Genomic DNA, 72,089 nt, shown 5'->3' on the forward strand with positions numbered 1-72,089 from the left:
AACGTTCGGCTCGTTAGATCTGATCTGCATCTTATTTAGAAGCCTAACGATCACATCATATCTGCTCCGGCTTTCATCCTGCCTGTCGTTTTTAAATCCGGGTTCCATCACAGGAGCTCGTTGGCTCACGGTTCGTATCTGATGGTTTGATCACCGAGCTGTCAGCGTACCTGAGTCCCAGGTTCAAAAAAAGCTTTCAATAAATATTGGCTTCATCTTTCTCTCTGTTTTTATACCGCGCTTGAATATCGTCTGTAATTATGTGCAGAAAATAATGTGGGTTTGTGATTCATTTGTGATTTTATGAGGTTTTTTTTTAGCTCTTACAACTTCATTCCAAAACCACGAGCACTAATATAGAGTTAAGGGTGAAAGTTTATGGAATATTGATCATACAGGGTTTTGAAACGTTCCACAATGAGCAGGTGAATTGGTAACACTTGAGGATCAACCACAGGATCAGTCTGTACATGCAATGATGGGTCGTGGCTCACCACTGTGTTCCAAACTTTGTGAAAAAATGGTCAATGAGTTAAAAAAGGGTCAATTTCCGAGACGTTCATGATTTTATTTTATGATTAGTACATGCTACAACAGCGTGGCTTTATACAGCACACACAGAGCGCTTGTGCTTTACCAGCCTCGCTGCAGTCCATCATGAAGAGAACTAGTAGTAGAATCCCTGCTTTTATTATTATTAGTATTATTATTTATGATTATTATTTCTATATTTAAGTATTATTAGTATTATTAATTATGATTATTATTTCTATATGTAAGTATTATTATTATTATTTATGATTATTTATTATTATTATTATTTCTATATTTTAAGTATTATTATTATTATTACTATTATTATTATTATTTATTATGATTATTATTATTATTATTATTTCTATATTTTAAGTATTATTATTATTATTATTATTAATTATGATGATTATTTATTATTATTATTATTATATTATTTCTATATTTTAAGTATTATTATTATTATTATTATTTTGTGTTGATCTACACTGAAAAAGTGCCATCAAATAAACTGAACCTGATCGGTACACAAAGCTCTGAGTCTGAAACCAATCCCAGGATTCATAACGGGGGCCCCGAGTGCACAGGGGCCCGAGTGTTTCCCTGAACCCGAGTATTTTAGGTATTTGAGGTGTTTGTTGATGTTCAGGTGAACGATGATGAATCTGTTTCTCTGTGGTTTTGTGTTTGTACAGCGGAGACTCTGGACGTGGGAGAGTATCTGGAAATTACCGGAATCTTGCGCACTCAGGCCGGCCGCTACGAGTGCAAGGCTAGCAACGACGTGGTCACTCCCGATGTGAAGTACGTCAACGTGGTCGTCAACTGTAAGTACCCGAGTGTTACGAGCATGTTTTAAAAACAGTGAATACAAACGTGTTGACGTATTTTGTTGTGGGGGGGCGTGTCCATGTCTGAGGGATGAATACTGACAACAGCGACCCCTGCTGTCTGCTACAGGAACTCGTAGGTCATAATGTGACTAGCTGTGAAACTCTCTGGTATTAAAATGCAGCCAGACTCACACGTGGCGAAGGGAGCGGGTGCTAGTCTCTGGCTCTCATTGGCCAGCATGATTGTGGTGCGAGTTGATGAGATTTGATGAGCAAAGACGTGGGTTGAAGTCGTGGTAAGTACCCACAGACGGCAGTCCGAGGAGGGACAAACCACGAACTGCCGACAGGTTGTTGGGCGGCCAAGACACCAAAGGACTTGAAGAGCTACTGTGGACCAAACTTGAGATGATTTTAATCCTGGTGATGATGTGAATGTGTTTCAACACATCCGGTCAGAGTTCCCATGCAGCTTCTGTTCACCGTCCAAAACTGGACATCGGAGCAACAGAAGAAGGTCGACTGGTCCGATGGATTCTGTGTGGATGCCTGAACACGTGAAGATCAATTGTCCTGGTCTAAAATACCACAGGACTCAAACACCGCCGGATGTTCGGTGGAGTCCAGCTCTCTGAGAGTCGGAGCTGTTCTAATGTTTTGGCTCATCAGTGTATCTTCAGGTCAGGTGTCTACAAACACCCGACCCCTTCCCAAATAAATCAAACCATATTTACTCCTCAGATTGAGCATCTTTTATTCCTGCATGTTATTTGTAGCTGTAGTTTCAGGAAAGAGAAGAAAATAAAGTCATATATTATAAAGATAAAGATCTGTAGGAGCTGAGGGGACCCGCAGAGGAACGCTCCCGTCTCTCAGTGGCACCGCAATCAATTTTAGCCGCCGTTAGCCGCCGTATTTCTCTCCGAACGTGATCTGTTGCTTCTCGTCTTCTTTTATCTGGAAGAAATGGAATCTTTTATGTTGCTTTGAGGACGCGTTCCTGTTTTTATGTGACGATATACGCTCGTTCCTCTCTCGTTTGTGCAGATCCGCCTTTTATTAAAGATTTAAGGAACTCGGAGACGCAGCTGGGAGGCGTGGGACATTTACATTGTGATGTCACGGCGGTGCCCAAACCAGAATTCGAGTGGTACCGAGACGACAAGAGGTAAATAACGAGCAATCGGCCAATCACATGGCAGCAGACGCATATGTGTATCAGGAACTGATGGTCTGAAATTTTGGCGCACAACAATAGAGGGGAAAAAAAGAAAAAAAAACAGTGACTGGCAATTCGGAGGGCAGGAACACCATGTTAATATTGTAATTATTATTATCACTATTATTATCATTATTATTATTATTGTTATCATTATTGTTATTATTGTAATTATTATTATTATTATTATTGTCATTATTATTATTATTATTGTTATTATTATTGTAATTATTATTATTATTATTATTATTATCATTATTATTGTTATTATTATTATTATTGTTATTATTGTAATTATTATTATCATTATTATTGTTATTATTATTGTAATTATTATTATCATTATTATCATTATTATTGTTATTATTATTATTATTATCATTATTATTATTATTATTATTGTAATTATTATTATTATATTATTATTATTATCATTGTCGTTATTATTATTATTATTACCAATGTTATAATTAGAATTATTGTTATTATTATTTTGTATTTTTATCATTATATTATAAGTATTATTATTATACATCCTTCCATATTTCTCTGCCCGTCCTTCTCTCCAGACTCTCTAACATGCAGGGCATCAGTATCCAGATTCAAGGTTCTCGTTCCCTGCTGACCGTAACCAACGTCACGGAGGAGGATTATGGGAACTACACCTGCGTGGCCACCAACCGGCTCGGCATGCACAACGCTAGTGTTTTCCTATACAGTGAGTAAACACCGTACATCAGGGGTTCTTATCCTACAGCCTGCGGGTCACTTGTAGCCTGCTGTGCACTGTGTCTGTGAGGGTTTCCTCCGGATGCTCCGGCTTCCTCCCAAAGTCCAAAGATGTGCAGTCAGGTTAATTATAGCTACTAGAAATACGGGGTGTTTCAATAAATTAAACCCACCGCGACCTTGACCAGGAGAAATGGTGGTAAAATAAACAATAAGTAAAGGAATGAGAATCGTGTGTTATTACGGTAAGATTGATTAAACTGTAATTCACAGCATGGCCACCAGATGTCAGGCTTCACAATCTTTTGGCTCCGTGCTGCACCTGCGTCCAGTGTTTCTAGGATGGGCTCTGGACCCACCTCCAACCTGATCAGGATCAGACAGTTAATAAAGATTATTATTATTATAGCTGGGAGAGTGGATGGTGCACGGCAACATGAGTCCTAATTTCTTGGGTTCTGTCCTCACCTCTGATCTGTGAGATGTTTTGCATGTTCTTCCTGTGCTTCTGTGGTATTTCTGTGCTCCTTTGGTTTCCTGCCACCCAATTCCATTCAGAAAGTGGATTAATTTGGTGGGTGTGTATTATGATCGATTGTGACCCTTACATGAAAGTGTTTCTGGGTGGCACAGGACCCACAGTGATCCTTACCTGATGTATTTGTATTATTTATATAAAATTCCAGAATGATTAATAAGACTGATTTAGGTGGTTGGTACAGGGTGTTGCAGGCAGTTTTGTGCTTTTTATCATTTCTGAGAAAGTGCCACATCACAAGCACAACAAGTAAATAATAAATAAGTAAATAAAATTATTTAGTATTTATTGATTTTTGCTAAATTCATGTGATAAAACAAGTCAGGAACTCGAGTCAGGTTCATCAGTAACGACTGTAATTCTGTATAATTTCAATCCTCCACACTCTTGTACTCTTGATTACGGCTAGCAAACACTTTAAATGTGAAGTTAAATGTGAACTGCTTAATAGTTTGGTGTTTTTTCAACAATTAAATTCAAGCACTTTTATTATAGGCACTTGAAAACTCAAATCTGAAGTGGATTGTTTAAATTCATTTTTCCAGTGTCCTGTAAACACCGAAATCTTTTCACTCCACTTCAGTTTTAATGCCATCAAATAAAAAAAACTTTCCGTTCCAAATCACGATCTGCCAGGCATGTGGGAAGATGTTTTTAAATAGAAGCGCTGCCAACTGAGTCCAAAAGTGTAAAGCAACATAATTAAAATAAACACACACAGCAGGACTGAAATAAACAACCCAAATAAGCAATAACTGCTTGGCAGTGATGTTACCAACAGAACTTCCAAACTGATGTTAAAGGAGCTGAATTATGGATCCTCACAGCACGACAGCGGTGTTCTCAGTAACCTCAAGTCCTACCTGACATGTTAACATTCTGCTCAAGGGCGTAAATTTCATTTCAACATTGTTGGGTGACAATAAACAGTAAAATTTCTTAAAAGCAGTTCATATGGGGGTACAAAACAAAACAGTACAAAACAAAACAAAAGCAAACAGAAAAACTAGAACTAAGTATTTCTTGTAATTTACATAAAATGAATAACTTGTAACTGTAATGATTACACTAAAACTAAACCTCATGCATCATTACAGTTACCAGTTATTCATTTTATGTAAATTACAAGAAATACTTAGTTCTAGTTTTTCTGTTTGCTTTTGTTTTGTTTTGTACTGTTTTGTACTGTTAATTATTTGTTGTATTATGCTACTGGGGATTTAATTTCCTTCGGGATCAATAAAGTATCTATCTATCTATCTATCTATCTGTCTGTCTGTCTGTCTATCTATCTATCTATCTGTCTATCTATATATCTATCTGTCTGTCTGTCTGTCTATCTAAAGGTGCTGCTAAAAGTAAAAGTTGTTTTAAATAGGCTGCAGGTTTCGGTAATGTCAAGAATGGCCAGTAGATGGCACACTACAGTCGTTTTTAAAAATAATAACGTTATTTTTACAACGATATTGGGAGAAAACGTGCTCCCTTCCCAAATTTCTATCTCTGGTTCTGCAGTGATGAAGCTTCCAAAAGGGAGGTTATCATTTCCATTTTGTGCAGAATGCTAGTAAAGCACTTGTAACATTTTTTGGATTGTGTGGAGCAAAATGTGGAGTGTTGATGCAACACATCGGCAGAAATCTAGCAACCTTTGGGTTGCCTTAAAGTGACAGATCTTTAATTAATAATGTACTTCAACAAATATTTAATCAATACATGATGAAATACCTGCCAGATTGATTAAAAACAAAAAAAAAATGCTGATGAAATCAATTTTAACCAGTGATGTTTTGGAGATGTAAGGAGCAGAATATTACAGGCTGTTTAATACTGAGCATGACTGGGACTACAGGGAAGAAACCTGAATGTAAACAGTAACCCAACATGATATATGTCATAGTATATTTATATTTATATATTTATAACATATAAAACCCGCTGTATTAAGCTGCACACAGAACAAAAAGAACACTACATAGCCAGAGAGCAGGAGGGCTGTGTCTCAAATCGCACACAAAATCCTTTCCATACAATTAGATCTAATGTAGGTCAGTATTTGGTGTATAGGATGGTATTTGGAACACAACTGCTCTCCTCGCTCTCATTTTAACCCACTTTAACCCTTGATCTGCTTGTAGTTTATTTAACCAGTGAGCCAGAATTCTACCGAATGCACCTTTCATAAGCAGGGCTGCACTTCACACTGTGGCCACCAGATGTCAGGCTGCGCCAATAAATAGATCATTATAACAACCGATATGAAAAAGCTGCAATTATTTCTTTTATTTATATTTGTATTTATTATTATTATCAGTGTTTTTATTTTAATTATTAGAATAACAGTTTAATAAAATAAATCAGGTGTCAGAACAGAAAATGGCACAAAATTACCAACAGGGCAGCAGTCTGTCACCATTCCGATTCATCCTGTACACTGAACATATAGTGAGAGAAGCAAGAAGCTCTGTGTAGGATATTCCTACCTTTCACAGAGTCTTTTAGGTGCAGTCAAACCCACCGCAACCTTGACCAGGATAAAACAGTTGATGAAAATAAGATGGAATTAATAAAAATAATAATAGTAAGATATCGTCTGGGTGTGTCCAGCTCAGCATTACAAACAGAATTAAGAAAAACTTAAAGTCTAAAAATTACAGTAGAAGTAAAATACAACCTAAATTTACTTAAGAGGTGGAAGAAAATCAAAGTACCAGGATAAAACCCGGAAGAAATAAGGAGAACATGCAGAACCTACATTAACTGTACTAATGAATGTATTATATTTTAATAATTTTTTTTATTTATTTATTTTTTTCTTTTTATCTTTTTTTCCTTTTACTTTTTTCTTTCATATTTATTTATTTATTTATTTATTTATTTTTATTTCTTAATTTTTTCCTTTTTCTTTTTTATTTCATCTTTTTTTTTTTTTTTTTTTTTTTTTTTTTTTTTTCTTCCTTTTTTTTCTCTCTTGGTCATTTGAATTTTTCTTTTTTTTTTCTTTTTATTCTTTTACTTCTTTTTACTTTTTTCTTCCTTTCTTATTTGTATTTTACTTGTATTTATTTGTATTCTCTCTCTCTCTCTCTCTCTCTCTCTCGCAGGACCTGGCACCGGGTGGGACCCTAATGGCTCCGCCCCCTCGCCTCGGTCTCTGTGGCTCCTCCTCCTTCCTCTGGTCCTGCGCGAGTGTTTATGCTGAGCGCCTCGGCGGCCCGTCGCCTCGCTCCTCACGTCCCTCTCTTATTCATCACCTCTCCGTTCACTCCGTCACTCTCTCTCCCCGCCAGACTGTTTTCATCTCACCGTTCAGAACCGGACCCGCCTCGCCGCAGGCAAACCGGGCGCCACTTCCACTTCAGGAGGAAACGGGACGGGCGAGTCGTCTGTGTTAGCATGGAAAACCATGACAAACGAAAGTCCACACGCCGAAGCGTGCGGAAACGATCACGCTAAATGATTTTCTGTGTTTGTTGCTTCTGTTTGTGTTTTTTTCCTCTGGATTTTGTTCTTTTAGCGCAGGAGATTATGCTAACCGCTAAAACTACAGACGGTTTCGATCTGAGGTATTCGATCTGGTATTTAAACGGTACGAACTAACCAAAAGAATCTGCGTAAACGTCATCGACAGAGAGCCGTTTACGCTTCAGCTAGCAAGCTTAGAATCGCAGAATAAATCTTTAGCCAATCAAATATTGTAAATCCGCTACCAGATTACGTTAGCGTATCGTTTAGCCCGTGTATCTCCGTAAATAAATAATCGTGTGAAATTAAATAAATGTATTTTCGCTTGCTAGAGAGTTGAGTTCGTGTGAAGGGAATGTTCTGTTATGTTACGCTCGCTTGATTGAAAAAAAAAATCGTAATGATTGGATGGAACGATTGTCGTGCGCCGAGAGACGTTTTATATTTAAAAACGCGTTAAATCATTTTAGCTTCACTTTAACCGAATGACTCCTGATATTAAACCCACGTTAACACGTTTCCTCCCGAAAATCCTTCGTCTACGTTCATCTCCATCTGTGGAAAAATTGTACAGCATCGCTAATCTGTGTGTGACTCTTGTTTTCCATCGGACTAAAACGTACGACGCTGATGAATGCTCGACCTTCCTCAGTTATTACAGCGGTACCTTATAACTCAACGTCCCCTAAACTCGAAATCTTTAAACTCGACGCCCTTCGTGGAGAAATTTGTATCTTAAACTCAACGTCTTTTGATGCATGCTGAATAATCCAGGTACACAAATCCACCATCTCGCTGTTTTACTACAATAAGTCTCTATAAAAACACTGAAATACAATAAAAAACAGTTAAAAATCAAATATACTATAAAAGCTGAACTTTAGTTTTACTTCTTTATTGTTTCCTGACGCTTCTTAATGTTGGAGATGCTTGATCTTGGAATACCTTCTCATGTGAATGCGCCGGTGCTGAAGGGAATACGGTATTCCAACGTCAAGCATCTCCACCATTAAGAAGCGTCAGGAAACAATAAAGAAGTAAAACTAAAGTGCAGCTTTTATTGTATTTTTATTGATGTGTAACTGTTAGTAATTGTATTTCAGTGTGTTTATATTATATTTGTGTTATTTTCAGTGTTTAAGAGTCAAAAACAACCTCATTATTTTACATGAGACTAAAATATCTGCAGCTCCACGGGACCATGGACGCATTAACAGGTTTCACAAACATCCTTATGTGGAAAAATACCTCGAAACTCGAGTTTAAACGTCTTTAAAACTCAACACCACTCCCAGAACCACCTGACGTCCAGTTTTAAGGTACCGCTGTATAAATATATTTACTTTATTTTCTATATTTTCCGACGGAAGCTTAGAAATCGTTTTTGTTTTTTTTCTTCTGGATTTTCCGATTAACGTTGTATATATGTACTTGAACTCCATATGTATATTATTAAAATAAAAATAATAATAATAATATATTACATCCATTTTTCTTAATAGCTTAGAGGATTTAATGAGAGAGTAAAAACAGTTTGCGTGGCGGAAAATTGTCAATATGAGAATCGCGATACCAGAACCGCCGTGGTATTATGAATTTATAAAGACGTTAGCATCGAAACGATTCAGCATTAAAACAATTCCGCATTTAAACGATTCCGCATTAAAACGACTCTGCATCGAAACGATTCCGCATTGATTGAAACGATTCCGCTAAACCCTCGCGCCAAAAAATAGTGAATAAAATGAATTTTTTTGGTTTGATTTATGTTTCTCCTAATAGTTTAGCATCAAAACCAGTGACTTAAGCAGCATGAAAGAATGTTCGATCTTTTTAAAGATTTATTTACGATATTTTTCGGGGTTTAGACCCCCCCCCCCCCCCCCTCCGCCCTCGAGTCCTGATGCCTTGTGAAATGAAACGTAGAAATACGGCTGTGTCCCAAATACCTGAACTGTTGGTTAGCAGACGTTAGCAATCTTCTCAGTTAGAACTTAGCATGCTAGCTGTTTAGGTAACCTGAAAAGTCATCGTAGTAGCTAGAATGCTATTAGCTAGCTTATGACTAGACCATCTACACTAACTACTAACAGCTTTCTGAAAGGTTAGCGTCCAAAGCTCGGTAGCTTCTGGTGTTCGAAGCACTGTGGTGTCCTGTTAGCTAAAAATGCTACTCATTAGCTAACTATCAAGAAAAATGTCCATTATTAATATTGTTTATCTAGCAGTGTGATGTGGCGACTGAGCTAGCGTACGAACCCGGTCCTGCTAAACCAGCTACGATTAGCCTCTATGATGAACTTGTTTTAGCTGGATTTTACCATAATCAGGCTATTAGCAACATACCGAGTAAAGTGCTAACTAGATAATAGCTTGAAAATGGTTTTAGCTAGCTTTTAAAACAGAGGATCTTATTAACTAGCAGGTTACTTCCTAAAAGTAATTAAGTAAGTAGCTAGAGGGTGATTAGCAAGCTGCTAGCTAGAGGTTGAATGGATTTATTGGAAAAGTAATAATTATATTTATTCATTTGTTTATTTCGGCAGCTAACAGGCTGTTAGCTAGCCATGAGGATGGATTTCCAGTTGTTCTCTTGGTGTAAGCTGGTTTAAGATAACATTAATAATGAAATTAACGATAATTAGCATGCTGTTAGCTAGCTTTTTTGTTGTTATAATTCTTCTTATTTAATGTTTCATCTTTTTTTTTTGCTAAAACAGTTCTAGTATTCGGGACTGCAGCCGTACAGCTAGCCATGTTGCGTGTGATTCGCAGTGTTTATTTTCATCACAGTTTAGCGTAGGCTAAGCTAACGTGGTGGAACGCAAAGGGCTAGCGATCCCCCCCCATAAAAAAGTACCTGACGAATGCTAACGTTTAAACGCCCCCCTGTGGTAAATGTGTGTATATGTTGAATTTTACTGTAACGCACTTACTCGAGCTACCTACACAAACCAGGACTAGCCGCGTTTCGCGTTAGCCTTTACCTTTTCTACGTCTGATTCTTTATGTTCTCCTGAATTCCTGGTTCTTTTCTCCACACGCGTGTCTCTGTGAACTTCGTCTTCACGCCTTCATTTGGACGCAGGACCGTTTTGTAACGGCTTTGATTTGTTTTCAGGTTACCGCAGTCGGTTTCTGAAATATCCGCGTACTGTACGGTACAGAGGAAAATAAACAAACCTGAAATAAAGTCGTTTGAATTTGACCTGCTGTGTTTGGTTGTGTTCGTTTGTTTGGGGGATCTGGACTCCATGGGTTCGAATCTCGGCTGTGCTACCGCTCGGTTGGTTATTGATGTGCTCCAGACACTGACACAGCGAGTCTATTGGGCTGTGATCATCTGGTGAGAGAGCCGGATATATCTGTGTGTCGTCTGTGTAATTATGGTAATCAATGTTGTTGGTCTGTAGAATTTGGCCCAATGGCAGCATATAAAGATTGAACAGAAGAGGTCCGAGAACTGAACCCTGGGGGATTCCACACGTCATAGCCACCCTGTCAGATTCACAGCTGCCAATAGTAACTCTGGTCTTCTAAATAAGACCTGAACCAATTAAGGACTGTTCTGGAAAGTCCTACCCAGTTTTCCTACCTGGGCAGCAGTACTCTATGATCTACAGTGTCAAAGGCTGCACTAAGATCCAGTAAAGCCAGAACTATAGTATTATTATAATATTATTATTGTGTTATTATTGTTATTATTATTATTTTTAAACAGTAAATAATGAGAACAAATATTTGCTGTGATACTTGAGAGAATCTTTCATGACGAGTGGGATAAACCACCTAAATCCAGCTGTGTGAAGAAGTAAAAGACGTTCTTATAAAGGGACTCTGATATTTACGTTGTTAATGTTTACATTATATTATATTACACATATTTGTTCCAATCCCAAACCTGGCATCTCATAAAGACCATGGATTTTAATCAGCTTAAAAATGGTACAGAAATTAAAACTACCATCATTATTATTATTATTATTATTAATATTGTTGTTGTTATTATTATTATTTAAAAAAGTAAATAATAAGAACAAATATTTGTTGTTAAACTTGAGAATTTCATGACAGAATTTCATGACAAGTGGGATAAACCGCCTAAATCCAGCTGTGCAAAGTAATAAAAGACGTAGCTTATAAAGGGGCTCTGATATTTACGTTGTTAATGTTTACATTTTAAATAAAGGGTCTGAATACTTTCTGGATCCACTGTAGGTCCCGAGGTAAGACATATTTGTTCCAATCCCAAACCTGGCATCTCATAAACACCAAGGATTTGAACTTGCTTAAAAATAGTACAGAAATAAAAACTACCATCATTATTATTATTATTAATATTGTTGTTATTATTATTATTTAAAAAAGTAAATAATGAGAAATATTTGTTGTGAAACTTGAGAGAATCCTTCATGACAAGTGGGATAAACCGCCTAAATCCAGCTGTGTGAAGTAATAAAAGTCGTAGCTTATAAAGGGGCTCTGATATTTACATTGTTAATGTTTACATTTTAAATAAAGGGTCTGAATACTTTCTGGATCCACTCAAGGTCCCGAGGGAAAATGTTTTTGTTTCAATCCCAAACCTGGCTTCTCATAAACACCAGGGATTTGAATCAGTCTAAAAATGGTGCACAAATTAAAACAACCATCATCATAATTGTTGTTTTTGTTGTTGTTTTGTTGTTATTATTATTATTTTTAAAAAGTAAATAATGAGAATAAATATTTGTTGTGATACTTGAGAGAATCCTTCATGACCAGTGGGATAAACCGCCTAAATCCAGCTGTGCAAAGAAGTAAAAGACGTAGCTTATAAAGTGGCTGTGACATTTACGTATGTTTACATTTTAAATAAAGGTTCTGAATACTTTCTGTATGCACTGTAGCTCCCGAGGGAAAACGTATTTGAACCCACTTAAAACTGGTACACAAATAAAAAGGCCGTGTTGTGATGATAATTGGCACATTTCTTTATTTTGAAAACATTGACATTGAAACTTTAAATTTTTATTTTTTTCCACATTTGATCTCCTTTTAGGTTGAAACTGGACATTCACTCACGTAAACAAAGGAAAAGGCAGATTATTATTATTATTCATATTATTATAATTATTCATATTTTTTTATTCTTTTGTTTGGATTTTCTCGTTCATATTTCAACATCAGAGCAGAAGTTTTTCCAATCGAAATCATCAGACCGCCATTAACAACACCGAGGACATCGAGAAAAAAGCCACAACGTTTTGGTTACTCGTGACCGCGAGGAGGTTCTTCCCTCTCAGGAGAGAAATTCCCATGCAAATGACTCAAATGGGTTCAAGCTATCCATGAAACGCCGGTGAAACGAGGCGTCCGCGAGAAAACACTGAAAGGGAATCACGTAATACTTCTCCCTAATAAAGAGCAGCGCACTAACTACCAGGCTAAATGGAAAAAGGCAGAAACGTGAACGTGGGGATTTTAGCTAGAAATGCAAACCGGATTCGGACGGGTTCGGGTCGGAGTACGAAACGTTCCCGCCCGTCCTTTGGTGACGTAGACGACCGTCGTAGCAGCCGCGTTCGCTCGGACGCTTGCTGCTAGCTCGAGCCTGGAAGTTGCGTATGGAAATCGCGACCCCCCCCCCTCCCCAAGATGTAAGAAAATCATTGCCACACGAAAGAAAATATAGAGGACCGAACGAATTAGGACCGACTGTCTGAACCATTAGAGGCCGAAAGAGCAGCCGTTTAATTATCTGATATGGTTTTACGACGTCTGGTCTTCTTAAGCGCTCTCTGCCTGGTCCCCGTCCTTGGCCGGCTCTGAGACGGCGCCCTCTGCAGGCTCGGAGTTTTCTGCACCATCTGTGTGTACGAAAAAAACAGGAACAGCAATAATAAATAACTCGAGTCAATAATCTTTATTTCCATGATAAGGTCCAATACTAAAGACCCACAAGAGAAAAAAAAAAAAAACATTTAATGATACTTATTATTGTTTTGTTGTTGTTATTGTTATTAATATTAGTAGTAGTAGTATTACTCATTTTTAAGTATAATTCCTATAATTTTATTATTATTGCTGTTGTTATTATTATTATTATTATATATTATTAATTATTATTAATTATTATTATTATTAATTATTATTAATATTATATATTCATTATTATTATTATTATTATTATTAATTATTATTATTAAATGTTATTATTAAATGTTATTATTATAGGCCTGACTAGGATGCCGTGACTCACCTTGTTTGTCTTGCGTTTGGTTCGCTTCGGCTTCGCTGGCGGCCGTCTCGCTGGCGGCGGCAGGCACGTCGGCTTGTTTGGGTTCTTCCTTCTTCTTCTCCTCCACCTTCTTCTCGACCTCTACATTCTCCGAGGACTTCTCAGCGGCGTTTTCGGCGCTCGCGGCTTCCTTCGGCTTCTCGGCTTCCTTGGCCTCTTCCTGTTTGGGTTCTGACGGGGTGGTGGCAGGAGCTTCGGTCTTGCTCTCCTCCGTCACCGGAGAGTTTACAGAACTCTTGGCTTTCTCCTTCTCCTTGGCGGCGTCTTCCTGCTTCTCTGCCGTCGGAGAGGCGGCCTTCTCCTCCGTTTTGTCCTCGCCGTTCTCCTCGGGTTTGGCCTCGGCCGCCGCCGGACCGTCCTCCTTGTCGTCGTCCTTCATTTTTTTCCGGATTATGTGTCCGCGGAAGCTCGCCTGGATCTTGGTGGCCGCCTTGTGGGCTTTGTCCTCCGGTTTGGCGGTGCCATCTTGCTTGATCTCCTGGTCGGCTTCTTCGGTCTTCTCAACCTGAGGAGCAGTAACAGAGTTAGAAGAGATTGAGGAACCTACAGTCCTAGCTTCAATCACAACCTGGATGTTTGACTTGAGATCAAATATTCGGATCTACGTTGGGTCGGACCCCTACCTACAGGCTCCGGAGTGGCACAACTGGACACTTGCCCTATAGTTGGCAATACCTGAGCCGTCAATGACCAGAAGTCTGGGATGGAATTCCTTGATCAGAGGGACACCAGTCGATCATGGACTTCTGTAAGCTTTTGTCTACAGTGTCTAAAGAGTCTTTAACTGGCTTTCAATGGTTGATGCCATCGTGCCACATGACAGCAGCGACCAGCACTGACAGGGAGGCACCTGAACACCAAGACCAGAGAATTCACTGCTCAAGCTCGAACCAGACAATCACAAACCACAACAGCCTCGGGATTTACATTATTTGTTCCAGCACAGTCCTGGTGTGTCTGTGGGAGGTAGGAGGCGACCTGAGTACCAGAAGGAAAGCCAGACAGACAAAAGGAGGACATGTGACTCTATGTGGCGCATTACACCTACGGTGCAACCATGCTACCGCAGCTACTGGTAGTACTGGTCCATATTTGGATATATTTCCATATATGGCAGTCCCACCCTGGGGCTCATGTTGGTGATCTTGAGCAGGTACCAGAAAAGGCGACTGGTCAGTGTCAAAACTATCTGGACATGCATTTAATTAAAGATTTGTAGCCACACCCATTGCTAACAGGTGTATAAAATCAGTTATAAAGAATTAAAGACAGCCTGACTCTGTCCTGGTTTGATGAGTACGGTGAGGTGGAACAGTGGTCTGCACAAAACCCTGAAAGTGTGCAGACCTCTGAGGCAGGAAAATCATCCAGCAGCTTCAGTGAAGCTTCCATGCTGTGCTTTAATAGCTACTCCGGAGACGTGAACTCCGCGGGGCGCCGTGCTCGCCCGACTGATTCCGGTCGTCAGCTGCGCTGTTAGCGTGCCAGAACACGACGCCGCGGCTTTATTATAATGAGAGAGGTGACTGCTAATGGTGTTCCGGCATTGTTTGGTGTTCCTCAGAGTAAACGCTTTTGGGAACACTTGTAGTAATAATGTACAGGTGGGGTCAAAACGGCTGGACCCAGTTCCACTGAAGTCCTTTGGGTATAGTGCTACCACCAGCACACTTTAAAATGTCTAGTAGGTACAGTGGTGTTGGGTTTCGTCCTCTAGACACTTAAATTTATGTTTACATTTACGACACTTAGTAGACGCTTTTTATCCACAACTTATCTCTTGACAATTGTGACAGTATACAGTCCAAGTGATTAAGAGTTAAGGGCCCAATAGTGGTGGGGCTTGAACCAGTGACCTTTCGATTACTACTCCAGAATCTTAACCTCTAGGCCTACAGTTAACCTGAACACAAAACTCTCCTCCACAGTGCTTTGACTTTATCCATGTGATCGTCAGTGATTGATTCTGAAGCAAGGGCTTCTATTTTGCTCTGCAACCTCTAAGCTTGTGGTGATGTGAAGCCTGCTCGGCTGTGAGCAGTGAGATTTGTTCACAGTCAAGTGCCAGCGACTGCCGTTTTCTCAGACCTGGTGTTAGCACGTCCTGGATTAAATCTGGACATCCAGGCAATTTTCTTCTTAAGAATGAGGTGATAAGGTTTAGGTGTTCTTCACAACCTTGGTGACGAGACCACTGTTCCATGACTTGTGTAGTTTGTAGTGGACATTTGTTAATACAGATGATCTTGTGGTAAAGTCTAATGGGTGCAGTAAACTAGCCCTATTTATTCAGACAGGCTGATCGATATATGTATTCTCGTTCTCATTAACATCTGGAGAACATCAAGGCTTCAGCATCAAAGAGTCCCTGGGCCACCCAGCCGTGCTCATCAGAATCAAACGCCGCCACATTTCATCACAGACCAAACGGAACTCAATCTGTGGACGGGTGTTAATGGATCAGATCCCTGACAGACGCTCCATCTTCAAAAGGACACCTTATTAACTCCGACCATTCAGGGCCCCGCCCTCTCGTTACACCATGCACGGCTGCTTTGCCAAGATCTCCGGGCCTCTGGTGAGTAACGGCGTCCTGAACCTCGTTTAGTTGCCACGGTCCATTAAGCCGCTAAACGAGGACACTCGCAGCACGGGAGCAAAGTCTCCAACAGCTCCAAGGAACCAGGTTTGAATTTCCTCCAATTCCAACCCTTCCTACCAGCTCTGACCAGATTCCTACCAGCTGTGACCAGATTCCTCTAATTCCAGTCCTTCCTATCAACTGTGACCAGATTCCTCTAATTCCAGTCCTTCCTATCAACTGTGACCAGATTCCTACCAGCTGTGACCAGATTCCTCTAATTCCAGCCCTTCCTACCAGCTCTGACCAGATTCCTACCAGCTGTTACCACCCAGTGGTCCTAGAACAAGACATCAAACCAGCTCATGACCAGGGGTTCACATACTTTTGACCGTCAGCTCTCTGTTTCTGAGTGCTGAGGATATCTGGACAGTTCCTCGGTTCCCGGCGTTCACACCGTTCCTTCTGTTCTCTCACGGCTGCCAGGAACCGCCGAGAGGCCAAATGGCGGCAGAGGAAGCATCAACAACCGCTACAGAAATCCATGTTTACAATCCAGCACAGAGGAAGGATTTATAGCTTCGGTACCCGCCGCGCTCCTGGCATTACTCCCATCGAAATGAAACGATGGCTGTAAGGTTTGTGACTCCGGTCAGACAGGGATCGTTTAGCGCTGGAGTGACGCCCACCAGATAAAGAGCGGTTTATGGTCTGGAGGCGCGAGTCCATCATAAACAGCTGGATCAAAAGGAGAAAAGTTCAAGGCTGGCACCTCGTCCAACCGCCTGAAGAGGGCATTACAAAGTATCACGATTTTAACAGTTGTTAACAATGAATATAAAACCGGCTAACCGCGTCCTTCAGTCTAAAAGAAAACCTGTCAGCTGCCTGACATGCATCAGCTCTCAACCAGATCTGACCAGATTCCTACCAGCTGTGACTAGATTCCTATCAACTGAGACCAGATCCTGACCAACTGTGACCAGATTCCTCTAATGTCAGCCCTCCCCACCAGCTGTGACCAGATCCCTACCCATATCCCTATCCATTCTTTTACCATCTGTGGTCAGTTTTTTATTATTTGTGACCAGATTTCTCTAATTCCAGCCTCTACTTCCAGCTGTGACCAGATTCCTACCAGCTGTGACCAGATTTCTCCAATTCTAACCCTTCTTACCATCTGTGACCAGATTCCTACCAGCTGTGACCAGATCTTGACTAGCTGTGACCAGATTCCTCCAATTTCAACCCTTCCTTCAATATGTGACCAGATTCCTACCGGTTATATTCAAATGTCTCCTAGCTGTGACCAGATTATTACCAGCTGTGACCAGATTCATTTAATCTGTTACCAGATTCTTACCAGCTATGACCAGATCCCTATGAGCTGTGACCAGATTCCTTCCAGCTGTGAAAACAACAGCTCTGCTCTGCTTTGAATTAGAAGCTGCTGAAACTTGGCCACACTGTCCACAGTCAAGTGAGCTTTAATGTAAAGCTCATTAAACCTTCAGTCACAGAAATCTCAAAAACCTACCAAGACTACAGTAAAATTCACTACATAGCCAAAATGCATCCTCCTACTTACTTCCAACTGTGCAGCAGCAGTTTAGAGAGCAGTTTAGGGAAGGGCCCGTGCCCTTCTATAGAGTACGTAGTTTGATGAGTTCAGTGTGAAGGAAGTCCAGTGTTCTGCACAGAACTCTATCCTCATACATGTTAAACACCTTTGGGATGAATTGGAATGCCGTATGCGGTAAAACACCATAGTAACGCCATAGTAGTCTAATAAGGAAAATTGAGAAAATAATTGGACGTAACCGAAAGCGGTTTGATGGAAAAATAACGGCGACATGAACAAATATTAAATCTGTGGTTAAAATGTTGGGTCAGTCGGGCACACCGATCAGAAACACAAATGAAATTACAGGAGGATAATCAGCTGAAGTAATGAGGTGAATCTGAACTGAATTCAATTATATTAGAGCTAAAACTGCTGAATATTCAATCAACACGACCTGGGATTAGTTTCATCTCGATTAGGGACTAGGTGGCGCTGTGGGGCAGCTGTGGTGCAGCGTTTCTTACATTTGTTTACTTTTATTTGATGTCAGACAGGATGAACCTGAGATATTTCATTTTTCATCTGCTTGACTTCATTTTATTTATTAATAAACGTCCATTCCTGCATTTCAGACCTGCAACACATTCCAAAAAAAGTTGGGACAGGGCTAAAAAATTTAGGGCTAGTAATGAGATTAAAAAACTAAATAATGATGTGATTTTAATATCTGGAGTCTCCAGTTTATCCACAAATGTGAGAAAACCACGTTACTCACAGACAGATCTAAAGGGATTTGCATGTTCTCCCTCTACAGTGCAGAATATCATTAAAGGATTGAAGGAATCTGGAGGAATTTGGGTGTGTAAAGGGTGACGGGGAGTCTGAGCTGAACCCCGGTGATCTCTGATCCCTCAGACGCCACCGCATCGAGAACCCTCGTTCATCACCAGCTGATAGAACCACACGCTGCACACGTTACAGTAAAAGTTGGGACAGTAAAGCATTTAATGTTTTGCACATAGCACGCAGAGTGATGAGGTGTTTCCGTTATTTTGTCCCGTTCTTACTGAAACACGTCTCAAGGTGTGAAACATTTCAGCGTTCAAGATTCTCCTCACGTCCTCTATCAGGGACAGATCAGGACTGCAGGCAGGACCTCCAGCACCCGTACTCTCATCTTTCACAGCCGTGCCTCTGTAATGAACGGCGGTTCTTGATGTGACTGTTCAGCTCAGAAAGTCACACCGAAATTCATCCAGATTCCTTCAATCCTTTCTGCATCGTAGAGGGAGAACATGCAAATCCCTTTAGATCTGTCTGTGAGGAACGTGGTTTTTAAACATTTGTGGACAGACTGGAGATCCTCTGATCATCTTTGCTCCTCAGAGACTCCAAATCATGATCCCAATCACCTGTCAGTTTTTTTTACCTCATTATTTGTCCTAAATCGCCCCCGTCCCAACTTTTTTTGGAAAGTGTTGCATGTCTAAAATGCAGGAATGGGCGTTTATTAATAAAAGAAATGAAACATAAAGGAAATAAGTAAATAAATAACACACAGCCTCTTCCATACCGTCCCAACTTTTTGTGATTTTGTGTTGTCGTTTAAAGGCCTGACCTGGCCTGACCTAGTCAGTATGTCTGTAGTTGTACTGTATATTTTCGTTTGTGATGCTCCTGTAGGACTAAATCCTTCCCCACGGCTCGTTAGATTCTTAATGCAAAGCTAAACGTTGATTAATCAGTCATGAATGATTAATAGGTGGATGAGAGATGCTGATCCATCACTGACCAGAATAAAGTTCTACATTATTAAACCCGTCTGATCATTTATTTCTGAGGTGACGGAAATGTTGGAGAAAAGACTAAATTATAATCATTATTTAATATAAATCTGTGGATATGAGGGGCTTTATTTGGTGGTTGAATCATCGGGTCTTGAACCCGCTCCAGATTCTCGTGTTGCTCCCTCGTTTATTGGATTTTTTGACCACTAATGACCTCCAGAAGCCACATTTAGTGACGGTATGAGGAGATAAACGGGCCGGGCGATTAAGGATGCTGTTTTTATTTATGTTGATGGACGTGCTGCTGCTCTATAAAGGTTTTTTTAATCCAATAGCAGATCGATGCGCCGGTGCGTTCTCAAATCGATCCCGGTCGGGTTTGATCGTCCCCGGAGCTTCTCATCCTGACCTCTTCAAATTTAGAGCTGATGCTCCTCTGTGTTTACATCATACCCCCGGTCACACCGGCATTAATAACTAATCAATAACCACGTACAAACCAGTAAATGTTCTTACGATGAAATCCAATAAAAAATCCAATCAAATTTATGCTTTTGTTGGATAATCTAATGCAATTTATGTGGATTATATTTGTATTACTTGTGGTAATACTGAGTAATATTATTAGTAGGATTATCTGTGGTGTTTGTAGGATTAGTAGTGTTATTTATAGAAATGTTTGTGGTATTATTTGTTAGTATGTTGTTATTTTTAGGATTATTTGTGGTGTTTGGAAGATTATGTGTTTTATTTTTTGTATGATTAGTACAGGGTATTATTTGTGGGATTAGTCATGGTATTATTATAAGGATTGTTTGCTATGTTTGGAGGCTTATTGATGGTATTTGTAGGATTATCAGTGATATAATTATAGGATTATTTGTGGTATTTTTGTAGGATTAGTACAGGGTATTATTAGGCATTATCAGTATTAGCAGTTTTGGAGTGAGGTGATGTAGCGGTGTGGCAGAATGACTTATATTGGTGGTATTGTTTGGAGGATTATTTATGATATTATTTTAAGGATTATTTGCTATGTTTGAAGGATTATTAGTGGTATCTGTAGGATTACTTTTGTTATTTTCTGTAAGATTATTCATGGTATTTTCTGTAGGATCAGTACAGGGTATGAGCAGTATTATCAGTATTGATGTAGTCAGCGTGGCAGAATGAGTTATATTGGTGGTATTTTCTGTAGGATCAGTACAGGGTATGAGCAGTATTATCAGTATTGATGTAGTCAGCGTGGCAGAATGAGTTATATTGGTGGTATTTTCTGTAGGATCAGTACAGGGTATGGGCAGTATTATCAGTATTGATGTAGTCTGCGTGGCAGAATGAGTTATATTGGTGGTATTTTCTGTAGGATCAGTACAGGGTATGGGCAGTATTATCAGTATTGATGTAGTCTGCGTGGCAGAATGAGTTATATTGGTGGTATTTTCTGTAGGATCAGTACAGGGTATGGGCAGTATTATCAGTATTGATGTAGTCAGCGTGGCAGAATGAGTTATATTGGTGGTATTTTCTGTAGGATCAGTACAGGGTATGGGCAGTATTATCAGTATTGATGTAGTCTACGTGGCAGAATGAGTTATATTGGTGGTATTTTCTGTAGGATCAGTACAGGGTATGAGCAGTATTATCAGTATTGATGTAGTCTGCGTGGCAGAATGAGTTATATTGGTGGTATTTTCTGTAGGATCAGTACAGGGTATGAGCAGTATTATCAGTATTGATGTAGTCTACGTGGCAGAATGAGTTATATTGGTGGTATTTTCTGTAGGATCAGTACAGGGTATGGGCAGTATTATCAGTATTGATGTAGTCTGCGTGGCAGAATGAGTTATATTGGTGGTATTTTCTGTAGGATCAGTACAGGGTATGGGCAGTATTATCAGTATTGATGTAGTCTGCGTGGCAGAATGAGTTATATTGGTGGTATTTTCTGTAGGATCAGTACAGGGTATGGGCAGTATTATCAGTATTGATGTAGTCTACGTGGCAGAATGAGTTATATTGGTGGTATTTTCTGTAGGATCAGTACAGGGTATGAGCAGTATTATCAGTATTGATGTAGTCTGCGTGGCAGAATGAGTTATATTGGTGGTATTTTCTGTAGGATCAGTACAGGGTATGAGCAGTATTATCAGTATTGATGTAGTCTACGTGGCAGAATGAGTTATATTGGTGGTATTTTCTGTAGGATCAGTACAGGGTATGAGCAGTATTATCAGTATTGATGTAGTCTGCGTGGCAGAATGAGTTATATTGGTGGTATTTTCTGTAGGATCAGTACAGGGTATGGGCAGTATTATCAGTATTGATGTAGTCTGCGTGGCAGAATGAGTTATATTGGTGGTATTTTCTGTAGGATCAGTACAGGGTATGGGCAGTATTATCAGTATTGATGTAGTCAGCGTGGCAGAATGAGTTATATTGGTGGTATTTTCTGTAGGATCAGTACAGGGTATGAGCAGTATTATCAGTATTGATGTAGTCTGCGTGGCAGAATGAGTTATATTGGTGGTATTTTCTGTAGGATCAGTACAGGGTATGGGCAGTATTATCAGTATTGATGTAGTCAGCGTGGCAGAATGAGTTATATTGGTGGTATTTTCTGTAGGATCAGTACAGGGTATGGGCAGTATTATCAGTATTGATGTAGTCTGCGTGGCAGAATGAGTTATATTGGTGGTATTTTCTGTAGGATCAGTACAGGGTATGGGCAGTATTATCAGTATTGATGTAGTCTGCGTGGCAGAATGAGTTATATTGGTGGTATTTTCTGTAGGATCAGTACAGGGTATGAGCAGTATTATCAGTATTGATGTAGTCAGCGTGGCAGAATGAGTTATATTGGTGGTATTTTCTGTAGGATCAGTACAGGGTATGGGCAGTATTATCAGTATTGATGTAGTCTGCGTGGCAGAATGAGTTATATTGGTGGTATTTTCTGTAGGATCAGTACAGGGTATGGGCAGTATTATCAGTATTGATGTAGTCTGCGTGGCAGAATGAGTTATATTGGTGGTATTTTCTGTAGGATCAGTACAGGGTATGAGCAGTATTATCAGTATTGATGTAGTCTGCGTGGCAGAATGAGTTATATTGGTGGTATTTTCTGTAGGATCAGTACAGGGTATGGGCAGTATTATCAGTATTGATGTAGTCTGCGTGGCAGAATGAGTTATATTGGTGGTATTTTCTGTAGGATCAGTACAGGGTATGGGCAGTATTATCAGTATTGATGTAGTCTGCGTGGCAGAATGAGTTATATTGGTGGTATTTTCTGTAGGATCAGTACAGGGTATGGGCAGTATTATCAGTATTGATGTAGTCTGCGTGGCAGAATGAGTTATATTGGTGGTATTTTCTGTAGGATCAGTACAGGGTATGGGCAGTAGTGGGGTGAGGTAGCCAGTGTGGCAGAATGATTCATTTCTCCAGAGTGGTTTTCATCATGATGAACCCCTGTGAGATCACAGAAGAACCGTGACATCATTCACACCGGCGGGACCCCGAATCTTATTAGAGCCCTTTGTTCTGCGCTCCATCACTGTATAAACGTCTCAGAACAAAGGGAGATGGGCTGGACGCCCAGCGTGAGAGGTTCCTGCGGACTGGTCTGAGTTCAGCCGGGTGGGATCATCACGTCCATTTGATTGTAATGGAGGGGCTGTAAGCCGACACTAATGTGATTTAGGCGTGAGTAACGCGCCGCGCCCCTGATATCCCTGCATGATATCATCTCCATTAGCCGCGTTTTGACCAGAAGTGGCCGTAATAGTAAAAAGTGCACGTGGTAATAGGGTTACGCCGAGCGATCCCTCTCAGTCGTTTAAAGGAAACGCTGATTCTTCTCTCATACAGATAGATGAACTTTTAATTTATTTAAAGTATTGATCTGTAAACACGCCGTCCATTCAAATACATTAAAACAAGGATGTATTCAGAATATGTTTGGAATCTTTACAACAGATTATAAAATAGATTTGTTTGAAGAAAAGAAAAGCAGGGGCTCTTGTATTCACCTGTGCTGATTTAAAGCTCACTGGACTGTGAACAGTATCAGCCCTGTTCAAATGTTCTCTGTTTGTAGGATTTTTTGTGGTATTACTCATATGATGTATTATTTATGTTTTTTTGTAGGATTATTTATAGAATATTTGTAGGATTATTTATGGAATATTTGTGGGATTATTTATGGAATATTTGTAGTATTATTTATGGTATTTTTGTAGGATTATTTTGGAATATTTGTAGGATTTTTGTGGAATATTTGTAGGATTATTTTAGGTAATTTATAGGATTATTTATGAAATATTTGTGGTATTTTTGTAGGATTATTTATGACATATTTGTAGGATTGTTATGGAATATTTGTAGGATTATTTATGGTATTTTTGTAGGATTATTTTGGAATATTTGTAGGATTTTTATGGAATATTTGTAGGATTATTTAAAGAATATTTGTAGAATAATTTTAGGTAATTCATAGGATTATTTGTAGGATAACTTATGGTATTTTTATAGGATTATATACAGTATTTTTTAGGATTATTTATGGAATATTTAAAGGATTATTTATGGTATTTTTATAGGATTATATACAGTATTTTTTAGGATTATTTATGGAATATTTAAAGGATTATTTATGGTATTTTTATAGGATTATGTACAGTACTTTAGGATTATTTATGGAATATTTTGTAGGATTATTTTTAATATTATTTGTGATGGCAACAACTGTTCCATGTTATTTTAAACATTCAAACTATTAACTATTTACATGAACACACAAAAGTCAAAATCCAATCAGGACGTCGAGCTCCAGCAGGGTCATAATCTGCTGTATGTATAATTCTGACCCAGCAGGAGGTGAGGAAATGACACATCGTTCATTCCTCACCTTAAGCATGTTCTCCACTAACGATACTTCATTACTCGTATTCTAAATACTCAGCTGGCACTAGTACCAGGCTCTGTTCATTTTCATTTCCTGCTATCCTAATCTCTATGATTCATGAAGTCGATGCCCTTTCTTCCACCCTGCGTCTCATTTTGGATTTATTATGCTCCTGTCTGGCACGTTTATGATCCCTCAGTGGGAATCAGGTCAACAAATTCACCGCCTGGTACCCGAACCAACCCTCCACACCCCCAGCACACACACACACACACACACACACACCCACACACACACACACACACACCCACACACACACTGTACCAACATGCTGTGTGGAAATCACATCCAAATCGATGCTCAATTTTCCCTAATCGCCCGACTGGCATCACATCAATCATCCTCAGATCTTCAGATGAGGCATCGGCGGCCGCTTCAGTCTGACACCAGCGCGTCCAATCAGAATGATTGACGTCAGACGCGCCGCGTGAGGCGACTTCATCAGCGGGCGGTAATAACTCACTCGCATCTGAACTACGCCCCTGATTCGCCCGTATCGCCTCCCGCTGGCACCGGACCGACATAAAACACGACTTAGGTTATATTTATGAAAAAATTTCCCATTCATTATTACGCTCACTGTGGGGGGGCGCTCGGCTGCTGCAATTACGCCCTCTGCTGGACAGAAACGGGGAGAACGGAGATCTGAGCGTGACTCTCCATGCGCAATACAGATCTCCAAATGAACCCGCCTGGTGCAGGTGAAAAGAAGCGGTCAGTGCTGCACACGTGTCTGAAAGAGCGTGTGTTCGTCACAACCCTCCTCTGTCAGGAGGGGAGGTCTTCAGCAGTAGAGGTAAAAAACCATCAGGGAATTGGATAGGACTAAATTATAAAACCTTAGACTAAATAAATATCCAACCATCAAGTCAGTAGAAATATTAGTGGTTAGACTAATCTGCATGGGCACAAATTCCCACAGACATACTCTAAAATCTAATGATTGTAGCTCAGTTTTAATGCCCATGATTCATTCATCAGTCTGGTTGGTGCCACCCAGGTCCCGATTACCCAGCGCTCTAATACACCAGAGGGGTCGTTTATTATACACTGTGTGTTTCCAAGAAGCTTGTTTCCTTTTATAGAGGTTTCACTGTCATGTGCTTCATACCATGCCTCACATACACCAAGAGAAAGGTACAGTGCTGAATGCTTGACCCCTGCAATAATGGAGCTGCTTCAAATCAATCCAAACTTGATATAAAACGTATGAACTTCACACTCAATTTTGTTCCACCACCATTAAAGAAACGGTATTTTATATTTCCAGTAACGGTCCAGAGACTGCAGGCCTCTGCCACACTGGACTCAAGGTGCCAGTCTGTCTCAGGGCATCACGCTCATACAGTCACTCGTTTGCTCAAGGCTCCACCAATCCACCTACTGCATGTGTTCGGAGGGTGAAAAGGAACCAGCTGCTGGACCAGTCGAAGATATAAGATGCAAGGTCGTTCAAAAGAGCGTTTTGCACCATTAAGCCACCAGCTGAAGGTTTGGGTCCACAGATTTATGCAGTTTATGCCAAATTCTGACCCCTAACCTCTAACAGACAGCATTTGTGACCCTGTGCCCACCGTAGCCTCACATTTCTCTTCCTTGCGGTCACCTCGAGGTTTAACATGTGTTATATGATGGGTTTATTCGAGTCGCCTTTCTGTCAGCCCGACCAACTCGTGCACGAGGTGTTCCAGTTTGCAGAACTGCCACTTACTGGATGTTTTTTCTCTTCTGTGTAAATGCTAAAGTGTTGTATGTAAATTTTGTGATCAGCAGCCTGATGCCAAGATCAATGCCACCATCTAAAGTGCCATTTTTTCTCCAGTCTGATGTTTGATGTGAAGTGAACTGAAGCTCCTGACCGTCGCCTGTTGGAGTTTATTAACCGCTCTGCTGCCTCGTTAACAGGTGATTAACTAATTACACTAATTAATATAAAGTATGTATACTGGTATGCACCCATTCCTGCAGATTTGGGAATATATTGATGGTGACGCTTCATCAGACCAGACGACGTTTGTGAGCCTGTGCCCACCGTTGCCTCAAATTCCCGCTCCTTGTGGTCACCTCGAGGTTTAACGTGCTTTATACAGCACTTTTCTGCTCGCAGCAGTTGTGAGCAGGCGTGTATTCAAATCGCCTATCTGTCAGCCCGACCAACCCGTCAACTGCCGCTCACTGGATGTTCACTAAGTGTTGTATGTAAATTTTGTGATCGGCAGCCTGATACCAAGAGCAATGCCACCGTAGTGCCATTTTTTTCTCCAGTGTGATGTTTGATGTGAGGTGAACTGAAGCTCCTGACCGACGCCTGTGGGATATTATTCACTACACCGCTGCCTCGTTAACGGTTGATTAACTAATTACACTGATGAGTATAAAGTATATTGGGAATATATTGATGGTGACGCTTCATCAGACCAGACGACGTTTGTGAGCCTGTGCCCACCGTTGCCTTAAATTTCTGTTCCTTGCGGTCAACTCAAGGTTTAACACGCTCTTATGATGCCTTTCTGTCAGCTTGACCAACTCGTCAACTGCTGCTTACTGGATGTTTTTTCTCGTCTGTGTAAAAAGTGTTGTATGTCATTTTTGGGATCAGAAGCCTTATGCCAAGAGCAATGCCCCTGTAAAAAGTGCCATTTTCTCTCTAGTATGATGTTTGATGTGGGATTTTATTCACCACTCTGCTGCCTCGTTAACGGCTGATTAATTCATTACACTGATGAGTATAAAGTATGTATACTGGCATGCACCCATTCCTGCAGATTTGGGAATATATTGATGGTGACCCTTCATCAGACCAGATGACGTTTGTGAGCCTGTGCCCACCGTTGCCTCAAATTTCTCAAAACCTTGAGGTTTAACGTGCTTTATACAACACCTTTCTGCTCAGCGTTTATTCGAGTCGCCTTTCTGTCAGCCCGACCAACTCGTCAACTGCTGCTCACTGGATGTTTTTTCTTATCTGTGTAAATGCTAAAGAGTTGTATGTCATTTTTGGGATCAGAAGCCTTATGCCAAGAGCAATGCCACTGTAAAAAGTGCCATTTTCTCTCTCTAGTATGATATTTGATGTGGGATTTTATTCGCCGCTCTGCTGCCTCGTTAACGGCTGATTAATTCATTACACTGATGAGTATAAAGTATGTATACTGGCATGCACCCAGTTCTGCAGATTTGAAACTATATGATAAAGGTATGTAGAATGACAAAAGCTTTGCAGACCTTGAACCCAAGCACCCATTGTTCCATCACACGAACATAATCAGAACAGAATAACAGAACGATATACGCTGTGCTGATCAGAATCGACTCGATAATATCGCGCATCGTGGAAATGAGACGCGAGTGTGCGCGTTTGATGGCGCACAGCGGTGTGAACCACACCCCGGTCCTGGGGTTTAAATGCCCCCCTCCCCTCCCCCTCCCCCCCCACGTTTAAGAAACCATTAGGGATTTCAAACCAGCGACCGGAGGAGAAAAGAAGACAAGATCCCAATTACCGGCCGACTTTTGGACATTTTCAGGCTCCTGTCTGATTTTTTTCACACGCTCATGAATATTCAGATCAAATCCGGGTTATTAAAATGCAGGAGCGGGTGTCATGGCATGTGCAGGCGTACGGTCCGGAGCACCTGCCCGTGCCACCACTAATGCAAATAATGCAACTAATGCGCTTTTATGATCGGTCGCAGAATTCCCGAATTCCTGCAGCTTTAAGACACCGACATGCACCTCAGATGTGCGCTTTTTTCCCCCTGCATGCTCGGTCCACACTGCCACCCAAACTGAGCTTTAAATGCACACGAGGGTGGATCGCGGTGGGTTTTAATTTGCGTAAACGTGCAGGTTTTGCGTTAATTCGGAAACGCTTTTCTTTTCCTCTTTCGTGTAGTCGGTGAGATGTGAGGCTGTGCCACGCCCTTTCTCTATCCTTTCCTTTCTCAATCCGACACGTCGTGCGCGCACACGCCTTTAATTCAGGTCCGAACCCTCCGAGGAATAAAAAGGGGTCCAGTCTTAGAAGTAAAGTGCACCATTATATTGCGCCTTAGATCGGGTGCCAAGAAGGAACGGGGTGGGGGGAGCAGTTTGGGATGCACCTCGTGACCTCGCCGATCCACTTTTGGGAGCATCTTCACTCGCTTTAACGTTTTAGCTCCTGTTTTAAGGCATGTATATGATTACACACTTGAAGTGCGTTGCACATGTTTTAATACGCGCTGAACAAAAGGGCGCAGTGAAAAACGCAACACGCGTGAATGACGCGCCCGCAAATCGGTGCAAATAGGTTCAAATAGGTGCAAATGTGCACGTTTGATCAAAGACATGCGGGTGCCAGATTCGATTCGCGCGGACCCGCCCTTGCTGGGTGGCTGGACAATAAAGAAGGAAGAAGCATGGTCAGGAACAGGTGCGCACATGCCCCCCCCACCCCCAGATCTCAGGTTCCAGTGCAATTCTATAGCAAGGCGTAAATTAAAACAGTGCATAATGCTTAAAAATGTGCAATTCTGAAGACATGACATTAAGACATGTCTGAATCTGGGTGGTTTTAAATCCCATGCCAGCGCATCACGAGTTGGGTGCACCCCACCCTTTTTTCCCCCTCCATCTTATCACATCCCCAACTTCTTCTGCACCCCGGTGTCTTAATTGCGCGCAATCTGTGTCTTAATTGCAATCCAGTCCAAATTAAAAGTGCACCTTTAGAACCTGGTGCACCGATGCAAATGTGTGCAGGTGCACAAAAAAATGCATCAATTTGGAGCATTTGAATCAAATCTGAGCATCATGCATGGGTGTGAGGTCTCCAGCATGCTCCCGGACCCCCTAATTAGATTAATAAGGCGTGTCAGTGGCAGGTTCGAGCCTGGAACTAAAGGAGTCAAAATGATTAAGACTACAAGCATCTTCTGCTGGAATGATCATGTAAAAAATACAAATCACACACAGTCACATTTATAAAAATATACAGAATATTTTAGGTAGCTTAAATGAACAGCAAATCATGAAATAAAGAGCATTCTCAAAATAAATTCATAAATATGATAAAGTCATTCGTCTTTACCGGCTTTGTTCTTCTTATACAGCACAGCATGTTTGTGGTATCCTTCCTTCTTCCCTTTCTTGCACTTGCACACTCCCTTGCTTGCTTTCGCGCTTGCTCTCGCACTCTCTCGCTCTCGCGCTCTCTCGCTCTCGCACTCTCTCGCGCTCGCACTCTCGGGCTGTATCAACAGCTGAGGCGTCTGATGCTTTTAGTCATTACACTCAGGCCTACATGAACACACACTCTCCGGCGGGTCTGTCGCTCTGAGGCAACAATGAACGCCGGGGCTCTCTCTAAAGCCCTCCTCTCTCACCCAGCCTCTCTCTCTTTCTCTCTCTCTCTCTTTTCTTTTTCACACCCTCCATCCTTCAATCCCCCTCTAATGAACCCACCCTTTGTGCAGGCACCAGCCCCACCCTTTTCCTGGAGCTCCTGTGAATGACTGAACATCTACAATTTACCCGACACGTCCCCGCACACCTTTATACTCCTCTACACACGTGTGCACACTATTCTGGCTTTTTTATTCATATTCTTTATAATTTTTCCACAAAAGTCAGACCAGGGCGGTGGTCCTGCCCTGCACTCCCCCGGCAGGTCCCCGGCCCGGTCCCTCGAGGGTCGTTCAGCGTTAAGGATCAGCAGACCACGAATACCAGGATGCGCCATGTGTTTGCCGTCAATATTAACGCGATACAAAAGCCTGGCTGGTATTTTTCCGAGCGCTGTTCTCATGGTAACGGGCCCAGGCGATGGCCGCTTGACAAACCCCGGGGTGCGGAATCATTTTTGGCATCTAGCACACTTTAGCACACAAACACTCGAGGTGATGACCAGGATCCTTCTAACCTCCCGTCACCTGCCGGATCTGCAAAGAAAGTCAGTAATTAACCTGGCGTGGACGCCGTTATTGGACTCGAACGTCATACTGAGCATACATGAACATACGAGAGCATTATTCAAGCATGCACGACGTGTCTAAAAGTATATGGACGCCTATTTTAATCATACTTTGAGTGTTCGAACCACGCCCGTTCTTAGCAAGTGTATAAAACAATTGATACTCCTCCAACTTCTATCCTGACCTCAATCTTCTCGTGCACCGCTGGGATGAATTAGAATGCTGATGGCCATCCAGGTATTCTCTCCCAACAGTGCCTGACATAAATTCTCACAGATACACTCCAAAACCTTTGCACAAAGGCTTTCCAGAATAGTGAAGCCTGTTCTGGCACAAATGGGAGCAGGTAGCGTTGAGACAGGCGGCACGGTGGCGCAGTGGGTGGCTCTGTCGCCTCACAGGACTCTCAGAGACCCTGACCAGGATAAAGTGGGAGTAAAACACACAGTGAATGAATGAATGAATGAATGAATAAATGAATGAATGGAGAATGTATTGATTAAGCTGAACATCACATACAGTCCTGAGAGAACAGCGAACGATTCTTCAGCTGTTAGTTAATAAATGGCAAAAAAGGCGGGTAAACAACGTTACTATGGTGATGCCAACACCCACCCCCTCGCCCGCCTTTTAGCCGCATGCATCAGAGGTTTATTGGTTCCAGACCAGCAAGATTACGGGGCCAGAGTGGCACCCATTCGCCTGGCCGAGATTCTGTGATCCTGTGGTGGAAAAGTGCTGAACAGTTCCGGGTTTTGGCACCAGAACCATTACTAGTACCGGTACCACTCCAGTGGAAAAACGCTGATACCGGTGCTGGAGTTCAGATCAGATCATCAGCTCACCATCACATAGACAGAGAAACACATCATGACTCCTCTTATTAAAGATGGATGTGATTATATTAATCAGAATCGAGGGTTTGTGATGAGAACAAACGCCGCAGAGCTTCAGAATTAAAATAATTCGGCTTCACTCTCGTCTGAGAGCTTTTATTTATTTTATTTATATTATTGTGTGTTATAATAAAGCCGCTCCATCAGGAACCATTAAATCGTGTGGTGGTTTTTTAATGCTGACAGACAGTTTTGCTCTGGATGAATAATTAAATAATAAAATACAGAATGAATCTGATGCAGGACGGCAGTTAAAATCTGTTTTATTAAGAGGCCGAGTTTATACAAGCCAATTTCAGGGGCACGTTTTGGAATTTTATTAATTTCTTTAACTGTTGCTTAAGCGGTTGGAACACACAGTTTGTTTAAAAGTAATAATAAATTCTTTATAATTATTTTCTGGGTCAAAAATATACACACAGTCATGTGGAGGATTCATTCGACGGTGCAGATTAGATTTCCACATTTGATTATGATTAGGGCGGCTCGGTGGGTAGCACTGTCACCCTACAGCAAGAAGGTCCTGGATTCGATCCCCAGGTGGAGCGGTCCGGGTCCTTTCTGTGTGGAGTTTGCATGTTCTCCCTGTGTCTGTGAGGGTTTCCTCCGGGAGTTTCCTCCCACAGTCCAAAACATGCAGTCAGGTTAATTGGAGACACTGAATTGCCCTATTGGTGAATGGGTGTGTGTGTGTGTGCGTGTGTGTGTCTGCCCTGTGATGGACTGGCGCCCCAGTGTGTGTTACTGTGTGCCTTGCGCCCATTGAAAAGCTGGGATAGGCTCCAGCTTCCACTGTTGGGCCCTTGAGCAAGGCCCTTAACCCTCAATTGCTTAGACTGTATACTGTCACAGTACTGTAAGTCACTCTGGATAAAAGGCGTTGGCTGAATGCCAGAAATGTAAATTCTCATTGATGTTTAATCTGTATAAAGGTGTAATTATATGTGTCGTATTTGTAAATTGGGGCGTCAGGGACAGTTGAAGCGTTTTCGGTACACGGAGGGAGACGTTAGGTGGCGTGCTGGCGTGTTGGAAGGTTTTGGTGCTGGTTTGACACTAATTAAATGTTTCTAAAAGCTTTGATTTATTTTCTGAATCTTAATTTCCGTGACCCGGATCAGTCGGGATAAAAGACGCTGAGATGTTGAGATCGTTTGTTTTACAGCCACACGTCCACTTATAGGAAGACCTATAAAACACACGGATACAGTTGCACACTGCAGTGTGTGTATGTGTGTGTGTGTGTGTGTGTGTGTGTGTGTGTGTGTGGTTTAGGATATGGAATGTAAGTGCCCCGCTGAGACGCACTCCAGATCAGACGTGGAGCATCAGAACCTTGTGGTCGCGTCTGTCAGTGCTTGTTACCGTCCCGCCCCCACCAAGGACAACATGACACGTGTGTTGTACTGATCGACCGCGGCGGGCGAGCGCTACGTTCCGTTTCAGGTGACGGGACTCGCTTTTAATTAACGGGACACAGAAGAAGGGGAGCAGGGCGTGTCTAGTCTAATCATGTATACCGTTAAGTCTGTACAGATCTGAAATGTATCCACAGAATCGTCCAGGGTTCGAATCTCAACTGTGTTAAGTCTGCATGGACATGAAGTGGGGCAGCCAAACAGCCTAGCCATTGTGAGGTGGATCGTCAGTGCACTCTTAGTGCTGGTCCCAAGCCCAGATGCATTAAGTATCCAAAGCAACTTACAGCACTGTGACAGTATACAGTCTAAGCAATTGAGGGTTAAGGGCCTTGCTCAAGGGCCCAACAGTGACAACCTGGCAGTAGTGAGGCTTGAACCAGCAACCTTTCTAGTCCATTACTAGTCCAGTACCTTAACCACTAGGCTACAACTGCCCTGGTACAGTTGCTGGTTAGAGCCGTCCTTGAGTTCTGGGGTTCAAATCCCAGGCTGGACCTACTTTATATGAACCAAGTCATTATGAAGACACACATCAGTGCACCCTTAGTGCTGATCACAAGCCCGGATCAATTACAGGGTTGCATCAAGAAGGGCATATGACGGCCAGATCCGCTGTGGTCTGAAGGGACAAAATATCGGAAACCTAGTGTCCAATTGGGTAACATCTAGATTTGAACGTCCAAGCAAGAGTGTAGGATATTTACTAGGCAAGAAATTGGAAAAATATTGTCCAGCCAGCTAAACATTTAACATATCAGGTGCTCCCATTAGGGGGCGCCACAGCAGATCATTCATCTGCATATTTGATTAGTCTGTGGTTCTTGGAACCATCACTGAAGATACACAGGTTCCTTTTGTGCACGTCGGTCGCTTTGCACCTTCTCTCTGTTTCCAAAAGGGAACAGAGCCCTAAAAATAGGTGCACCTTATATAAGCTGTAGGTCGGAATATTCGGACACGGTGGATAGGTGCTGCGTGGTTTTATGTAGGGCGCCTATATGAGGAGTAAATTCTAAAAGCGCTGCAGCGGTGGCGAGTCAGTGGATTTAGTCGTACCCGGTGTTGAAAGGCAACAAATCAGCTGAATAACCAGAGGGCGACAAGGTCACGGGGTCACCGTGCCAATTCCGCAATCATGAATTAAAGATGCGGAGGGATGATTTACCCGGAGCACGAGCGTCCTCGGAGTAGCTACAGGGAGCAAGGACGGGATGGGGCGGGACGAGCCGGCGCATCTGCAACACTTACTGATGATTTTATGAACCGTGGGCGCCAACGAGAGCGCTGAAATGAGCGTCATCCGTAAGAATGCGTCTGTGCGTCCCGGGTTATAATTTATTTCCCGTAGCTCAGCTCAAAAATGAATATTTAGAAACACCTGGATGGCGTTCGGCCGCACAGGTAAACAAACGTCCGTCCCAGAACCATCGCCACGCCCGAAGCGAACCAGGTTCTATTGTGAGATGAATGTAGACGAACCACCAGCCGGGTGTGAAACGACTCTTTGATTGCTGTTCGCAGGGGCGCCGGTTATTGACGAATTGATCACGGATCGATCACGCCGCCTCCGTCACAGCGAGGCTGCTCACTCGCATATTAACAACCTGAATTATTTTTGTTTCCAGGACCTCCAGCGATGCCATTTGTAGGAGCGACGAGCTAGTACGGAGAGTAAGCGCACATTATGGTGCATTAGAAACCAGAGCGTTTAGCCGGACGGGATGTGAGGAAGATCTGAGGAAGTGGAAAACCGCGGTCGGATCGGCTAAGTGTCCGAGGACGTGCAGACCGATCGCCAATCAGATAAACATTTGATGTGTAAATATCTTGGAAACCGCCGTCCAGTCGGCTAAGTGCTCAGTGGACGTTTGTTTATCAGGCTGGACGGTCATTTCTGCCACAGATGATGTGAACTCAGTTCTGCTTTCTTTCACTGAACAATCGTTTTATACCTAGGCTAACTAACTAGATAACCATCCCGTGTCTAAATGTCAACCAGATAAACATCCAGTGACAGAAACCACGTAGCTAAACGAGACAGAAAATAAAAAGAACCGTCGGCTACAAACGTGTTAAATGAGCTTCCCATAAGAGTGGAGCCTGTTATAGCTGCAGAGAGAGAAGAACAACTCTGTATTACCGCCTATCGTTTCAGAAAGGGCTGTCCAACAAGCGTCCACATACTTTTGATCACAGTTCGTTTTATTGTTCACTAAACTGTCCAATAAGATCCGAGACTCTGAGACCGGCTCGCCGGCGGTGATTTTTAATATTTAATATTCGGCGTGTCGGAGCTACACGTGTCTCTCCTGTTGCCGTAAACAGAAGCCGTGTAAGCGTGTTCTCAGCGGGACTGAGCCGATCTGGTGCTGTGTTCCGGTTGATTAGTGTCACACACACACACACACACACCTATCCAACCACCCACCTTCCAAAGCCAATCACACCCCCCTCCCCCCTGAAGCCAGGATTACCGTGAACAGGCAGACGAAAAATAAATGACCCCACATACCATAAACATCAACACACATTAAAAAAAAAACATGTTTAACATGCGCCATACACCAAGAGAACAGTGCACGTCTGAATTCTTGAGCTTTAAAGTAAAGGGGTTCAATGTCTCCGTTATCCATCTACACTTGGAGACACTGCAAATCTCTCTACACTCCCGAGAAGAGGGCGAGTCTAAATTCTTAGATCCCTCTACTGAGGCAGCTGATCAGGTGTGGGGAGCAGGGCGGGTCACCAGGTTTAACTGATCACATGATTAACTAGAGGGAACATTTCTATCCTCATGGCAGTGGTCTTTTCCAGGATGCTATGGTCACCTGACCCACCATGGTTTCAGTGTGTCTGTGGGGATGAGAAGGTCTAGATCTAAGTTAGCATTCTGATTCCTCCCAAAGAGGTTCTGTGTGGTTAAACATCCACGTCCTTACAGACGTATCTCAGTACACAAGGGCGGAGTCATGCTGAAACAGGAAAGGTACTTCCCTAAACTGTACGTTTAAAGCTTTATAAATGACAGGTTAGCATGAATCATGAGGCTCGCGCTGATTCAGTGTTTTTCGGAGAGGGTACGTACGTGTGCGCTCATTCCAGGCAGATACGCCTCCAGCCTTCATCAGTCACCCCCTTAAAGGAGCGGCTCCCTCCACGGCAACCGTTACTGCGGCAACCGCAGCTCAAGACAGGCAGCATCCTCCTCCGACTCTCCGGCTAATTGTAAGCACTCCTCCCCCCCACCCCCCACCCCCCTCCCCCCTCCATCTCTCTCTCTCTCTCTCTTTCACTCATTCACGAGACCCCAGCGGACCCCACCCAACCCTCGCCGATGCTCCGCTCACCATGGCAACAGGCCAGAGAGGGGCGAGAGACACCGGGAGTGATGGGAGAGAGAGAGAGATGTTCTAACTCTATTAGTGCGTTACATGACCAGTAGTGAGTCATTTCTAATCCAGATGCAGCCAGATCTTCTTCCTACATCAGGCATCACATCACCTCCACACCCTCCACTCCGGGTCCAGCACCGAGCCTTGTGGGATTCATCTCTGTGTGTTAGCGCGAGGAGTGGTGCAGTGGATTCTGAACCCTATACAACGTACAGAATCCAACACCGAGCCATTTCAGCATTCAGGCGATTATTGCCTATAAAAATAAAATAAAAAAAATACATAAATACATAATTAATAATAATAATTATAATAACTACAAATAATAATAATAATAATAATAATAACTACAAATAATAATAATAATAATAATAATTACAAATAATAGTAATAATATTAATAATAAATACAAAAATAATAATAATAAATATAACTACAAATAATAATAATAATAACTACAAAATACAATAATAATAATTACAAAATATAATAATAATAATAACTACAAAATATAATAATAATTACAATAATAATAATAATAACTACAAAATAATAATAATAAATATAACTACAAATAATAATAATAATAATAACTACAAAATATAATGATAATAACTACAAAATATAATAATAATAATAATAACTACAAAATATAATAATAATAATAATAACTACAAAATATAATAATAATTACAATAATAATAATAATAATAACTACAAAATAATAATAATAATATAATGTACCAACTTTATTAATAATAATAAAAATAAATAACAATAATTTTAATAATATTAATAAAAAAAAAAATTTATCCAGATTTTATTTTTTTATTACCAGGTTCTAATGTTGGACTAGAAAAGTTCGGCTCGCTACTGACATTCCAGTTCATCTTAATGAGGTTTGAGATAAAAACTGTGCGCAGGTCAGTAGAGTAACTCTACACTCACCAAACATGTGTTTTAGGGGTACAAGCTGGAACAGAAAAGGCCCTTCCCCAAAGTGTTGTTTATTTTATTTTATATAATAAAGTAAGCTAGCAGTGAGCATGGACAAAATACCTAAACCGCCTTAGTATGAGGGAAGAGTTCGTCTGTATAGTTTATATAAATGTTTTATAATAGATTTTATATTTATATGAGCGTGATGTAAAGATTAAGGTACCCAGTGTGGGCGCGTACACACACCCAGTGCAGTCGGGATGAATCGGAACTCTCCGCTCTAATTGGACGACGTGTGGTGTGAGAAAGCGTGAGAAGCAAATAATTGGTGTGTGGAAGGACGTCTGTACGACGATGACTAACACTTCTGTCATCGTGAGTGTGTGTGTGTGTGTGTGTGTGTGAGTGTGTGTGTGTGTGTGTAGGGGGGTGATTTTACATCATTATAAGTAAATGAAGAAACATGAACGGTTTAGGGAAGTCCCTGCTGCGTGGGCGGCTAATGTTGACGTCACTGCTGGAGACGTAGCTTAATGAGCACAATTTGAACACTGATCTTATCAGCTTCAAACGGAACGTTTTTGTTTTTGCACTTTTCCCTCAGTTTAGTCGTATCCAGTTCCCTTCTACTGCTGCAGACCTCCAGTCTTCCTCCATGCCCCCTCCGACACGTGTGCAGCACCTGCACCAGGGTTCATACGGAGATCCGTAACGCGCATGGAGAATCAGTTATCCCCCGTCTCTGTGCAGCGCCATCGATCAGCCAGCAGAGGGCGTAATTGCAGCACTTATGAGGAATCCCCCCGATATTCACAGCCTTGGACCAGCCGATTAGTGTCTGTATAGGCGCCCGACCAGCTGATAGCACAGCTAGAACAGGGTTTCAACGAGAAATAATTATAATAATTACATAAGCAAATTTAACCGGCACATAAAACAAACTTGTACACAAGCGCCCCCTTGTGGAGGCTTTACATTACACATCGTAAACCACAGTAGGACCAGATTGTCACCATTTTTATCGCTTGAAAAAATGTTATGAATGTAAACATTTTACTGGAAGTGTAGAACGAAGCTCAGACGCTTTTCCTTCTAACGTGAACTGTTCATCCGATGTGGAATCATCTCCACTTTACCATAATCCTCCCATTAGCGAAGGAAAACCACAACGTCCATCGAGGATGCATCAGCCGGCCTCCCCCGAGGAGACCGAATCCACTTTACACTAGAGATGGATCCAACCACGAGCTACCAACACACACACACACACACACATTAATAAAATACTAAAAATGAGATGTACTGACTAGAGCTGCTGTTCCAAATAAGTATGTGAACTCCTGACCATGAGCTTGTGGGACATCCTACTCCAAAACAGTTGTAGCTTAGTGGGTTGAGCTTTGGGCTATCAACTGAAAGGTTGAGAGTTTGAATCCCAGCTCTACCATGCAGCCACTGTTGGACCCTTGAGCGAGGCCCTTAACCCTCTCTGATCACAACTTCTAATAAAGTTTAAGGGGCGGGTGTATAAATGACAAACATTCTAAAACTAAGAATAGGAATATAGACTGGCTCACACCTGCCCCCCATCCTCCCTCTGTGGCTCTAACAGCACAAGAGTTTGGAGTGTGTCGGGTAATTTGTGCTCAATGAGTCAAGACGGCGTTCGAGAGGTCAGGCACCAACACACAACCAACGTTCCAATTCATCCCAGCGGAGTTCAGTGCGGTTAAGATCAGGACTTCTGGGTCCAGACCCTCCACTCCAAACCTGTCGAACCGAGTCTTCATGGAGATCCGCTTAGTGCACGATGACAGTCATGCCAGAACAGGAACTGGGCACTCCTTAAACTGTTGCCATATTGTTGGGAGGTCTGCAGAAGGAATTGGATACGACTCACAAAAGTGTTCATACCCCAACCGTTGGCGCCACCAATTCTGGCCCCTGAAACAACTGAGCTCTGACGTTTGTGCTCCTGCGTTATTCTCCCAAAAAAAAAAAAAAAAAAAAAAAAAAAAAAAAAAAAAAAAAAAAAAGTACACGAGCGCCCCCTTGTGGAGGCTGGACACAACATATTGTAAACCACAGTGGGACCGGATTACCACCATTTTTATTCATTAAGTTTATTATTAATTATTATTAATCAAGTTTATTTCGTTTTGTGTTTCGATTAGATGAATTCCTCAAAAGTATTTGAGGAATACTTTTGAGGAATTCCCCCCCCCCAATCCACCGTTAGCACCACCAATTCTGGCCCCTGAAACAACAGAAATGTTTTCAGTGTCGTTCCTGCAGTGTGACTTTGGTTGTCGCCCTTTACCAATAGGTGAAACCAAACCCACTGAACTGAGCTCTGACGTTTGTGCTCTTCAGATCCGAGCTTCTTTATGAATTCTTTACGGATTCTTGACATTTGACTTCATTTTGATCTGCGCTTCGGTCTGTACCATAATGACAGACCACACAAAGGAGCTTATTATCATTATAATAGCTTATAAAGTCATTAAAGCAGCTGATTCACACAAAGCTGCTCACTGACGAGAAGTCTGAATATTTTTACCACATCACTGTGACTAAAAGAAATTAAAAAAGGAAGAAAAACGATGAAGGAGCAAAAAAGATGAAAACGAAAACATGCAAACTCCACGGACTGCTCCACCTGGGAATCGAACCCAGGACCTTCTTGCTGTGTGGCAACAGTGCTACCCATCGAGCCAACAATATTCGAGGGGCTGAACAAGGGCACTCGGGTGGCGCTGCAGTAAAATACACAAGCCCACTACTGTTAAGATCTGGGGATCCAAGGTTCGAATCTCAGCTGTGCTATTGGCCGGTCGGGCGTGTATGTGGCTGAAACATCCCGTGCTGTCGGGAGGGAAACAAGAGGGTGGCGTCAGGAGGGGAATAGGGTGTAAAAATAAAAACACGCTAGCACACCAGAGCTGACATTTCGAACTCGTTGGTTCAAATCTCAGCTCGGGTCGGACGGCTACATGAACAATGATTGGCTGTTGTTCATCCAGGGTGGGAGCAGGACAGGGACTCATAACTGATCCAATTACGACCCCAGCTGGCTGATTGATGGCGCCTGCACAGAGCTGAGGAATAATGCTGATCAGGATGTGGCTCTCCGTGCACAAAGCTGATCCACGTATGAACTCGCCCCGTGCAGGTTAAAAGATGCAGTCGGGTACTGCGCAAGTGTCGGAAGGGGTGTGTATCAGTTCGCTCTTCTCAATCGGGACGGGGGTCAGCACCAGTACAGAGGGAGCGTAAAGCAATCGGGTAAAACTGGACGCGCTAAAAATCGGGAGAAAAAAAATATGAAAAATATTTTTAAAAAAGAGTCCGCATCTGCCGTGGCGACGCCTAAATACCGGAGCATCCGAAAGAAAATAATAAATAAATCAATAAAAATGTAAGAGCTGAATACAGAGAACGACTTTATTATAAACAATAATAAACAATAATAACAGAGCAGGTAACGTTCAGAACTATGTACATATTTATTTATTTAAAGATGATTTAATTCAGTATAGTACAGCTCTATAAACATCTGACATTCATAAATCACCACAGATCGTTACGCAGCGTGGATTCATGCCGCCACAAAGCGTAGACGTGATGAAAGGTACGTCCCGACCACAGTCCGAAACTATTGTAAAGATGGTTAAATAATTAGAAAAATAATCTGATAATCTGACGTGTTGGTTTTGGTCCCTAATTACAGAATAAATACAGATTACAGGGGAAAGAGGCACAGAACCTCATCCGTACAGAGAAATTAATAATGCAATCGTGTAGAGCGAAGAACCTCCGACGTCTGTACAAACATCTACATTAATAATAATTTAACACAAACCGCACAAATAAACGATCAGCAGCTCAGAGCCGGGGCTGAAGAACATGCTAATGAGAGAGAAACTACAGCTGTGATGATGAGCAGTGACGAGCTTTAAAGAACCTTCACATATCAACCAAACATGGAACCTGGAGTCCAGGAGAGCTAACACTTAGACTCGGCCTCCTTATAAAGCTGCTGCTTCTCATAATATGAGGAGTAATCCTCACCGTCCGAGTCCTGATGATAATACAGAGACACACAGTGAGAGTCAGAACAGGATGGATCCATTATGATTCCACTATTTTATTATATAAACAGATAAATAAAGCATTAAAACCAGATACTGAGAATATAATAAATATATATACATTAAAAGATGAAATACTCTACCACAAAAACCAGCTCACAGCATCCAGACCTGTGTTTTTCTGAGCGTTTACATCCACACTCCCCCCTGTGAACAGGATTTTTTTATTTAGACGTGACCAGGGTTGCACAAACTTTTGCATAATAATAACAAACAATTGGAGTGTTTCCACACACACCCCCCCCTCCACATCATGTGAGAGACTCTCTTACCCATCAGCGACCTCTATAGGTGAGTGATGGTCGAGGTGCAGCGTTTTGAAGGCGGGGGAGCAGCACGGACAGCAGATTCTCATCAGCAGCACCAGAGTGATCAGAGCCGACGGAAAGAGAACGAAGAGGGCCAGCACGGCCACGTCCGAAAACCTTAATCCTGCTTCTGATACAGAGAGGAAATAAATATGAAATATTACATAATAATAATAATAATAATTAATTAATAATCACCAGAATAAATAATAATAATAATAATTAATAACCACCAGAATAAATAATAATAATAATAATAATAATAATAATAAAAATAACCACCAGAATAAGTAATAATATTAATAATAATAATACTACTAATAATAATAATATAATAATAATGGTTATACTACCACTACTGCTACTAAAAAATAATAATAATATTTATAATAATTAAATTAAAGAATAATAATGACAATAAAAATAATAAATACATATAAATAGTCACAAGCAAGTAAGAAAAGCTTACTTGCTTGTGACTTATATACAGCTATAACTATATATATATAAGCTATATACAGTGTATCACAAAAGTGAGTACACCCCTCACATTTCTGCAGATATTTAAGTATATCTTTTCATGGGACAACACTGACAAAATGACACTTTGACACAATGAAAAGTAGTCTGTGTGCAGCTTATATAACAGTGTAAATTTATTCTTCCCTCAAAATAACTCAATATACAGCCATTAATGTCTAAACCACCGGCAACAAAAGTGAGTACACCCCTAAGAGACTACACCCCTAAATGTCCAAATTGAGCACTGCTTGTCATTTTCCCTCCAAAATGTCATGTGACTCGTTAGTGTTACTAGGTCTCAGGTGTGCATAGGGAGCAGGTGTGTTCAATTTAGTAGTACAGCTCTCACACTCTCTCATACTGGTCACTGAAAGTTCCAACATGGCACCTCATGGCAAAGAACTCTCTGAGGATCTTAAAAGACGAATTGTTGCGCTACATGAAGATGGCCAAGGCTACAAGAAGATTGCCAACACCCTGAAACTGAGCTGCAGCACAGTGGTCAAGATCATCCAGCGTTTTAAAAGAGCAGGGTCCACTCAGAACAGACCTCGCGTTGGTCGTCCAAAGAAGCTGAGTGCACGTGCTCAGCGTCACATCCAACTGCTGTCTTTGAAAGATAGGTGCAGGAGTGCTGTCAGCATTGCTGCAGAGATTGAAAAGGTGGGGGGTCAGCCTGTCAGTGCTCAGACCATACGCCGCACACTACATCAAATTGGTCTGCATGGCTGTCACCCCAGAAGGAAGCCTCTTCTGAAGTCTCTACACAAGAAAGCCCACAAACAGTTTGCTAAAGACATGTCAACAAAGGACATGGATTACTGGAACCATGTCCTATGGTCTGATGAGACCAAGATTAATTTGTTTGGTTCAGATGGTCTCAAGCTTGTGTGGCGGCAATCAGGTGAGGAGTACAAAGATAAGTGTGTCATGCCTACAGTCAAGCATGGTGGTGGGAATGCCATGGTCTGGGGCTGCATGAGTGCAGCAGGTGTTGGGGAGTTACATTTCATTGAGGGACACATGAACTCCAATATGTACTGTGAAATACTGAAGCAGAGCATGATCCCCTCCCTCCGGAAACTGGGTCGCAGGGCAGTGTTCCAGCATGATAATGACCCCAAACACACCTCTAAGACGACCACTGCTTTATTGAAGAGGCTGAGGGTAAAGGTGATGGACTGGCCAAGCATGTCTCCAGACCTAAACCCAATAGAACATCTTTGGGGCATCCTCAAGCGGAAGGTGGAGGAGCGCAAAGTCTCGAATATCCGCCAGCTCCGGGATGTCGTCATGAAGGAGTGGAAAAGCATTCCAGTGGCAACCTGTGAAGCTCTGGTAAACTCCATGCCCAGGAGAGTTAAGGCAGTTCTGGGAAATAATGGTGGCCACACAAAATATTGACACTTCAGGAACTTTCACTAAGGGGTGTACTCACTTTTGTTGCCGGTGGTTTAGACATTAATGGCTGTATATTGAGTTATTTTGAGGGAAGAATAAATTTACACTGTTATATAAGCTGCACACAGACTACTTTTCATTGTGTCAAAGTGTCATTTTGTCAGTGTTGTCCCATGAAAAGATATACTTAAATATCTGCAGAAATGTGAGGGGTGTACTCACTTTTGTGATACACTGTATATATAAGCTAAATAAATAATAATAAAGTATATTAAAGTATAATAAAGTAAACAGATAAAATAAACCAGGCGTGTGTCTTCTCACTCTTGGGGCTGATGGTGAGGATGGTATCCGCCGGGGGTCCGTGGACGTCGGGCGGGTTGCGTACAGCGCAGCTATAGGTGCCGTTATCAGTTAACGTGGCGTTCAGCAGCTGGATGCTAGCATCGTTGCGGGCGGGGTTACCCGACCACTTCACCCGCCCCTTAAACTGGCCAACTTCTGGGGGGTACGGCACCGAAAAGAAGTGGAAGAACTGAAGAGAGACAAACGACACATCGGGGTTATATTTACATCATAATTAATCAACCAATCATTCATCTTTAATCATCACTGCTTATTTAGAGCGGTAAATCCATCTACTGGCAACAAGAGGTCCGCGGTCACTGCTGTCCGAATCCTGTGTTCATGATGCGCCATACATTACTAATGAGAGACAGAGCTGGACTGCAGGCAGGCCAGACAAGCACACACACTCCATCATCAGCTACGTTCTTGTAGCTAAATGTTTGGGCACTGATGCCCCCCGTACCACGACGTTACAGCCTGAATAGTCTTTCTTCATCGATTTCTCCTGATAACAAGCTGAAACGTGGGCAGCAAATGTCTTGAAGTCCATCTGAGATGAGATGAGCTCAGTCCCAGAGTGTCAGGCTGCAGTTCGTGATGCAGCGGTGAACCGTGTTAAGTAATCACGGTAATCCGAAGTGCCCTCGAGCTCATGAGGCTACATTTATCACAGTAATGTGACGGTTTAAACCTTGGTTCCTGGCCTTGCTATTCACAGAACACGATTTCTCCAGATTCTCTGAATCATCTCACAGTGTTGTGTACGGTAGATAATAAAAGTCCTACATTATTTACAGGTTTGCTATGAGAAATGCTCTTTTTAAACAACTTTCTCACTAAGCTTGGAACAAAGTGGTCTTGATTTCTATGCATTAAAGTGGTGTCTATATACTTTCGCCCCCTTTTAAAAAGCATTTTTTGGTTTGTATTTAAAAGTAGTTTGTAATTACCTCTACACGAGCGGGTGGACCGTCTGGCCGAGGCGGGGCGGTCCGACAGAGCGAGACTGAAGAGGACCGGTGACGCGTCCTGTAATTGTTCAATGACATTTAATAAAGCAGGAGTGGAAGCACGTCGGGGGAGCCGGATACGGAGCGAGTGAGGAGCTTTATGGCCTGTAAACGTTTATCTGATGGACCGAGACTGAGAGAGGAAACTGACCTGTCCACTGTGGACATCAATAACACTGCAGTTCCTCTCATGAACACTAGTGGGTGCCACAACTGGCTTCAAATCTCAACCATACCATCATATAGCACTAATATTTGATTGTACGTTGCTCATTTCTTACCTCCATCAGTACTGGTACAGTATACAGTCTAAGCAATTGAGGGTTAAGGGCCTGGCTTAAGGGCCAAACAGTGGCAACCTAGCAGTGGTGGGGCTTGAACCAGCGACCTTCTGATGACTAGTCCAGTACCTTAAGCACTAGGCTACAACGTCTCAGACTTTGGTGTGTGTTTTAGGTTAGGTGATTTAGGTGGGTCGCATAAAGCACAGCTTACATTTCCAATAGGAGACACCTCTGGACTGCAGGCAGGCCAGTCAAGCACATGCACTCTGTCGTGTGTTTTGCTGGGAGATCCATTAGCATCTAGAGTCAATCTTCAGTTTTCATCATTCCAGAAGTTTCAGGATGAATGTTTCACTTCAGTTCAGCAGTTTAGACCTAGGGTTGCAGCCAAACTAGTGTTTATATGGGCACAGAGACGTGTAATGAGGAGTCAGCAGGCCGTTAATGGAACAAAGAAGTGTTTCCTCTAATCATTCAGTCGCAGAAATCATTTTAACCTTCAGCAGCATGAACGTTCTCATCACTCAGCTGTGACTTCAACACTCCAGTAATGCTGTTATGATGTCTCAGTGATGATGTCATAACACTGACCACATGAAACCTCATCATGAAGCCAGCGATGATCAGATTATATAACACGATCCACCTAAACTCAATTATTCCAGGAAAATCAGTTCTGAAAACAATTCATTCTGAATAATTCTTAATAATCGGAGCTTCATTACGACTGAGTGAAGAGAGCAAAAAATCCTCATTAACATAATCATTAATTAATACAGTGCCGACTGAGAACAAGAACTAACAGGATTAATTAATATGAATAAGAAAAATGACACTGATCAGGTCAAACAAACGTGATGGAGAGGAAAACACAAACGCAGAGACGAATTTTCCTTTAATACGACCATGACATCATCATATTCCTACCACTGCTCATTAGGGAGAGTGGCTGTTTGACTGAGTGCTTCTTATACACACACACACACACACACACACACACACACACACACACACACACACACCTGCAAATATACAGAAACACACCTGCAGACACAGAAACACACCTGCAGACACACACCTGCAGAAACATAGACACAGACACACACCTGCAGACACAGACACACACCTGCAGACAAGCAGACACACACCTGCAGTCACAGACACACACCTGCAGACAAGCAGACACACACCTGCAGTCACAGACACACACCTGCAGTCACAGACACACACCTGCAGAAACACACACAGACACACACCTGCAATCACACAAAAACTCACACACACACCTCTTCAAACATCCACATATACACAGTGTATATACACATATTAGAGTGACTTTATATTCCTCATGTTCACACTAAACTATTTACTCATTTACACACAGCGAGTCTCTTTTACTTTAATATTTCACTACATTCTGTTCCTCAGCTATTCACACACATTTACTCTCTCTCTCTCTCTCACACACACACACACACACACACACACACACACACACACACAGACCTGTTAATGGCAGGCCATTGAGTTCCTTCGCTTACATCTCACAAATCAATAAAAGTGGATGAATATTTAAAGGCGTGGCATATTTAACAGAGATTTATGCCGCCCAGCAGCTCGGACTCAAACCACGCTGATAGCAGCAGCAGCTCCAGTGAATTCATTTCTGTTCCCCTCCGAGACCCCGTCTGTAACTGAAACTAGTATTATTCACCTACAACTCACACCCCGATTCTATAAGCACATCAGTATTATGATGCGTGTTCAGGTTCACGCTGACCAGCAAACGTTCAAAAGCCTGGGGAAGGGAACGATGTGGGGCTCTGGGTACAAGTGGAACGCTGCAGGGCTGTAGGAACGGATGACCTTAAGGTTTTAGGAACAGAGGAACAGTGTTTGGAACTAAATAAAAATGAATGGCAGGGCTTAGACGGTGAAGTTTCAAGGCTTTGGGTTCATCAGGAGGAAAGGTGTGCCGGCGTCTCCATGCTCCCCCTGCCAGCCAAACTAGGTCATGGAGGAAGGTACGTCTCCAAACAGGGGGCTCTAAATACACATACAGCATCTACCCCAATACATAATGGGTTATTTTATTTTAAATTAAATGATAGAATGACAGGAATATTATAGAGCAGTGGGAACCCAGCGTACTGGGAACATTGGTATGACTGGTTGAATCAGTCTAATGACTAATTAGCCGAGCAGATCTGCTCAGGTCAAACAAGTTGCGGAGCTTCTTTCTCTTTCTTTTCTTTTCTTGTTCACAGATCCGGTGTCCTAACACGCCCTTCTGATTAAAGATGGCTCGGTTGGCACGTGATTCCATCACCCACACTTTAGACGAGCTGAGTCACGCGGAATGAAATAAATCTTCATGCCCGCGTCCCGCGTGTTAAACAGCTCGGGTGAATAATTCACATGAGGTAAGTGGCGTGAGCGCTTTTTTCCCAGCAGCCTCTTGGCAACATCGCTCAACGCGCGTTCATAAAGTCGTTCTTTTATATCGAGCGCTTTCACAATGACGGATCTCACATCATAGTCAGGGTCATATATATTTACAGAACGTGTAAATTAGTATATTAGTTACGGTACTGGACTAGTAATCCTAAAGTTGCCTCTGTTGGACCCCTGAGCAAGACCCGTAAATCTCATTAGTATGAAATGTGTCTTAAATCCTGCAAACATACAATAATGTATACAGCTCATAATGTCCTCAGTTTCACCCCCTATGATGCGCTAAACCCCTGACCAATTAGAATTGGTCTAGAATTTTATCATGTGACCACTACCACTTAAACACTGGGTTCAAATCTCGCGTGCTATCAGCCAGTCGGGCGTCCACACAGACACGATAGGCTCTGTCTGAAATAGCCTAGCCATAGGGAGGTGCACTTGTCAGTGCGCTCTTAGTGCAGGTCCCATGCCCCGATATAACCCAGACAGACAAGTGTTCCAAAGAAAAACAATTTAGGGAAGGCCCTTTTGTTTTCCAGCTTGATCATGCCCCTATGAGGTCCGTAAGATGTGGTTTGAAGAGTTTGAAGACCTGCACCCCAGAGTCCTGATCTCGACCCAAATAAACACGTTCAGGATGGTGAGACATCAGCGCCCGACCTTACAAAGGATCTTTCAACCAAACGGGCACAAATTCTAACAGACACACTTCAAAACCTTCCCAGAATGCACAGTATGAGTTCTGGCTGTGGGGGTTTCAACTCCATATTAACGCCCAATGCTTTGAAATTGGATGTTGTACATTCATGCTCAAGTGTGCACATACTTTTGGCCACCCAGAGTAATTCTGAACTCACTGTGTGAGGAGGGCCGCCGTCCGGGGGTCTGTAGGACCAGTCCACTGACATTTTGCTGGTCAAACGACTCGTCGAGGTGAACGAGCAGGACAGAGTGACCGTCTCTCCTCTCACTGCGTTTACCTCGGCGGTGGCGGTCACGCTGATGCAAGAGGCCGGAGTCGGATGCAAGACTGCGAAGGAAAAGGAAAACATGAATAAGTCTGAGCTAATTCTACAGGGTCCTCATCGCTGACATGAACTAAGATGTTCACCAAGCTCCTGGACGGATGTTTTTAGCATTTTCCCCAATTTTTCCCCCAGTTTAGTCATATCCAATTACTGATTTGCAGGCCTCCACTCCTGACCGAGGAGACGAGTGCAGTAGCCAACTGCATCTTTTTACCTGCACCAGGCGGGTTCATACAGAGATCCGTATCGCGCATGGAGAGTCACGCAATGCTTTTTGTGATCGGCCGGCTGGGCATCTTCACGGACATGTTTACGCCCAATGTTTCCTAGTGGTATTATTAACCACTGCAATTAATACTATTATTATTAATAATACTAATAATACTAATAATACTAATAATACTAATATTAATAATAATAATAATAACGATATTACAACTAATCATAATTAATAAAATAGTAGTAATAGTACACCGTAATAAAAAACGAGAACATAGCTAATTAATTATTCGTAATGCAACTATTAATTTATATAAGTTACAACAATTAAAGTAATAATAATAATAATAATAAAACCGTTTTTAAAGTTGATTTCGTTTATGCAACTGCAGACAATATTTTCATTAGTCTTTAATCACGTCCTTCTTCTATATTATATAACAGACTTAAATTAATCTCAACTATCCCCGTCCGCCCTGTATAAGGGCACTACAATGTACTAATAAATAACGTATCAATACACGCTACCTAGTGCACTTCATCTACACTGTAAAGTAATTTGGGACGTACCCACACATGCTTCCGCATTAAAAGCAAACAGACCTGCGTGAATGTAAATAATGAGGTTTATGACATTTTATTATCCATTAAACTGCAGTTAAATACCAGAGTAAACACACGAGCTGTCATAAATCAGCTCAGAAGATTATTCACTTAAAATCACTTAAAAAAAACAATAAACTAAAACGCCATTTTGTGATCACAACTTTACTTAACAGGTTGGAATAAAAACCGAAACTCTTACCAAAGGTGATAAATAATCCGAAATAAAGTCCATTTACTACAACATTTCGACCCGATTTCCTTAAATCCATGTTATAAATAATGAAAAGAGATATATTAAAGTTTCCTTAAAGGGGATTTTCACGTCAAAGTTTTGGTACGTCCATGTTTCACCGATGTGTGAAGTGCGCATGCGTGGCTACATACCTGTTCGACAGGTGTTTGTTTGGCAGAGAGGCAGGTAATAATAAAAGTGCGCACCAGATAGGTGAACCTGATAAAGTGCTCACTGCAGGTGTTTGTGGAGGGAAAGTGTTATTTATTAGGTACACATAACATACAGAAAAAACTTAGTGGGTATACAATTACTGACTGTAGCTCATCTGTTGGTGTGTGCACTTTGTCACCCAACCCCACCCCCCTCACACATGCACACACACATTTATCAATCAAAAGGAACCCCTATATTGTGTGTATTATTTTTATTTGGACAAAGAAGTGTGTGGTTGCTGGTTCAAGCCCCACCACTGCCAGGTTGCTGCTGTTGGACCCTTGAGCAAGGCCCTTAACCAATCCAGTAGCCAATCCACCTAGACATGTTTTTGGGAGGTTGATGGAAACCAGACTACCCAGAAAAAAACCTACACAGGCGTGGTGAGAACATGCTGTACTCCTCACAGATATTAAACAAAGCTATGGATTAAGCCCAGGTCACTACAGCTGTGCGACACCAACACTACCAGCACAACCCCTCATACACCAGGGTCCTGAGGTTTGGTCCTTGTCATGTGTTATGGTGGATTGGCTGCTGTGAATAGGTGCAAGTGTGTGGAACAGGTGAGTGTGGAGCCCTGAGATAAACTGGTGCCCGGTTCCAGGTGCCTTGGTGCCAGTTCTTGACCAGGCTGAATCGGTTGGCTTAGCAGACCGGTATGTCTATGTTTGCACATCATGAAACGTTAGGTGTGGGAAGAAATCATGGAAAGCCATAAAGATCGGAACTGGACGTCAGTTCGGGCTTTTATTTCTATTTAAATGAGATCTTTGTTCAGGAAACATTGTGAGTTTGTTCTTCTCTGTATCATTTTTCCTTTACTGCTCTACCGCTCTCCCTCCATTCTTATTTTCCCATGCGAATACACCATCGCCCATTCATCCTCGTCTTGTTACCATGCCAACAGATCCTGGTTACAGAGCGAGGGAAGTGTAGAAGTATGGGATGAGAAAATATAATAAGGAGGATGTGAGTTCATGTCTTAAATAAACCTCTGCGTTAGAATGGAGCGTAGAGTTGTAGCCAGGGTACCATAAAATGCTCCGACCTCGCTTCTTAAGACCTGAGTGACTTTAATAAGGACCAAAACGTTATGGCCAGACGACTGGGTTGAAGTATCTCCCAGATCCGTCTGTACATTAGGGGCCGGTGGGGCCCTATGCTGTTATTCAGTGTAACAATATATAAATATTTTTTTTCTTAATAGCTAATATTGATGTTCCAGTATCACTGTCCGATAAATCCCAAACATCTTTCTGTACCTGTTACGTAAAGGCAAGTACTTCTCTTAGCAGACTTCGTTTGTGTAACACTTGTAGAAAAATTCCACAGGCGTACATTAAGATGTTTAGTAAACATTGTTTACGTTATCGGCATTGCTACGCAGCTAGCCATAGTCATCATGGTTTTGTTAGTTATTACTAATAAATTCATTCATGGATTGGTGGAGTTGGATAGAAAAGTTATGGACACATTTTGTCCAGATGAAAGATGGTGGTGCGTCTTTTCTTTTTAAGCACTGATCGTCACTGGTAGGCATTGTGTACATTATTACAGCCGTGTTATTTTGGTCTCAGACCACAATGATCGTTACTGCTCCATATTTATTTGTTTATTAGGATTGTAACGTGATGTTTTACACACTTTGGTTACACTCATGACAGGACAGGTAGTTACTGCTTACACAAGATTCATCAGTTCAAGTTTAATATCAAACACAGTCATGAACTATTTAGTGTCTCCAGTTCACCTCACTTACGCCTTTGTACTGTGGGAGGAAACCGAAGCTCCTGGAGGAAACCCACACAGACACAGGGAGAACATGCAAACTCCACACAGAAAGGACCCAAACCCGGACAGTAAGGAAGCCACCGTGTCACCCTTACTGCTCCATAACTAGTTTTTACTGTGATGCTCTATAAGAAGGTAATAAAGCCGTCGTCTGAGATGAAACTGTGTTATTGGTGTTGTCGCTCATATTCCTCTCTCCACTTCTGCTGTACATTAACGTGAGCGTTTGTGACGTCGTGATGCGGTGCGTTTGTGTTCGGATTCACTGAGCGAGTCAGTTTGTTTGTAGTTTCGCTGACGTCTCTGGCACAGAAAGCCTGGTACAGAACAAAAAACTCTGTATGGGCGCTGACTGTCCCATCAATCAGTATTTGACTGGCGGTAACATTTACATTTTCAGCATTCAGCAGACGGTTTTATCCAAAGTGACTTACAGTACTGTGACAGTATATTATTTAAGCAATTGAGGGGTAAGGGCCTTGCTCAAGGGCCCAACAGTGACAACCTGGCAGTGGTGGGGCTTGAACCAGCAACCTTTTGCTTACTAGTCCAGTAACCACTAGGCTACAAATGCCTTAAGGTTTAAACTTCTTGTGGTGAAACCTTGCCATGTCAGTGCAGGATGTCAGCAAACCCACTGCAACTCAGATTTAAACAAAGTGGTTAACGGAAATAAATTAAATGAAACGAAACGAATCGAATCAAAAAATTCAGTTTATTATTATAAGTAAAATATCGAGTTGTGACCCTGAATCCACTCTGTATATGAGGCTGCTGAGTAAGCACGTGTTAGCCATTAGTCAGCGTGATTTGTTCTTGCCCGACTGCTCGCTCGGCTCGCTGAAGGTTTCGATGTTGATATATATCGTTTATATTTCTCTGAAGGTTTTGCTGACTCGCTCGAGCGGTGCAGCTCGTTTTGGTTTTGCATAAACCCCCCGAACCTTCGAGTGATCGCTCAGCGAAATGAGACAACGAGGAGAGAAAACGGTTACGGTACAGATCTGGTACAAAATCCGTCTGATGAGATGAAGCTGCAGGGTGAAATGTTCCTCCTGGTGCGTCTCTACTCCAGGTAAACGATGTACATGCGTCCGGTCATTCACATTACCTTCTTCCCAGCTCCCATCGTAACTCTAAATTGCCCCTGGATGTAAGTAGATAAATAATCTGGTGCCCGGTTCAAGGTGTGTTTCTGCCTCTGCCTGGTGGTTCTGGGTGCAGTGCTTACTGAAAATGAACTCATTTTGTCAGGTGTTGCTTAAAAACCTCACACAGAGAGTCACGCACTGATCTCCGTTATCCCCCGTCTCTGTGCAGCACCATCGATCAGCCAGCAGAGGGAGTAACTGCAGCACTTATGAGGAATCCCCCCAAAGAACCCGACAGCCACGACTGCATCCTGTCCACAAAATTTGTGGCTGAATTTTTATTCAACAGACAATTAAAATCAGCACAAAATTACATTATTTTATTTAAAAAAGAGAAGAGGGCGTGTCTAAATTCTTATTTCCCTTAAAATGCTCCTACTGAGGCGCCTTAATTCTGAGTGATGATCTGACCAAATAACGAGGGAGCGTCCGACGCCTCCTCAGCGCTGAAGATCAATCCCAGCATTCAGTGCGGCACAACTTTTCTCACAAAGAACTACAAACATGGCAGACGAATCAATGCGGAGCAACCAACGGAGTTCTCCTTATTATACGAGTGCCATTTATTTATAAATTGGGGCGTCAGTGACAGTTTAAGCGTTTTCAGTACGTTAGCTGGTCGATACTCTCAGACCCCCCTGAGTATGTATGTAAAGGCACCTGCGGACGTTCCAAGCGCATCTTCATTCACACGTTTAGGTCGATTAGCTAGCATAGAAAACAGAGTTAAACAAGACAATGCTCGATAGCTTTAGACAGATAAGCAGCGCTCACACACATCACACACTCCAGCCAGAGAGGGCGCTAGAGACAAACTAAAGAAATCATCGCTCTGTTTGAATCATCGTCCCCTCGATCACCACACCACAAGGTCTTTACGCTGATGTTGCAGCCGTTCCCGCTCCAGTCTCTCACTCGTCCGCCGCCGCCGTACGAACGTGGAAATGGTGAAGATGACGATCGCTAGGAGCACAGCGCCCCCGATGGCCACGGCAAGAATTACAATCTCAGATAGCGGAGCTGAAAAAGTGAAGAGAATAGAATTTACTAGTTAAACTTTATTGTATTATTAATTAATTACGTTTAAACATACTTTCTTTCAATGAATTTAATAATCTGTACGTGTCTGACCGACCTGAGGTGACGACTCGCAGCTGAACTTTCCCCACGTTTCCGTGGACGTCGGGCGGGTTCTTCACCTGACAGTTGAACGTCCCGTTGTAGCTGAACTTCACGTCCCGGACCGTGATGGAAGCGTCGCTCGATGAAATCTCACCCACGAACTCCACCTTGTTCTGAAAATGACCCTCGGTGGGAAGAAACGGCTTCACGTGGTAGTAGAACACCTCCGAAAAGAGAGCGAAACAGAAGATTAATGGGCACAAATTCCAACAGACACACTACTACATGTCCAACACATTTATGGTCAGGCATCCACAAACTTTTAACCATATAGTGTGTCAGATGATATAGTGTTAATTAGACCATCATTAGATACTAAATTGGCACAAATTCCCACAGACACACTACAACATGTCCAACACATTCATGGTCAGGTGTCCACATACTTTTGACCATATAGTGTTTATTATATGATTATTAGTAGGGCCTGACATCTTAAATGCTCTTTTGACAATCAGCACAAATTCCAGCAGACACACTTTAACATGTAGAACATGCTCATGGTCAGGTGTCCACATACTTTTGACCTTATGGTATTAATCAGATGATCATTAGTAAGTATTGAGCCCTGACTTTGTGAGTGCTCTTTGGACTGAATAGGCACAAATTCCTACAGACACACTACTTCATGTCCAACACATTTATGGTCAGGTGTCCATATACTTTTGATCACACAGTGTAAATAGAAAGTTCTGAAGCTTCACCACGAAGTATAAGGAACCAGACACACTGATACACACTGTGGGTTCCCTCTAGTGGCCGTGATGGAATCAAAAATCCACACACGAATGGACACTTGATGGACACACACCTACAAACTGATCTACAGAACTACACACACACACACACACACACACACACACACATACACACTGATCAGAAGCATCACCTACAGTCTCCTCATCGCCGGCTCGGAGTGGTCGGAAGCTCCAGGAGATGGTGAGGGACGAGCGCCTGACCGGGTACGAGCTCGAGAACGTGCACTTGAGTCGAACGTCCGTACCGTTCACCGCCTCCACGTGTCCTGATGTGTACACCTTAATCGCGCCCACACCGTGCCATCCTGCCAAGGGAGTGAGAGAGGGATGATAGTGATTATGTGAATAAACTCTCTCTATCTCACGTATTAATCCCCACCGAGAAAGTAGCATTGTTTACGCATCAGACACGCCGGCTTTCAACATGAACACATAATAGATTAAAAAATGATTTTATTGATGCAGAGAAAGAAATTTTAACATAAGATTGACTAATCTAGATAATCAGGGGTCGCACAAAACGCCTGCGTCCTATAAAAACAGTGTGTGAGTGAATGTAAATTAAACATGTGCATGTGGATTAGCTTTGCATTTAGCACTGCAGCAGAATTGCTATTTGTTGGTTTTAACAAGAATTAGGCATTTAAGTGCCTGACAGGTCTGCGTGGTCATACAAAAGTTCAGTTTAGCTTAAAGTTGCACAAATTATTTGGCCTTTTTAAACCTGGAATCGTGTCACTTCAAATATTCAACAATAGTCAATAATAGCTGACCAGCTAGCTAGATTATTAGCTCTGAGTTAGCTTATCTTTATCTTTCATTAAAAATAATGTTCGTGCCAGTGTAAATAAAGTGTACATTTTGTGTCTTAAATTACTTTAAACAGTAAAAAGTGGTGAAAGAAACAGAAACGCCGAGCTTTTTAATTTATATTTTATTTATTTAATTTCAAGCTACTTAATCGGCAAATGTACCGAATTTCAGGGCTGTGAGTCGATTCCAAAAAAGAACCGATTCTTCGATTCAGTCAATTAAAAATTGCGAATCGACTCTAAACTCAGTGACCCTGATTCGGATCACTTTCCGACATTCATTCAACTTAAAGAGCCACTTTATCCTGATCAGAGCAATTAAAGCAGCCAATCTACCTACCTACTGCAAAACGAGTATAAAGCACACACACAAGCACACACACACACACACACACACACACACACACATAATCTCTGGCTTTAGGAGGCTTAGCAGATGCTGAACTGCTGATGAATCAAATCTGCAAGTAAAAGCCGACCTGAGTGTTAATGATGTTCGTGTAGAGACTGAGTTAACACACACACACACACACACACACATACACACACTTGTACATACACTTGCAGATCCTGCCTAGTGCAGGGAAAACTTTTAAGTGCACCATCCATCACATTTTGTACTTTTAAATAACATATATGTGTACCAACAGTGTGTGTGTGTGTGTGTGTTTAATAAAATAAATCCAGTGAATTAAAGATTTTACTACATCCGGCTTCCAAGTTTCTTGTATATAGTTTCTTTGCTCTGGCGTCTTTGTGGAAAAACTGCAGAGGATCACAATCATCCTGTAACACACATATTCAGTAACAGTGGACGGGTAAAGATCATGTCACGTACACGTACCTCCATCCTCCACTGAACCACTGTCGGTCTGTGAATGTGGTGAGTGCTGAGCCCCGCTAGTGCAGGTTTGTACATCAGAAAGAAAACTTGTCATGCCTTGTAGGCACAAAAATGGTCTGGGTCCTTTCTGTGTGAAGTTTGGCATGTTCTCCCTGTGTCTGTGTAGATTTTCTTCGGGAACTCCGGTTTCCTCCCACAGTCCAAATACATGCAGTCAGGTTAACTGGAGATACTAAATTGTCCTTTGATGGACTGGTGACCTGTCCTGGGTTTTTGCTACCTTTCGCTTGGGGACTCGGACCCTGTGACCCTGACCAGGATAAACCGCGTGTAAAACAGACAGTGAATAAATGAATGACGTCAGCGTGCTTAGGTGAAGCATCAGTAAATTACGTTAACCCGCTAGTGCTGGGTTCGAATCCCCATAGGTGCTATCGACCGGTCAGGCGCCTACACACACACATGATTGATTTGGCGTCTTTCCTGTGGTGTGTTACTGGATTGTGCCCAGTGATTCTGGAAAAATGGATCCACCTCGACCCTGACCAGGATAATTCAATGGTAAATCATGTTTTGTACATCACTGCAGGAGTTCTGAACCACGGCGACACTGTGGTGACCCGCTGCTGCCCAGCTGACTCCTAAATATCAGAACCATTGCACCAGATCACAAAGGACTGTGCCAGGTGAAAGCGGGCGTCTCTTCCTTGGCACCCGGCTGAGTAATTCTTCCTCCGTCTGATCCGATTCTCCGGTCAGTGACGTGGTCGCAAGGTTCCAACACGCTGCTGTCAGGATTACAGGTCGAACTCAGAGAGGATTTCCTCGTCCTCAGGGTGCACAGCTCAGTAAACAATGTGCCATCTTAGTGCCACCCAGAATACCCACATGTGCCAGTCACCCAGTTCAGAATAACGTCCATCCTACAGTGGACATGGTACAGGGGTACACTTTAGATCTTCAAAATACCTGAGATCTTTAAACACCTCGGACCTTCAAAATACCAAGACAAAGACTCAACCTCTTCAGAACCACTACATGATGGACTCAGAGTTCCTCTTAGTTCAACACATCTGAGCAGACCTACAAGAACCTAAAACACCTAATCACAGATCAGCAAACACCTCAACCATTGCTGGAACATTTCTGAGACACCTGAGTGATTTTTTCCACATTTAAACTGAACCCTGAAGACCTCGACCAAACTTCAACACATCTGGACCAAGCTTCAGTGGGTGCAAAGCTTCCACGCTACATCTAGATCATTCCAGTAATTTTCCCGCTGTGTTATTCTGAGCACCGGCGGCTCCGGCGTGGAGGAAAGGGCGGTGACAGCAAAACACGACGGTAACCTGAAGGCACGCCGGAGCCGACGGTCATTATTCAAGTGCAGGAAGTCCAGGAAAACAGAAGACAATGGGGCAGCGACCAAACACCCACAAACACCGGAAAGATCATTAAAATCTCCACACCGCCGAGAGCAGATCAGAAGCTTCCTGAGACACGGGGGCAAACGATACGTCCAGAGCTTCATCCTTATCAGCAGATCTTCAGCTCAGGAGGCTGCAGAATACAAACCAGCTGTGTAATCCATCACTGACAGGTCGCTTCTGGGCGGCGGGGGTCACAGGGGTTTGAAAAAAACATTAATATAAGGTAGACACCCCTCAAAGTTATCAAGTTCAGGCTAGGTGCATTATAACAGCAATGCTTACAACTTTGTAGCAACAGTTTAGGGAAGGAACCTTCCTGATCCAGCTTGACTGTGTATTTACAACATACAATAATCTGCAATTTTCCTCCCAGTTTAGTCATATCCAATTCTCTGATGGTATTCCCTCTCTACTGCTGCAGACCTCCACTCCCTCCTTCAACATGTAGTACCGACCACTTCTTTTCACCTGCACCAGAGTTCATACGGAGATCCGTATCGCGCACAGAGAGTCACACCAATCTCCATTATCCCCCGTCTCTGTGCAGCACCATCGATCAGCCAGCAGAGGGCGTAACTGCAGCAGTTATGAGGTATCCTCTCTGAAACTCTCACCCTCAGATGCACCAATCAACGTCTGTATGGGTGTGCCACTAACCATCTAATCTAACCATTCATCCTGATCACAGTCCCGGTGCCACCTGGAAACACCACGCCCATAATCCTTATAATATAAGAGGTAGGATCAAATCAGAGTACACAGAAGGAGAAAGTACCAAACTCCTCACACACAGTGACCAGAGGCAAGATTTAAACCTGGGTCCTCAGGTCCCTAGTGTTGTGCAGCACCCACTTTACCTGCAGTGCCACCCTGTCTGTATCATCCAGATTCTTCCTGATCAGGGTCACTGTTTCCGGAGCCACCTCACAACACCAACTCTATCACACAGGCTGGCTGGGTTTGAACCCAGGTTCCAAAGAACCCTGGAGCTGTGCGGCACCTACTCTACCCACAACCTCACCCTGTTTGTTTCATTTAAAATACAAACATCTTGATTAGCATACCTGGAAAAACCATAGCAGACTGAAGGCTAGGTTCAAACCCAGGTCCCGATGCGCCTGCTTGTGTGCTGCACCCACACTATCATTTAGCCTGTGAGAATTTTACCTGATGTGAGGAGCGTGAGCAGCACCGGGAGGAGTGAGAAGATGTGAGTCCATTTCCTGAACATCTGGAACAGCTGGAATTTCCTTTACAGAGGTGTTTATTTGGGGCGACGGTCCCGATCCTGATCCCAGAGAGCGCAGAGTCTAAACGGAGCTCACCAGCACAGAGGAGTTTATAATAATAGGAAGCTCATGATCCCTCCCTCGTCCCTCCCATAATCCCTCACACCGATCTGACCCACACCGCCAGATCCCCAATGATTGGCACCCCTGGTAAAGCTGGTGTGCCAAAAGTATGTAGACACACGACACTGAGCTTGTTTCCACCTACATATAATATTTACCTTATTACAGCTTCCACTCTTGTTGAAAAGCATTCCACAAGACTGTGGAGTGTGTATGTGGGGATTTGTACCCATTCTGCAGAAAGAGCATTGTTAAATCTGTACTTTAATTCATCCTCAAGGTGACAGGGGTTCTTAGGGGTCGAACCCTGTTTTGTGCACCATATTGTGCCCATTTACATTCACATCTTCTGCATTTAGCAGACGCTTTTATCCAAGTGAGGATAAAATTGAGCAATTGAGGGTTAAGGGCCTTGCTCAGGGGCCAACAGTGGCAACTTGGCGGTGGTGGGACTTGAACCGGCAACCTTCTGATTACTAGTCCAATACCTTAGCCACTGAGCCACCACTGCCCACAAATCCAGACCTTCTTAGATCTTCATATTGTGGCTGATAAGCTTTATGCCTCACAAGTTGGGAAGAAGGTCCTGGGTTCGGTTCCCAGATGGAGCGGTACGGGTCCTTTCTGTGTGGAGTTTGCATGTTCTCCCTGTGCCTGTGTGGGTTTCCTCCCACAGTCCAAAGACGTGCAGTCAGGTTAACTGCATATGCTAAATAAATAAAATTACCCTGTGATGGACTGGTCCATGGTGTTTCTTACCTTTTACACAGTGAATTGGACCCACCGCGACCCTGACCAGGATACAAAGCAGTGGTAAAACAGACAGAGAGTGAATAAATTAATAATTAAGGATGAGATTTATCTTATTATTTATTTCCATACTATTGGAGCTGGACTGTGTTTCATTCCGCTACCGCCAGAGGGCGCAGGAGCGCTATATGGAAGGCCAAAGAGGTCAAACTGTGGTAAAAGCAGCCACGATAAAAAATAAAAGAAAATAAACCTGTTTAGAAAGAATAAACACAATAAAATAGTAAATTCGAAAATGTTTTAGTTTTAATTTTCTTTGTCTGTGATCTTTTTCCTCCAATTTAAGTCGATGCGTGTCCACACTGCGACGGATTCTATAAAACTAGGATTAATTTCTACAAACCGAAGCTGAATGTCGGTCAGGTGCAGCCGAAACCCTGAACACCGTGATGCTTTGATGTTTTCTCCTTCCTGTACGATGCCAACAGGAAGTGAGAGAAGTGAGGCAGAGCGAGAGAGTTAAAAAGAAAAGAGGTCGAAAGTAGAACAACATCGAGCTGAAAACCTGAATTTTTGTCTCTAAAATTGATTAAATTACCCAAAAGTTTTGATCTAACGAAGGTTTGTTGTAGAGAACCGAGTCAAGCTTGAAGAAATCAGGAGACAGAAGAAGAAAATGATCCAGCGTGTGTCGATCGGCGTGTTTTTCCTCTTCGTCGTCGTGTTAGCAGTTTCTGCAGACGGTAATTCAAATAAAAAATTATATTTATTTTTTATTAATTCCAGCAAATTTTAGTTCTGCTTTTGCTTCATAAAACTGTTAAACTAATAAAAAATTAAAATAAATAAAAACTTTATTTATTTATTAAAAAAACAATTTATTTTTCTTTGATTAAATGTTTAAAAAACACATTTTTACAAATTTAAGATCTTTTATTTATTTATTTATTTGTAACTACAGCAAAACTCGGTGTAGAAAATAAGATCACTTTGCGGCGCGGCCTTTTAATTCCTGGTTATAAGTGATTATAACTTAGTCATACAGCTGCTGACTTCTCTAAATAAACAGGGTGAGTTCGCCTGCATTCATTACAAACTACGTGGAACAGTGGTCTCTTTGCCAAGGGTGATTTGGGTATAAAAACTTCAAACTGTCACCTTCCTTATGCTGAGAGGAAATTTATCTGGATTTAAGAAAGCATAAAAAAAAAGGGGACGCTGTTATAAATTAGACTTTGCTGAAACGTGGATCTGCTGTCCACAGTCGAGCAAGTTTTACATCAGCCTGGGATTAAAGGTCAAATAATTAAAGAAAATGAATCAATACGACCACGACACGCCGTCTCATAAGCGTATGTAAACTTTTGACCTTTTGAGATGTAAATAAACATTTGAGACCTTTAAGAATTAAATTATCAGTTTTAATTTTACTTTAATTATTTAATTGTGGCGGGAAAAATAGATTTTAAATGAAATAAAATTAAAAAAAAAAAAAAAAAAAAAGTTTTTCATATTTTCAGCTGTTGTAGCTTTATGCTAATTTGGTTTTTTAACTTAAGTTAATTAATTATTTATTAAACAAAAAAATCTGATTTATTATTGGGAATTAAAAATAGATTTTATAATATAATAAAGATAATGAATCTAAGCTGTCAGAAATAAATAGAAAAAACTAACCTCAGTAAAAATAAAAACAATTTTCCAACATGATTTTGATGTTTGATTTTGTTTGTAATGTTTTTTAAATCTAAATTATAAAATATATTTAAAAAAATAATAATAAATAAATAAATAAATAAATAAATAACAGATTTGCTTTTTTTGTTTTGTTTGCTTGGCATTTCAGATCAGTTTGTTTTTGTTTGTTTGGTTTGAGTTCAGGTGCCGAGCACCTGAGCACTTGGGTTCAAACCTCACCTCTGCTTTGTATGTGTAAGAAGTTTGGCATGTTCTTCTTTATACTGTACATGCTTCTTTTCAGATCCAAAAATAAATAAAAAGAAAACGAAACGCATGTTTAAGGCATGTTAAAGGCGTGTGGTCTTGGGTTTATTGGAGTGACTGTGTGTTCTGTGAAGGACTGGAACCCTGGGTGTTTCTCACTGCAGCCCTGACCAGGCAGGATGACACAGGGATGATTGATGGATTAATAATGTGGTCACGTCTGTAAATTCTTCCTGTTTTGCTCTTTCTGACCCCAGGATCTGTGAGCTTCCATGGAACAACAGTCATGCTGCACTGTCCGGAGGGTGAAGACGACACCGTGACGTGGGGAAAACAGGGACAAACCGAAGCCATCCCTAACAATCCTCAGAATAAAGCCTATATTATTTATAATTATGAGGATCAACGTAACGGCCTGTACCACTGCAGCTACGACGGCACTAAACATTACTTCTACATCAAAGCTACAGGTTTGTCTCATTCACTTCATCCTGGAACTGATCACACCACAACCAGGAACCAAACCATCAGGAACCAAACAATCAGGAACCAAACAATCAGGAACCATCAACAACTCGCATTAATTAAAGTTGTTCAGAGTTGTAAGGATCAGGACGGCGTTAATAAACATGTCAGGGTGTTTTAGCCAGACATGTCACTAACAGATGTATTATGGGTCATTTGGTCATAACCATCACCCATCCAGATACAGCCGATCCCGTCTGTCTGGACGCCCGGCCATTCATGACAGGCCAGAGTAACGGTCCACTGTGCCGCCGAGCTTTAAACTCAATCACTCACTGTCCTAACCGCTTATCCAATCAGGGTCGCAGGGGGTGCTGGAGCCTATCCCAGCTTTCAATGGGTGCAAGGCACACAGTAACACCCTGGAGGGGGCACAAGTCCATCGCAGGGCAAACACACACACACACACACACACACTCATTCACCTATGTTTATGGACTGTAGGAGGAAACCGGAGCTCCCGGAAGAAACCCACACAGACACGGGGAGAACATACAAACTCCACACTGAAAGGGCCCAGACCACCCTGCCTGGGGATGGAACCCAGGACCTTCTTGCTGTACGGCGACAGTGCTACCCAACGTGCCGCCCCGTTTTATAATCAAAGAAATAAAATTAATTAAGCTTAAAATGGTTTTGGGAACAGTTTGGGGAAGGCCCTGCTCTTCACCTGTAAACACAAGGTCAACGTTTAATCCAGTTTCATTTCATTAATTTAATTCAAATGAGCATTTTTACATCAAGATGATTTTATTTTACATCAATCACCAGCTATTAAAATAAAATTAAAATGAATAATAAATATTAAATGTTAGAATTTAAAATATAAACGTTGCTTAGATTATTAATTATAAAGCAGAACATCAATCAAAGCTTAATATTTTTAAATATAAACCTCAAAATTAAATCATAGACAGTAATGTCTCACAAATTCTTTATTCTGTATTTTATTAAAATATTATAAATACAAAATATATTAAATATATATAATAATGTTTGAACTATGAACTATGAAACTATGAACATTTCCAGAAAAGTTGGGACGTTTAGTGAAATGCAGTAAAATGAATTCCATTCTGTGACGTGTTCATTCTCTTATTTATTTATCATGTCTGTAATCTTTTTATACTATTAGGGACAGTAGATGGTAAAAGACTGATTTTATTAAGCAGATTGATTTTATATTTGAATGAATGTATTAGACGTCGAGCTGCTGCTGGTTCCTCCTCGTCGTTCCTCCTCGTTCCTCGTGTTAAACACAGCAGATCAGATCAGCATATAAAAATAGAATTAAATCTTTATTATAATTTAATTCTGTTCTGTCTCTCAGTGTGTGAGAACTGTTACGATCTGGATAAAACTCTGGCGACGGGGGTGATGATCGGAGACGTTATCTTCACGCTGGGCGTCGTCTTAATCGTTTACCTCTGCGCTCAGAATAAAGCTGGAAAAGCTGCTCCTCAGAGAGGTAACACACACACACTCACCTACACACACAAACACACACCTACACACACACACACAAACACACTCACACTCACCTACACACACACAAACACACACACACACATACACAAACACACACAAACACACACCTGCACACACACATGTAGGGGGGTTTAGTTTCTGCACGTCTTTGTACTGTGAGAGGAAACCCACACAGACACGCACGGGGAGAACATACAAAACTCCACACAGAAAGAACCTGGACCTCTCCACTTGGGAATCGAACCCAGGACGAGTAAACGGTGGATCCAGACAGCCAGATGGTGTTCCTGCTGCTCCTAAGTCCAGTGGTGGTGTACTTTATACCACTTCATCCAATATTTGGTGTTAAACGTGTCAGTGTGACGTTTCTGTAGCGTGTTCTACACTGACCGTTCTTCATCTTCATCTGAGCAATTAGTTTTATTAAGTTTGGATTTTTTTATGTTTTACAGCTAAACAAGCGCGTTCACAAGGGAAAGGTCCTGCAGTTCCCGAGCCGGATTATCAGGTAATGAGTTCTTGTGTATTTTTTTACCCTGCATGAGATCAGATTAAACAAAATATGATACCACACAAAGAAAACTTCAGATCAGTGCGTGACTCTAAGTGCACGATACGGATTTCTGTATGAACCCTCTGTCAGAAGTGGGGGTCTGCACCAGTAAAAGGAACTTGGATATGACTAAATTGAGAGGAACACTTCTGCAGGCAGGAGTGTTCTACAGTGTTGGATGAGTCTGATGGAACAGTTGTGCTTTGTTCCTCATCACGTTGTTCTGGTTCTGGTTAGTTGAGGGATGGTGGTGATGATGATGATGATGGTTTAACTTAAAGATCTTTCAGGATCGTTTAGTTTTAGGTAAATCCTGACCAATCCGGCTAAAAAGCGTCACCCTACCATGATGCTACCACCACTATATTTCACATCAGGTATAGTGTAGTAGTCCATTGCATTAACGCTTCAGTAAAAGTTTTTATCGTGTCGTCGAGCTGCTCCAGACCCCCGGAACACAGATCAGATGATCACAGAAGGTTGTTTGTTCATTAAAATGTTTTGGGTTTTTTTATTTGCAGCCTCTAAACCCGGGAACGCGCTCCAACGATGTGTACGCTTCAGCAAATCACGCCGTCTGAGGATCCATCCACTGAGCTTCAACATCAACAAGAGCTTCAGATTAGAACAGGATGCACGTACTGATCATATTTAACACTTGTGTACTTTAATATACAAATAAAATCATTCATATTATTATTATTATTTTTGCCTAAAAAAGAAAACAAAAAGTCAAAATGTACCTGGTTTGTGTTAGAATAGATTTGTTATATTTTCCTTGCAGTTGACCAAGTAATACCTATATACGTAAAGTATTATTATTATTATTATTATTATTAATAATAATAATAATAATAATAATTCTACTTTCTTTGAGGTCGTACTACTCAAAATACTCAAAAAGTCTTTGAATGATATTTGATTGATTTCTACGCATTTACTTCTGTTTGTACACAAATCTACCAAATAGAAATTCATTTTACGTTTATATTTTAAACCTCGGGGTCGAGATACAATCATCCCACGTACACGTGGGGGGGGTCACGGGAGATTTTTACAGACATTTTATATAAAGTTCTGAGCAGATACATCCCATTTATGAAAGTTTTTAAATAATAATTCTAGTTTTAAGCGTGCCGTGATGGATAGGTGGGTTGTGGTGGGGCTGGGAACATTTTAGAAATGGGATCACAAACCCCAAAAGGTTCAGAACCCCTGAATTACCCGGCGGTTGATGTGATGCCCTTTGGATAATCGTATCTGTTATTTTTCCAACTAGACTTTATACCAAACAACTTAAAGATGTAACTGAATACACTTCCAGAAACTGAGTTTTAAGGGCCCTGTTTGAGGGCCCAACAGGTGCATCTTGGCCGTGGTGAAGCTTAAACCAGAGACCTTATAAATGCCGGTCTGTGATCAACCACTGCTCGACAGCATGAGGCAAATAACACACGCCAACCCAATACTGGCACTATACGTAATAATCGAATAATAATTATAATAAACTGTTTGTGCTACTATAAATATTCCTTATTACTTTAGTTCTTTGTTGAATAAATTTGGATCAAACCAAGTATTTTTTACAGGCTGAATACATTTTAGGGCGTCGTCCATCACTAAATGAACGAATCTTGTCAGTGATGCATTTTAAATTCTTAATCTATGTGAATTAAAGTCAGAACATTAATGCTTGTTCACACAAGTTTGGCGGGTAATTAATGAATGTTTAATGATTAATATATCAAAAACAGTTCTAATGATTCATCAGTGGGTCGTAATTTCAGCGTGTTGGTTTTATCTGTGTAGTTTCTGTTCAGTGTGGGATGATTTATACGATAACGACAAACAAAACTCATGCATTTATTTTATGTTTCTGTATTTAAGTGTTCAGATGATTATTGTTGATCTGAGAGGTTCAACAGCGACTTTCTCTCACTTTCCTCTAACAGATCGAATTAAACGTAAAGCAATTTATAATATTTATGCTCTAAAACAAACGTGGCTTATTTTCACACTGTTGTGTGAGTGTCAGTAATAAATTTATCCCTGCATGGAACGACCGATCAGCATGAACGAAAACTAGAATCATTCATTATTATGGTAAATAAATCTGTACATAACCTCTTTTATTTCTAAATAAGTGTTATATGTTTATTTTGAGACTCGATCCTTGAACATGAACGTGTGCCAGGAGGAATGATCGTTCAGAATGATGTTTATACTGTATGCTAGCCTGTGTTACACAGCACGCGCCGCTAATGCTTGCTATATATTGTGGATTTATTGATATCGTGGTGGAGGACGCTGGAGGCATCTGATGTTCATGTCTGGTACTGATCAGTGAGCGTCTGTACGTTCAGGTTTGGTTAGCTTGTGTGTGGCGTGTTTTGTTTGCTTCGTGTTTGTCATGTTTACTGTAAATGAGGAGATTTTTAATTTACTAGAAACGAGACGTTTTTATTTTCCGCTGAAGGTTTTACTTCTGTGTTTGTCATCATCAGAGAGAGATTTCCATCCTCATCAGCTTAAAATCACCGCGTCTGTTCATTCTGTTGTTGTTTTTATTCATTATTAAACTGAGATAGTTAAATGTTTAGAACATAATGATAGAAAATGTAAAGTTTTGTTCTGATTAGTTTAAAACAACAATAAAAAACAATAAAGTTTATTTTTATTGTCAATAAAATCTGTGTTTGATTTTCTCTCGGAGCTGCTTTTGGTTGAATCGTACAATTAAACACGAGGTTTATTTTATCTTTAACACGACGATGATGTTTTGTGACATCATCACATGATGGCTAAATTTTACCGTCGACTTCCATCACGACTCCCTACAGTCATGTTAATAATAATATGTACACAAGAAACACTGAGTTACACGTTTACTGAGTTTCTAAACAGCAAAAAAAATAATAATAAAAATTAATTTGTAGGAAATCTGACCAATAGACTTCAAACTATGACATCAAAAAACAAAACAGAATTAAAAAGCGTAGAAATGTAATAAATCAGTATAAACACGAGTAACAACTGAAATTTAAACGCTGTACATCATACTACACACACAATGTGGCTAAATGTTTGTGGACTGGGTGCACCAGTAACTAACTGTATTTCATTTACTATGTAAAATAATTAAAATGCTTCCGGCTGTGTTAGGGAGCATCATGTGAAGCTCTGCATGTTAAAGATGAACTTAAGAACCGGAACCAAAAAGTACAAACAGGGAGGTGTAACAGGGACGTGTAACAGGGATTTGCCAGAGTGATGCAAATCCCCACATACCTAGTACAGAAGAAATTGAACCCACAACCCATGGATGAAAAACCACAAACTAAAAGTGGGAGAATTCGGGACAGCGCAGGGTTAGTAAAGACATGAGAGCTGGATGTCACGGTTTTGTGGCGGCTCACAGTCCGCTGACGTCACCGCTCCCAAACCAAACTCTTGAAAAGTAAGACAGGAGAACTTTCTACAATTCCCGGTTTGGTTTGAAGTAAGCCCCCTCGAACACTCACGTTTTACACGGTGAGTCTCACCCCCGGGAAACGAGACGTCACATCATCATAGCTTGTGCCATTCCGCTGCATGACGTATAGCTATGACATCTATCATAGGCAAAAGCCGGAGCAAACCTTACGGTCAATGGGGACAACGAGGACAGAGAGAAGTTGGGATATATAAGAAACCTAAAACCTAAAGGAGAATAAAAGCTTGCACTGTGCCTCCATGCTCCCTAAGCCAGACAAACTAGGTCAGATCAGCATCCACCTCATTACAGGTAGCCAAGCTAATAAAGGCAAGCTAATAAAAATATCAAAAGAAGTGGCGTCTGGGTGGTGCAGCGGCATAATCGAAGTTCGAGCGGGAGTTTGAAACTCAGCACTGCTACCAGTCGGCTGCGCTCCCCCTAGTGGGCACAACTGCCAATGATGGCAGCAGACAAAATAGGCCATTAAAGTCTGCTGGATGGGAAAAGACTGGTGTAGGAGCCTAAGTGTATTTTTATATCAGTTGTTTATTTATGATTTGTTTATTTCTAAATTTAGTATTATATGATGATTTTCTGATGATCTTTGATTAATATTCTTTGGTTAATTATATTATATTTTGTGTAACAGAGAAAAGGTCAAAGTTCGCAGCGGTATTGAACAGTCAGGTGTGGTGCACCATGGGTGTTTTGGATCTGGAGTGGAGTCTCACAGTTTTTTTGACCTTGCCGTGCTCTTATATCTTACCTGTGATACCTTTGTACTGTTTTGTTTTGTGCTCTAAAAATACACAATAAACAAGTTTTAAATGCAACTCATCGTGCCTCATGGATATATTCATTTTGGACATGGTGTTAGAACTTGGATGGGAGTACGTAAAGTGCGTGAGTTATGAGCCTGAGGTGCCTGTACAGAAAGTAAAGGAGCCCAGAGATCAGGGCGTGGCTCTCCGTGCACAAATTCTGGCCTCACACGTGGTGAATGAATAAGTCGGAGGGAGCGTGAGGCGGACTTCTCCTCGGACACGCCCGGAGTCTTTAGCAACAGAATAAACATCAAAGGAAATGCACAAAAACATCCACAGCCCGTAGCAGAGACCGTGAACAGAGGAGGGAGGGATAGAATCAGAAAAGAAACCGATCGTCACAACTGGGCCAGCTACTCAGTCCACCAGCCTGAGAAACAAAGTTCTAAACAATAATGAGAGGAAACTCTCTTTACTTCCGTTGTGTAACGCCCACCGTTGATGACGCAGGCTTGGTTCCCAAAAACTGGTGGAAACGCGGTTCGGTTTTCTCCAAAACACCAAGGTTCAAAGAAACCTGAACAGAACCGGTTCAAGAACCAGAGTTCTTTTGGTGGAAAAGCGCTATGATTGTAGCTGGTTTACAGACTTTTGAGAGCAAACAGTCGACAAGACGCAGCTTAAAATCTCCACTTGCAAATAACTATTTAAACAAGTCTGGATGGTTTATAAAACGTAACCCAGAGAGGAAAGTACGCTCGTGTTTAGAGAGTGGAAACTTGCTGATGAAAGCACTTACTGGAAACCAGTAACGTGTCTGAGGCTGGTGGTTGAAGCTGCGCGCTACAGTATTAGATATGAAAGAACGATTAGCAAAGCGGAAACATTTGATGTTATTAGACAGACGAGCGCTAATGAAGGAGACGTCACGGCTTCGTGCAGCGCTGCTGATATAAAACCACAGTGTCATGTTACACCACGCTAAAGATTATTTTTAGACGAAGTACCAGATCTGAAGGACCTGAAGGCGTCATTAAGGCATCGTATCCTGTCCACGTTCGGTTTTAATGAGTTTTCCACCAAATTTCCTCTTAATTTAGTCATATCTGATTCCCAGATGGTATTTCAGACCTTCGTTTTTGACTGACACATGCCCCTTCAGACCGCTTCTTTTTACCTGCAACAGGGTTCATACGGAGATCCGTATTACGCACGGAGACTTCATTATCCCTATACGCTGATCACATGACCTCTTTATTCAAGCGTTTTGTGACATCATCACATGATGGGTAAATTTTACCGTCGACTTCCATCACGACTCCCTACAGTCAGAAGTTCCCTTCCTACTCAATGACTTTACTCACTACAGTTCGGATCTCACTTAAAATGTCCAAACTCCCAGTGTGGTCCAGTTCACCAGTACAGGGAACCACTGGGGTGAATTGGAACGCACCGTTAATCAGTGGAAGCATCAGCACTTGTGTGGTGGCCCAAAGAAACACGGAAGAGGTTTCAGTGAAAGAAACAGACGTGGTCCAGTCAAAAAAAAAAACATGTTAATAATAATATGTACACAAGAAACACTGAGTTACACTTTTACTGAGTTTCTAAACAGCAAAAAAAAAAAATAATAAAAATTAATTTGTAGGAAATCTGACCAATAGTCTTCAAACTATGACATCAAAAAACAAAACAGAATTAAAAAGCGTAGAAATGTAATAAATCAGTATAAACATGAGTAACAACTGGATTTTAAACAGTGACTTAAAATTCCGACTTAAAATTAAAAGCTGATTTTGTATAAACGTGTGAACGATGATGATGATGATGATGATGATGACGATGATGATGTTGATGATGATGATGATGATGATTATTGCTTTCGGGCTTTTCCCAGCCTGCTGTACGTGTCCCTGTCTCCTCCTTTCAGTTGCTAAAGAGAAAAATAAAAATAAAACCATTTATCAAGCCCAGTTTTATTTTCAGAAGTGTTCAAAATGTCCAACAACCATATTCAATCAATAATTTAAATTATATATTGATAAAAATCTATTAAAACTACTGTAAAATACTCATTCTTTGTGGAACCTACATTGTACATCTGTGAATATATACAGCACAGGACACTTTTATACTGTCTATTATCTCACGTATTACATATCTTTATTATATATATATATATATATTACTGACTCTTACATTATAATGCAGCTGAACCCAGAGTCACATGGTCTAATACAATAATAAAGAAGAAGAATTTCACTGTGTACATCATTAGTTTATTACTGACTCTCACGTTATAATTAGGGCTGTCAAACGATTAAAATTTTTAATCGCGATTGATCTCAGAATTTCATATAGTTAATCGCGATTAATCGCATTAAAAAAAATCTGTGTAAATGTTATAGAAAACAAGGATTTTTAAGTGAAATGTTACAATTAAAATGGTGAACACATTTTATGCTAAATGTACTGATGTTAAAAACTGCTGGGACAAGAGAAAACTGTAAGGGAGTTTATTCACTCACATACTAGGCAGTAAATGTCAGATTGTAGGTTAGAATTTCTCCATCAGCAAACACTGTAGATCAGCGGTGCTTTAGGTGGGATAAGGCGTAGTTATTGTAACAGACTTTTCTGTGGTTGTATCGTGACAATGGTTTGATGGACGTTTCTACACGAAGTGAGTGTGTTTTGACCCTTTGGGGCTTCCATAGTTCATGAACTAACGTGCTTGACTCAGCTTTCCGGTATTCGGTACAGAAGAAGAAGTTAATTAAGTGTAATAAAGTGTTCTGCTCCCGACAACTTGTGAATATAGCGTGTATTTATTTCTTTATTAAGCAAGTACATCACTACCACGATCGGTTACATTATGTTAACAAACCGCAAATGAAAAACGGTGGCAAGTCCGACATTAAAACGTTTGTTCTACCAGTCAAGTGTCAACATGAACTAGAATCTGCGTTAACGGCACTATTTTTTTTAATCGCGTTAAATTGAGGTCGCGTTAATGCGTTATTATCGCGTTAACTTCGACAGCCCTAGTTATAATGCTTTATAATTTAGCTTTTTGAAGCCAGAGACGCTTGCAGTATTATTTTTATTAAACCATAGACGATGAATTATCTAGTTTTTGAAAAATAATGTTATTACACTTCTATTACTAAGTAGTAAAGAATGAATTTCTTCTTAAATGCTAATTAATAAAATAAATACATTATTATTATTATTATTATTATTATTATTAAAATTACATGAGTTCTTTAAAAATATTATTAATATTTAAAATATTAGTTTATTGTTTAAATATTATTATTATTATTATTTAACATAGTATTCTTAATATTTGTATTATTATCATTATTATTATTATTATTATTA

The 72,089-nt window shown here is 41.5% G+C and overlaps 6 protein-coding genes across 7 annotated transcripts in view; 2 read left to right on the forward strand and 4 right to left on the reverse strand.

Annotated features, from left to right (window-relative positions):
• lsamp (limbic system associated membrane protein) overlaps positions 1 to 7,612 on the forward strand; it is a 372,270-nt gene extending 364,658 nt beyond the window's left edge. For both annotated transcript variants that reach the window (XM_063016428.1, XM_063016427.1), the window contains 4 exons: positions 1,230 to 1,361; positions 2,415 to 2,535; positions 3,156 to 3,304; positions 6,958 to 7,612. In XM_063016428.1, coding sequence (XP_062872498.1) covers positions 1,230 to 1,361; positions 2,415 to 2,535; positions 3,156 to 3,304; positions 6,958 to 7,055 — 500 coding nt within the window. In that variant the 3' untranslated portion in view covers positions 7,056 to 7,612. The remainder of the gene's footprint in view (positions 1 to 1,229; positions 1,362 to 2,414; positions 2,536 to 3,155; positions 3,305 to 6,957) is intronic.
• A 4,655-nt stretch (positions 7,613 to 12,267) lies between these two features.
• Positions 12,268 to 29,860, reverse strand: gap43 (growth associated protein 43). The gene is made up of 3 exons (XM_063016835.1): positions 29,571 to 29,860; positions 13,560 to 14,103; positions 12,268 to 13,167 (listed from the first exon to the last, which is right to left on the reverse strand). Exons 1-3 carry the CDS (start codon positions 29,598 to 29,600, stop codon positions 13,088 to 13,090), a joined length of 654 nt encoding a protein of 217 aa, XP_062872905.1. The 5' UTR covers positions 29,601 to 29,860; the 3' UTR covers positions 12,268 to 13,087.
• A 10,671-nt stretch (positions 29,861 to 40,531) lies between these two features.
• mpzl3 (myelin protein zero-like 3) lies at positions 40,532 to 49,782 on the reverse strand. The gene is made up of 6 exons (XM_063016760.1): positions 49,632 to 49,782; positions 48,437 to 48,609; positions 43,808 to 44,018; positions 41,525 to 41,690; positions 41,336 to 41,399; positions 40,532 to 41,182 (listed from the first exon to the last, which is right to left on the reverse strand). Exons 1-6 carry the CDS (start codon positions 49,699 to 49,701, stop codon positions 41,108 to 41,110), a joined length of 759 nt encoding a protein of 252 aa, XP_062872830.1. The 5' UTR covers positions 49,702 to 49,782; the 3' UTR covers positions 40,532 to 41,107.
• A 3,349-nt stretch (positions 49,783 to 53,131) lies between these two features.
• On the reverse strand, positions 53,132 to 58,573 carry LOC134334289 (myelin protein zero-like protein 2). Its single transcript, XM_063016529.1, has 4 exons — positions 58,525 to 58,573; positions 54,901 to 55,070; positions 53,961 to 54,171; positions 53,132 to 53,845 (listed from the first exon to the last, which is right to left on the reverse strand). The coding sequence occupies exons 1-4, from the start codon at positions 58,571 to 58,573 to the stop codon at positions 53,682 to 53,684; spliced, it is 594 nt and encodes a 197-aa protein (XP_062872599.1). The 3' UTR covers positions 53,132 to 53,681.
• A 3,721-nt stretch (positions 58,574 to 62,294) lies between these two features.
• LOC134334290 (T-cell surface glycoprotein CD3 epsilon chain-like) lies at positions 62,295 to 65,123 on the forward strand (the record flags this gene model as incomplete). Its single annotated transcript, XM_063016531.1, has 4 exons — positions 62,295 to 62,370; positions 63,756 to 63,893; positions 64,366 to 64,421; positions 64,988 to 65,123. Coding segments are annotated over 4 exons (330 nt in total), but the record flags the coding sequence as incomplete, so codon positions are not given.
• A 5,192-nt stretch (positions 65,124 to 70,315) lies between these two features.
• Positions 70,316 to 72,089, reverse strand: part of LOC134334696 (T-cell surface glycoprotein CD3 delta chain-like) — a 5,996-nt gene continuing 4,222 nt past the window's right edge. The window contains exon 6 of the mRNA XM_063017119.1: positions 70,316 to 70,638. Within this exon, the coding sequence (XP_062873189.1) occupies positions 70,579 to 70,638 (60 nt within the window). The 3' untranslated portion in view covers positions 70,316 to 70,578. The remainder of the gene's footprint in view (positions 70,639 to 72,089) is intronic.

Source organism: Trichomycterus rosablanca, chromosome 20 (assembly GCF_030014385.1).
Source record: "Trichomycterus rosablanca isolate fTriRos1 chromosome 20, fTriRos1.hap1, whole genome shotgun sequence".
In the NCBI taxonomy this organism is placed as follows: domain Eukaryota; kingdom Metazoa; phylum Chordata; class Actinopteri; order Siluriformes; family Trichomycteridae; genus Trichomycterus; species Trichomycterus rosablanca.

Excerpts from the sequence above, each read along its gene's own strand:
- gap43 (XM_063016835.1), bottom strand. The coding sequence starts at position 29,600 with ATGCTGTGCTGTATAAGAAGAACAAAGCCG. Across the intron at positions 14,104-29,570 it reads GTATAAGAAGAACAAAGCCG|GTTGAGAAGACCGAAGAAGC; the intron begins GTAAAGACGAAT and ends ACTGCTCCTCAG. Across the intron at positions 13,168-13,559 it reads CCAAACGCAAGACAAACAAG|ATGGTGCAGAAAACTCCGAG; the intron begins GTGAGTCACGGC and ends TCGTACACACAG.
- mpzl3 (XM_063016760.1), bottom strand. The coding sequence starts at position 49,701 with ATGGATTTAAGGAAATCGGGTCGAAATGTTGTAGTAAATGGACTTTAT. Across the intron at positions 48,610-49,631 it reads CGGATTATTTATCACCTTTG|TCTTGCATCCGACTCCGGCC; the intron begins GTAAGAGTTTCG and ends TTTCCTTCGCAG. Across the intron at positions 41,400-41,524 it reads CCTATAGAGGTCGCTGATGG|GGGGGAGTGTGGATGTAAAC; the intron begins GTAAGAGAGTCT and ends TCCTGTTCACAG.
- LOC134334289 (XM_063016529.1), bottom strand. The coding sequence starts at position 58,573 with ATGGGCGTGGTGTTTCCAGGTGGCACCGGGACTGTGATCAGGATGAAT. Across the intron at positions 55,071-58,524 it reads GACTGTGATCAGGATGAATG|GATGGCACGGTGTGGGCGCG; the intron begins GTTAGATTAGAT and ends CTCCCTTGGCAG. Across the intron at positions 54,172-54,900 it reads GAGCCGGCGATGAGGAGACT|GTGTTCTACTACCACGTGAA; the intron begins GTAGGTGATGCT and ends CTCTTTTCGGAG.